General features: G+C 35.0%; 2 pseudogenes; one reads left to right on the forward strand and one right to left on the reverse strand.

Annotated features, from left to right (window-relative positions):
* Positions 1-21000: 21000 nt before the first annotated feature.
* On the reverse strand, positions 21001-34045 carry LOC114046174 (annotated as a pseudogene).
* Positions 34046-34835: 790 nt separating this feature from the next.
* On the forward strand, positions 34836-35158 carry LOC114046183 (annotated as a pseudogene).
* Positions 35159-72089: the final 36931 nt, after the last annotated feature.

Genomic DNA, 72089 nt, shown 5'->3' on the forward strand with positions numbered 1-72089 from the left:
CAAAGTCAAGATAGCAGAGTGAAAGCAGTGCTCTACCTAGAGCTCTACCCCAAATCCCTCCAAATACCTGTAAAAATGGCTCTAAAAAAATTCTAAAGCAGTAGAACCCACAAAAATACAGAGTGAAACAAATTTCCGGCCCAAGACAGCCTGGATGGTTAATCTGAAAGGTGTATCATGTCGAGCAGGGAGAGGAGCGCAGTTTGGCATGGGTGCACAGGTAAAACAGGCCTCAGTGAACCTGGAGCAGGCCTCAGAGGACTGAATCACAGGAAGCTATGGTGTTTCCAGACCTCTCAACCCATGAACACCAAACGCAACTTAGAAGGTCAGTGGGAGAGGACTCTGATTGCAGTGAGAGAGAGAAGATAGGTCCCAGCCCCAGTCCCAGAGCACAGCCCCAGAGTGGTGTCTGCCTCCTGAGCTTCCACCCACAGACTGAGGGGGAATCAGGTAGCTGATAAGAGGAGGATTGCTGGGATCTCTTTGTTGGTGTTGAGGCAGGAATCTGTTACTTTGCCTGTGCATGGATCTGGGTCACAGTTCTAGGTGGTGGTCCTGGGGTGAGAAGAAGTGCTGGCATGGTGGAGCTTGTAGTGGTGGTGGAGAGGAAATCCTCCTCACAGTTCCAAGGCAGAAAAGAGTGCTTGTGGTCACTCATAGACCAGAGTACAGGGCAGGAAAGGAGTAAACACCTCGCCCATTATCATACCACATTGGAAAAACTGAAAATTTAAAGGTCCCTAGAAGTATCTCTGAAAATAGCTGCACAAAACCCCCAAAGCTTGGGACAGCACATTCTCCACACTGGAAGCAAACCCCTATCTTAACAAAGAATTTAAAACTCAAGTAATTGTTTGGGATCATGACCAAGACTCCCCCCAAAAGTCAGACAATAGAATCTTTCTTTGGTAACAAAGAAGATCAAAACATACAACCAGAAGAAGACAACAAAGTCAAAACTCCTACATCCGAAGCCTCCACGAAAAATATGAATTGGTCTGAGGTCATAGAAGAGCTCAGAAAGGAGTTTGAGAAACAAGTAAGAGAAGTAGAGGAAAAACTGAGAGTGATGCAAGAAAATAATGAAAAACAAGTCAGCAGTTTGCTAAAGGAGACCCCAAAAAAAATACTGAAGAAAATAACACCTTAAAAAAAATAGCCCAACCCAAATGGAAAAGAGGTCCAAAAAGCCAATGAGGAGAATGCCTTAAAAAGCAAAATGCCAAATGGAAAGAAAGTCCAAAAGCTTATTGAAGAAAATACCTCTTTAAAAATTAGAATAGAGCAAGTGCAAGCCAGTGACTTTATGAAAAATCAAGACTCTGTAAAATAAATTCAAGAGAACGAAAAAATAGAAAGCAATATGAAATATCTCATTGGAAAAATAACTGATCCAGAAAATAGATACAGGAGAGAGAATTTAAAAATTATTGGACTATCTGAAAGCCATGATCAAAAAAAGAGCCTAGACATCATCTTTCAAGAAATTATCAAGGAAAACTGTCTTGATATTTTAGAACTGGAGGGCAAAAATGAAAACTGAAAGAGTCCACCGATCACTTCCTGAAAGAGATCCCCAAAGGAAAACCTGTAGGAATATTGTAGCCAAATTCCAGAGTTTCTAGGTCAAGGAGAAAATATTGCAAGCAGCCAGAAAGAAACAATTCAAGTATTGTGGAAACACAATCAGGATAGCACAAGATTTAACCACTTCTAAATTAAGGGACCACAAAGCTTGGAATATAATATTCCAGAGGACAAAGGAGATAGGATTACAACCAGGAATCACCTACCCAGCAAAAGTGAGTACAATCCTTCAGGGGAAAAAATGGTCATTCAGTGAAATAGGGGACTTTCAAGCATTCTTGATGAAAAGACCAGAGCTGAATAGAAAATTTGACTTTCAAGTACAAGACTCAAGCGAAACATGAAGAGGTAAACAGGAAAGAGAAATCATAAGAGACTTATTAAGGTTGAACTGTTTACATTCCTGCATGGAAAGATGATATTTGTAACTCATGAGTCTTTTGTCAGTCTTAGGGTAGTTTAAGAGAAAAAAAATATGTATTTATATATATATATATATCAATAGATAGATAGATAGATAGATAGATAGATTGATAGAGGGCACAGGGTGAGTTGAAAATGAAGGGGTGAGGGCAAGGGAGAAGAAAATTAAGGGGTGAGCGAGGATTATACTGGGAGAAGGGTAGAATGGAGTAAATTATCTCATACAAAACAGACAAGAGAAAGCTTTTACAGTGGAGGGAAAGTGGAGGGAGATGAGAGGGAATGAGTGAATCTTACTGTTATCAGATTTGGCTTAAGGAAGGAATAACATACACATTTAATTGGGTATTGAAATCTATCTTACCCTACAGGAAAATAAGGGGGAAGGGGATAAGAGAAGGGGGATGATAGAAGGGAAGGCAGATTAGAAAAGGAGGTAATCAAAAGCTACCACTTTTGAGGAGGGACAGGGTCAAAGGAAAGAATAGAATAAATGGGAGGGTGGGATAGAATAAAGGGAAATATAGTTAGTTTTTCACAACATGACTACTACAGAAGTGTTTTGCATGACTATACATGTACAACCTGTATTGAGTTGCTTGCCTTTTCAATGAGGGTGAGTGGAGAAGGAGGAAGGGAGAAAATTTGAAACCCAAAGTTTTTAAAACACATGTTAAGGGGCAGCTAGATGGTGCCATGGATAGAGCACTGGTCCTGGAGTTAGGAGGACCTAAGTTCAAATCCGGCCTTAGACACATAACACTCACTAGCAGTGTGACTGTGGGGAAGTCACTTAACCACAAATGCCTCACCAAAAAGGGAAAAAAGTGTTAAAAAATAGTTTTCACATGCAACTGGGAAATAAGAAATACAAGAAACTGGGTATAGAAATCTATTCTATCCTATAGGAAAATAAAGGGGGAAAGGGATAAGAGAAGGGGGGGAGAGATAGAAGGGAGGGCAAATTAGGAGAAGGGGTATTCAGAATGTATGCCATCTTGGGGTGGGGGAGGGGTGAGATAGGGAGAAGATTTGGAACTCAAAATCTTGTGGAGGTGAATGTTGAAAACTAAAAATAAATAAATTTTAAAAACGCAAAAGAAAAAAATACAATTGGACAAATGAAAAAAAAAGTACACTGAAGAAAAGAACTCCTTAAAAAGTAGAATTGGCCAAATGGAAAAGGAAGCACAAAAACTCACTGAAGAGAAGTACTCCTTAAAAAGTAAAATGGACCAAATGGAATAGGAAATACAAAATCTAAAAGAAGAAAATAATTTGTTAAAAATTATAATTGGGTAAGTGGAAGTTAATGACTCTATGATATATCAAGAATCAGTCAAATAGAATGAAAAGAATTGAAAAAGAAATAGAAAAAACATAAAATACCTCATTGATAAAACAACTGACCTGGAAAATAGATCCAGGAGAGACAATTTGAAAACTATTGGTTTACCTAAAAACTATGATGAAAAAGAGCCTGGAAAGCATCTTTCAGTAAATCATCAATGAAAATGGGCTTGAGGTCCTAGAATCAGAAAGTAAAGTAGTCATAGAAAGAAGCCACCAATTGCCCCCTGAAAAACATCCTAAATTGAAAATGCCAAGGAATATTGTAGCCAAATTCCAAAATTACCAAGTCAAAGAGAAAATACTGCAAGCAGTCAGAAAGAAACAATTTAAATGTTATGGAACCACAGTCAGGATTACACAGGACCTTGCAGCTTCTACATTAAAAGATCAGACAGCTTGGGATATAAGATTCTGTAAGGGAAAGGAGTTTGGATTATGACCAAGGATCAACTATGTAGTGAAATCGAGCATAATATGTCAGGGGAAGAGATTGACATTTAATGAAATATGGGACTTCCAAACCTTCCTGATGAAAAGACCAGATCTCAACAGAAATTTTGATCTTCAGATATAAGACTCAAGAGAGATATAAAAAGGTAAACAAGAAAGGAAAAAAAGAACAAGTTATTAATAAAAGAAAACTGTTTACATCCCTACAAGGCAAGATGACACTTGTAACTCTTGAAACTGTATTGTTATAATGATGTTTAAAAAGGTATGCATACACAGAGGGCATGGGTATAAGTTGACTTTGATGTGATGATAAAAAATCTAATTAAGCAGTGAAAAGGAATTGTACTGGGAGAAGAGAAAAGGAGGAGGCAGACGGGGTAAATTACATCACATGAAGAGGCACAAAGACCTATTACAGTAGAGGGAAAGAAGGGAGGGAGATGAACATTGTTTGAACCTTACTCTCATCAGACTTGTTTCAAAGAGGGAATAACATAATCAGTTAGGTATAAAAATCAAACTTACTCTATAGGAAGTAGAACTTAAAAGGGAAAAGAAAAGGGAGGGGTGAGTCAAAAGAAGGGAAGAAGTAGTAAGGGTAAAGGAGAAGAAAAGGGAAGGGTGAATCAAAGGGAGAAAAGAAGTAGTAAGGGTAAAGGAGAAGAAAAGGGAGGAGGTTTATAGAAGGGAGGGCAAAGTGAGGTAGGTGGTTGAAAGCAAAACTTTGGTGAGGATGGAAAAGGAGAAAGTAGAGAGAAAAGCATAAACAGGAGGGAAAATAGGATGGAGTGAAAGACACAGATAGTAATCATAACTGGGAATGTGAATAGGATGAACTCTCCCATAAAACGGAAGCAGATAGCAGAGTGGATTAAAAACCATAATCCTGCAATATGTTGTTTACAAGAAACACATTTCAAATAGAGCGATACACAAAATCACAAAGAGTAAAGGTAAAAGGCTAGAGTAGAATATATTTAGCTAAAGTAAAAAAAAAACAAACCCAAAAAGCAGGGGTAGCAATCCTGATCTCAGACAAAGCAAAAACAAAATAGATCTAATTAAAAGGGATGAGGAAGGAAATTACATCTTGCTAAAAGGTACCATAGACAATGAAGTAATATCATTACTAAACATATATGCACCAAGTGGTATAGCATCCACATTTTTAGAGGAGAAGTTAAGGGAGTTACAGGAAGAAATTGATAACAAAACTATACTAGTGGCGGACATCAACCTCCCCCTCTCTGAACTAGATAAATCTAACCACAAAATAAATATAAAATGAGTTAAAGAGAAGAATAGAATTTTAGAAAAGTTAGATGTGGTTGACTTCTGAAGAAAATTAAATGGGGATAGAAAGGAATATACCTTTTTCTCAGAAGTACATGGCACCTACACAAAAATTGACCATGTACTAGGGCATAAAACCCTCACAATCCAATGAAGAAAGGAAGAAATACTAAATGCATACTTTTCAGATCTTGATGCAATAAAAATTACATGTAATGAGGCCATGGAAAGATAAACAAAAATTAATTGGAAACTAAATAATCTAATCTTAAAGAAAGAATAGGTCAAACAACAAATCATAGAAACAATCAATAACTTCATCTAAGAGAATGACAATAATGGGACAATATACCAAAATTTATGGGATGCTTCGAAAGCAGTTCTAGGGGAAGTTTTATCTCTCTCACTTCTTACATGAATAAAATAGAGAAAGAAGAGATCAATGAATTGGGCATGCAACTAAAAAAGCTAAAAAAAGAACAAATTAAAAATCCCCAATTAAATACTAAATTAGAAATTCTGAAAACCAGAGGAGAGATTAATAAAATTGAAATTAAGAAAACTATCAAACTAATAAATAAAACTAAGAGCTTGTTTTATGAAGAAAAAGACCAATAAAATTGATAAAATTTGGTTAAAAAAAGAAAGAAGAAAACCAAATTACCAGCATCAAAAATGAAAAGGGTGAATTCACCACCAATGAAGAAGAAATCAACACAATAATTAGGAGCTATTTTGCCCAACCATATGCCAATACATTTGACAATCTTGGTGAAATGGATGAAATATTTATAAAAATATAAATTGTCCAGATTTAGGGAAGAGGAAATAAAATACTTAATACCATTTGAGAAAAAGAAATTGAACACTGGCCACACTAAACAAAACTATGTTTTTGTTTATTTTATTTGGTTCTGCTTTGGTTGAGGTGGAGGAAGAGAATGTGTGAATGTGTGAATACACCTACTATTTTATTCCATAGAATTAAAACCCACAGGCTATAGGTGTAAGCAAGAGTAGAGTCATTTTGACTGAATTGATCATCCAGTAAGTAATCTAATCATTTGATAGTCTTCAAGAAGTGATAAAATGGTCCTAATATGTTGTTGAAAATCACAATAATTTAAAGAGCACTCTTATGTTCCAAATCATTTCAGAACTAGAAGGATTTAGCTTGGCCACACATAGAACTATTAATACACACAACTTTCAAACCTCTTTGGAGGCAAGGCTAACTAATGTGAATTCAATATTTTTTTGTGCTTTGTCTCAACAAACATGCTAGCAAAAATATTTTTCACTAACTTCTAATATTTTAACAATGCCCCTTGAGTTATTATGGAAGCTCCAGATATAATGACACCTTTTTGTTTCAAGAAGACAAACTGAAAATCAAGTTGTCCTTTCAAAAAGACAGAAATTTGATGTGTTCAGACACATGTGTTCAAAATTCTGGACAGATTCCTTTCCCTGAACTGAACAAGAATAGAAAGGCTAAAATGCAGTCCTTGGGTTCTGCATCTGCATTCATTGGGAGCATTAATCCTCGAGAATCATTTCAGCTGGTGGATATACAGTCATTTTAAAAATCACATTAACTATTAGAATAATTCTAGTGAAGAGAGGTTTCAGTTTGTCTTATAATCTGCATATGACGTGTGTAAGCACTGCAGAGCATGCAGCTGAATAGTGCAGCTATTAAATTTTCCTACTTGTAATTTAAGTTGAAATTAAAGTCTGTGAAGACACTCTTTCATTTAGATAAGAACTCTGGGTCACAATGGCTCTTTTATCACAAATTAGAGATGTCTATAAGATCTAAGTAGAGATGACCTCTACTCTTGCCAGAGCCCTGTCTAACATCCTTGCAGGAAAAAAAAATGAGGTGATGATGAAAGGATTTAGCAGAAGATGGAATTTCAGGATCATGCAAAGGCCAAGAGCAATAGAAATTGCAGTAATAGGGAGGAAATAAATAGATTATTAATTATTAATAAATAATAATTTATTAAGTGCCATATGTATGCTATGCATTGGGGCTGCAAAGACAAAAATGAAACAGCCCTTCTTTAGGCAGGGAGGGCTAAAATGAGACCAAGGTAAAAGGTACAGTCCAGGAATGGAAAAGAGCTGAAGCTAGGATGTGGTAAGAAGCCAGTAAGAATGATGCAAACTGGGCATTGACCGAAGTGTGTGTGTGTGTGGGGGGAGTTGTGGAGTTTGAGGGGGTACAGTTAAGCACAGGTTGAAAGATTATATCTCAAATTCTTATAATATTGGAATATGGGTAGAGACTAGATAAGGAAATTCCATCTACTAATGCAGGTTAGGAATCTCTCTGAAACTAATAGTCTTACAGCACTCATAGTTAAAATGACTTACCCAGACTCATCTAGCTATTCTGTGCCTGAGGTGGGACTTTCACCTCTCTTCTTTTTTTTTAATTAATTTATTTTGATTTATCAACAATCACTTCCACATACTTTTGAGTTTAAAATTTTTCTTCCCCTTCCTCCCCACCACCCTCCAAGATGAAATCTGATATAGGCTATACATATACATTCCTATTAAACATATTTTCACATTTGTGATGTTGTAAGTAAGAATTAGAACCAATGGGAGGAACCACCAGAAAGAGCAAACAAAACTCAACAGAAGGAAAAAAAAAGCAAATTGTATGCTTCTATCTACATTCAAACTCCATAGTTCTTTCTTTGGATGTGGATAGCATTTTCCATCACTAGGCCTTTGGAGATATCTTAGATCCTTGTATTGCTGGGAAGGGTTAAGTTTATCATTATTAGTCATTGCACAACGTGGCTGTTATTGTGTACAACATTCTCTTGGTTCTGCTCTTTCACTCAGCATCAGACCATACAAGGCTTTCCAGGTTTTTTGGAAGTCAGTCTGTTCATCATAGCACAATAGCATTCCATTACATTCATATACCACAACTTGTTCAGCCATTCCCCAATTGATGGGCATCCTCTCAATTTCCAATTCTTTGCCACCACTAAAAGAGCTGCTGTAAATGTTTTTGTACATGTGGGTCCTTTTCCTATTTGTATGATCTGTTTGGGATATAGCCCTAGAAGTGCTATTGCTGGGTCAAAGGGTATGCACATTTTTATAGCCCTTTGGGCATAGTTCTAAATTGCTCTCCAAAATGCTTGGATCATTTCACAACTCCACCAACAATGAATTAGTATTCCAATTTTCACACATCTTCTCCAACATTTATCATTTTCTTGTTTTGTCATCTTGTCCAATGTGATAGGTGTGATGTGGTACCTCAGAGTTGTTTTGATTTGCGTTTCTGTAATCAATAGTGATTTAGATCATTTTTCATATGACCATGGATGGCTTTAATTTCCTCATCTGAGAAATGCCTGTTCATATCCTTTGATCATTTATCAATTGGGGAATGACTTTTATTCTTATAAATTTGATTTAATTCTCCATATATTTTAGAAATGAGGTCCTTATCAGAGAGACTGGTTGTAAAAATTCTTTCACAATTTTCTACCTTCCTTCTAATCTTAGTTGCATTGGTTTTGTGCAAAAACCTTTCAATTTAATGTAATCAAAGTTATTCATTTTGCTTTTTGTAATGTTCTCTTTCTCTTGTTTGGTTATGAATTCTTCTGTTTTCCATAAACCTAATAGGTAAACTACTCCTTGCTCTCCCAGTTTGCTTACAGTATCAGCCTTTATACTTAAATCATGAACCCTTTTTGACTTTATTTTGGTATATAGTATGAGATTTTTATCAATGTCTGGTTTCTGCCATACTCTTTTCCAGTTTTCCCAGCAGTTTTTTTTCAAAGAGTGGGTTCTTATCCCAGAAGCTGGGGCCTTTGGGCTTATCAAATAATGGATTACTATAGTCATTGACTACTGTGTCTTGCATACTTAACCCATTCCACTCATCCACCACTCTATTTCTTAACGAGTACCTAGCAGTTTTGATGTTTGCTGCTTTATAATACAATTTAAGATCTAGAATGGCTAGGCCACCTTCCCCTGCATTTCTTTTCACTAGTTCCCTTGATATTGTGGACCTGAATCTTGTTATTATTTTTTCTAACTCTATAAAATAATTTTTTTGAAAGTTTGATTGGTGTGACACTGAATAAGTAAATTAGCTTAGGTAGAATTGTCATTTTTATTATATTAGCTTAGCCTACCCATGAGTAACTGATGTTTTTCCACTTATTTAGATCTGACTTTATTTGTGTGAAAAGTGTTTTGTAATTGTGTTCATATAGTTCCTGGGTTTGTTTCAGGAGGTAGATTCCTAAATATTTTATAATGTCTACAGTAAGTTTAAATGGAATTTCTCTTTGTATCTCTTGCTGTTGGGCTTTGTTGGTAATATATAGAAGTGCCAATGATTTATGTGGGTTTATTTTATAGCCTGCAACTTTGCTAAACTTGTTCATTTTAGGTATTCTTTACTTGATTCTCTAGGATTCTCTAAGTATATCATCATCTCATCTGCAAAGACTGATAGCTTTGTTTCTTCTTTGCCTATTCTAATACCTTCAATTTCTTTTTCTTCTCTTATTACCAAGGCTAACATTTCCAGTATGATATTGAATAACAGAGATGATAATGGACATCTTTGTTTCAGCCCTGATCTTATTGGAAATGCTTCTAGCTTGCCCCCATTACATATGATGCTTGCTGAAGGTTTTAGGTAGATGCTATTTATTATTTTAAGGAAGACTCAATTTATTCCTATGCTCTCTAGTGTTTTTAATAGGAATGGGTGTTGTATTTTGTCAAAAGCTTTTTCTGTATCTATTGAGATGATCATGTGGTTTCTGTTAGTTTTGGTGTTGATATGATTAATTTTGCTGATAGTTTTCCTAATATTGAACCAGGCCTGTATTCCTGGTATGAATCTTACCTGGTCATAGTATATTATTCTTGTGATAAGTTGCTATAATCTCTTTGCTAATATTTTATTTAAAATTTTTTGCATCTATATTCATTAGAGAAATTGGTCTATAATTTTCTTTCTTTATTTTGACTCTTCCTGGTTTAGGTATCAGCACCATATTTGTATCATAAAAGGAATTTGGTAAGACTCTTTTTTTTCACCTATTTTCCCAAATAGTCTATACAGTATTGGAATCAATTGTTCTTTAAATGTTTGATAGGATTCGCGTGTAAATCCATCTGGGCCTGGAGATTTTTTCCTAGGGAGTTCATCAATGGCTTGTTCAATTTCTTTATCTGAGATGGGGTTATTTAAGTATTTTACTTCCTCTTCTGTTAATCTAGGCAATTTATATTTTTGTAAATATGTATCTATTTCACTAAGATTGTCAAATTTATTGGCATACAGTTGGGTAAAATAGTTCCTAATTATTGTTTTAATTCCCTCTTCCTTGGTGATAGATTCACCCTTTTCATTCTCAATACTAGTAATTTGGTTTTCTTCTTTCTTTTTTTTAATTAAATTTACCTAAGGTTTATCTATTTTCTTGTTTTTTTTTTCCATAAAACCAGCTCTTAATTTTATTTATTAGTTCAATAGTTTTCTTAACTTCAATTTTATTAATTTTTCCTTTGGTTTTCAATATTTCTAATTTGGTGTTTAATTGAGGATTTTTAATTTGTTCTTTTTCTAGTTTTTTTTTAGTTGTATGCCCAATTCATTGATCTCCTCTTTTTCTATTTTATTTATGTAAGCATTTAGAGATATAAAATGTCCCCTAAGAACTGCTTGCACTGCATCCCCTAATTTTGGTATGTTGTCTCATTATTGTCATTCTCTTGAATGAAATTATTGATTGTTTCTATGATTTGTTGCTTCAACCAATCATTTTTTTAAGATTAGATTATTTAGTTTCCAATTATTTTTAGTCTATCTTTCCATGGCCCTTTGTTATATATAATGTTTATTGCTTCATGATCTGAAAAGGATGCATTTAATATTTCTGCCTTTCTGCATTGGATCATGAGAATTTTATGCCCTAGTACATGGTCAATTTTTGTGTAGGTGCCATGTGCCACCAAGAAAAAAGTATATTCCTTTCTATCCCCATTCAGTTTTCTCTGGAGTTCTATCATACCTAACTTTTCTAATGTTCCATCCACCTCTTTAACTTCTTTCTTGTTTGTTTTTTGGTCATATTTATCTAGATCAGAGATGGGGAAGTTAAGGTCCCCCACTAGTATAGTTTTGCTGCCTATTTCTTCCTGTAACTCCCTGAACTTCTCCTCTAAGAATTTGGATGCTATACCATCTGGTGCATATATGTTTAGTAATGATATTACTTCATTATCTATGGTGCCTTTTAGCAGGATGTAGTTTCCTTCCTTATCTCTTTTGATAAGATCTATTTTTCCTTTTGCTTTATCTGAGATCAGGATTGCTACCCCTGCTTTTTTTTTTTATTTCAGCTGAACCATAATATATTCTGCTCCAGCCTTTCACCTTTACCCTGTGTGTGTTGCTCTATTTCAAATGTGTTTCCTGTAAACAACATATTGTAACATTATGATTTTTAATCCATTCTGCTATCCACTTCCATTTTATGGGAGAGTTCATCCCATTCACATTCACAGTTCTGATTACTATCTGTGTCTTTCTCTCCATCCTTTCCCCCCATTTATGTTTTTCTTTCTTTCTCCTTTTACCTCAACACTAGTATTTTGCTTTTGACTACCACCTCCCTCAGTCCCTCCTTCCTTCTATAAACCCTTTCCCTTTTCTTCCCCTTTACCCTTACTGCTTCTTCCCTCTGTTCTACCCTCCCCTCCATTTTCTTTCCCCCTTTCCCTCCTACTGCCTATAGGGCAAGTTAGATTTCTATAGCTAACTAATTATGTTATTCCCTTCTTGAGCCAAATCTGATGAAAGTAAGGTTCAAACAATGCTCATCTCCCTCCTTTCTTTCCCTCTGCTATAATAGGTTTTTGTGTCTTTTCCTGTAATGTATTTTACCTTTCTCTACCTCCTCTTTTCTCAGTACATTTTCTTAGATCAGATTAATCCACTTACTTGGATCCTTTTAACCTCCTTCATTAGATTTTTTTTCATTACATCAAAGTCAACTTATATCCACCCCCTTTAGGTATACTCCTTTAACATAGTATAATAACAATACAGTTCTCAAGAGTTGCAAGTATCATCTTCCCTCGTAGGGCTGTAAACAGTTTGCCTTTATTAACAACATATTGTATCTTTCTGTCCCATTTACCTTTTTATGCCTCTCTTAAGTCTTGAACTGGAAGATCAAATTTTCTGTTTAGCCCTGGTCTTTTTATCAGGAATGTTTGGAAGTCCCCTATTTCATTGAATATCCATCTCCTCCCCTGAAAGATCATGCTCATTTTTTCTGAGTAGTTGATCCTTGGTTTTAATCCAAGCTCCTTTGCCTTATGAAATATCATGTTCCAAACCCTATGGTCTTTTAGTGTAGAAGCTGCAAGGTCCCGTGTAATCCTGACTGTGGTTCCATGCTATTTCAATTGTTTCTTTCTGGCTGCTTGCAGTATTTTCTCTTTGATCTGGTAATTTTGGAATTTGGCTACTATATTCCTTGGTGTTTTCAATTTGGGATCTCTTTCAGAAGGTGAGTGGTGGATTCTTTCTATGTCTGTTTTACCCTCTGGTTCTAGGACCTCAGGGTAGTTTTCTTGAAAGATACTGTCTAGGCTCTTTTTTCATCATGATTTCCAGGTAGACCAATAATTTTTAAATTGTCTCTCCTGGATCAATTTCCCACATCAGTTGTTTTATCAATGAGATATTTTACGTTTTCATCTATTTTTTTCATTTTTTTGTTTCTGTTTGACTGATTCTTGCTCTCTCATAGAGTCATTAGCTTCCATTTGCCTGATTCTAATTTTTAACAAATTGTTTTCTTCTATTAGATTTTGTACCTCCTTCCCCATTTGGCCAATTGTATTTTTTAGTGATTTGTTTTCTTCAATGTACATTTTTCCCAGTTGGCCAATTGTATTTTTAGGGACTTGTTTTCTTCAATGCACTTTTGTTCCGGTTGGCCAATTGTATTTTTTAGGGACTTTTTTTCTTCCAGTTGGAGAAATGTGTTCTTTAAGGACTCTTCTACTTCTCTCATTTGACTTTTAAAATCCTTCTTGAGCTCTTCTAAGAAGGCTTTTTGGGCTTCAGACCAGTTCATATTCCCTTTTGAGGTTCCAGATGTGGGTTTGTTGACAATGTTGTCCTGTTCAGAATTTCTGTCTTGATCTTCACTGTTCTCATAATATGAATCTATGGTAAGTTCTGCTCATGGTGTTTGATTATTCCCTGGCCTTTAAAGAGGTTGAGTTCTCCTGCTGGGGAGCAGAGGGCACTGACCCAAACTTCTTGTGTTTGGAACCTAGGTCTTGGTCACTGGCTTTGTGTTCTGGGGCCTCTGATGTTGGCAATTGGAGGATGTAGGGTTCTGGTAGCTTACCTGGTGTTGGGCTGGAATCAGCGAGGCTGGAACTCTAGGGAAACTCTAGGTTGCCTGCTTTTCTTTTCCTTTTACTTTCTTCAGCTCCTTTTAGATGGATGTTGCAGGGTGTTTATCTGCCTGGGGCCCTGTGTAGTGCTGTTTCCTTTATTTTTGCTAAGTCACTGGTAGACCCATCTGCTGTAGAATGCCAAGGCACCTGGTGGTTTTCTGAGCTGGTTTCCACCAGTTCCCCTGCCCTCACTGAGGCATTCAGAGGTCCAAGTGTTGGTGTTTGTCTGGTCCACCACCTGGGTTTCAGGATCTCCTCCTGGTGTGCTAAAGTGGGGCTTTCCGCTAGTTTGCTGGGATGCCTCTGGTTCAGTACTGATCCACTTCCCCCAGGGCAAGAGGGGCCTTTCCTGTTAATCCCTCAAGCTACCTGAGCTGTTGGACTGCTGCTCCCCATCTTTCTTCTGGTTTAGCTATTCCAGGGTTTTTCCCGGGGCAATATTTTCTGAGTTTTCGGAGGTTGACAGGGGAGGGTGGGAGTGACTACATTTTTACTCCACCATCTTGGCTCCCAGAAGTAGAAGTCCCTCACATATGTCTTCTGAGATCCAAGTTTATTTCTGTATCCACTATGCTCCAAACTATAATGGAATTGATATTTCTAAGTCAAAAAACCATAGCTTTCTTTCCAAGAGTAATTAATTTTTAAATGTCTATTCAACAAACATTTATTAAAACTTAAAACAAAATAGATGTACATTGATTGGGAAATGGCTAGATAACTTGTGGTATAAGAATGTAATGGAATGTTCCCATGTTCTAAGAAATAAAGATTTTAAAGAGAAACATGTAAATCCTTACATGAACATCTCATGTAAAGTAAATAAGCAAAATTAGGAAAACAATATACACCATGACTACAACAAGGTAAAGGACAGTAAGAATAGCAAAAATGAATCTGAATGTTTTGAATATCTAATTGACAAGTTTGGTCCCAATGAAGATCAAAGTGAATTTAACTTGAACATGAGCTTTGAAGTCAGAAGATATATGTCCAAGACCTGTCTCTCATAAAACTACCTGTGTAACCTTGGACAGAGCATTTACTCAGCCCAGTCCTTAGTTTCCCCATCAGTTAAGTAAGAGTATTGGATTAGATGGATTCTGAGGCCTGTTGCAGCTCTAGTTCTATGATTCTATGACACTATGGCCTCTTTCTCTTTGAAAAGATAAAGATTATGGGTGTAGATATAATGCATATAATATTGGACTTAGTTGATCTGTTGGTTAGTGATATTTTCTTTTTTATTCATTATTATGAGATATAGATCTCTAGGTGTGAAGGGAAAGGAAGAGGGAGGAAAAATATAAATTTACATATATATTCTATACACATGCATATATGGGGCAGCTAGGTGACACAGTGGATAGAACAAAGGGTCTGGAGTCAAGAGGACCTGAGTCCAAATACAGCATCAGGCACTAACTAGCTGTATGACCATTAGCAAGCCACTTAATATGTTTACTTCAGCTTCCTCATCTGCAAAATAGAAATGATAATAGCACCTAACTTGCAGGGTTGTTGTGAGGACCAAATAAAATAATAATTGCAAAACACTTGGCACAGTGTTTACCACATAGCTAGCTCTATTTAAATGTTATCTCTTATTTTTAATATTATCACATATTATGTATGTGTGTATGCATCTGTGTTTTATGTGCATGCATGCACGTGTATGTTAACATATGGACACACATGCATTTATTATATATATGGATATAGGTATATGTATGTATGTGTGTGTATATTTGTATGTGTGTGTGTATGTGTATATATATGTGTGTTTGTAAGTGTGTATATAGCTATCTATCTATGTCTATATACTTATACATACACACATGAACATATTATTTTCCATGAGCTGTACCTGTGCTAGTTTCTGCAGAAGTTACACATGGTAGTTAAGACAGAGTTTTTGTCCCCATAAAGTTTATATTCTAGTAGAAGGATAAGGTACAAATACACATAAGAATATAGAGTACTATATTTAAGTATATTTGAAAGATGTAAAATAAAATATTATATGAGGTTTGAGGAAGATGGCTGTCCTGACAGAGGTAACAGGGAAGGATTTCTTTTAGGAGTGTTATCTCATCTGGACTTTAAGAGATCAGTAGGAATTCATTAGGTCAAGAAAGGAATAGAGGAAATTTCATGCAGAGGAAATTGTATAAGCAAAATCATGGAGGCAGGAAAGCACAGGATACACTCTGTTGGCATAGAGTACAACATTTTAGCTAGAGTACAGAGTTCATGGAGGGCAGTAATATGAAATAAGAGCTGAAAGATAATATAATACAAGCTTGGGGAAGCCTTCAATACTATGGAAAAGAATTTGAAACTTCATTGATAAGTACATGGATAAGTCAGTACAAGATATAAAAATACATAAATAGCAAATACAAAGTAATTTCAGGGGTACTTACCAATGACTTGGAGATCAGCTAGCTAGTAAGCTTGATAAAGTCTTATAATATCAGAAGTACTTTACCTATATTAGCTTATTTGATAAACTCATTAAATTGAATTGATTGATTTGAGTGAATGAAATTAATACAAAATCACTTATTAGGTACTTACTATGTGCTGAGCACTGTTTTTGGTAACTACAGCAAAACTGGGATTTCAACTATGGTAAAATTCAAAGATCTGAGAGCCAAACCTTGGTTTGAATTTTGGTTCAATGTCATATTACCTGTGTGATGTGGGATAGGTTGGGCCTTAGTTTCCGTGAAATGAAGAAGTTAGACTATATGACCCATAAGATCCTTTACTGCCCTAAATCTCTTATCCTATAATTCTAACTCCATTTGTAGTACTCCTTCAAATCTATTATCCTGTGGGATGAAGGTGAGGGCCTTCTTTTGGGGATTCATTAATCCCTACAACCTATTAGCTCTCACCTCACAAATTTGAGGGAGTAGATTTACACAGAGAAGATGGAATGTAACTTTAGAAAGAAACAATAGAACTTTTTAAACATTATTATCTCCCCACTGAGATTCATTTATAGGAGATCTATGCAGATGTCTCTCACCTCAGGCCTCTCTACTAGTCCATAAGATAATTTCTGCCATATCCAACTCATCTAATAATAATAACTCATGATCTTGTAATGTTTTCCAGTTTACTAAGCACTTACCTCACAAGAAACCTTATGAAGCGGCAATGTGAACATAAAAAAGCAGTGGGCAATGACTGATTTTAGTTCTGGATTTAAAGTTGGGAAGGTCTGAGTTGAAAGCCCACCTCTGATGCTCAGCAGCTGTATGATCTTTGGGCAAGTAAATCAAGGTTTCTGAGCTTCAGTTGTTTCTTCATTTGTAAAATGAAGATAATGATATATAGAGTACTTGTGTATGTTCATCAAAGGTACTTGCCACCCTGAAGAACAATGTTCAATGCAGAATTCAAATGAAAAAATTAATTGCCTGTAGATGGTAAGGTCTTCCAGATGCTGCTTCTGTTTGTGGATGACATTCTGGCTGTATCAAGCCCTAGAAGCTTGCAGAGTTTCAAAGAAGGTCTATAGTCATTGAAGGATTTTGACTCATTACCCAAACTGGGAGAAAAAATGAATGAAGAATGCCCATGCTAGTCTATGATATAGAGTTGGATGGATGTTGTATGTTGGGGAAAACTTTGGAGATTTAACAGGAGATATCCCACGTAGCATGCTCAAGGTTGCCTTTTCACATTTCTGTAGACCACATGATACTGATTCCAGTCATTTGGTGTCTCGATGCTGGTAGGACTTGCTATTTTGGTATGAAGTGGAAAGCACTGAGTGGTCTCTTCATTCTCTCTCTACTCCTTCACAGCATAGGGATGGTAAAGGTGGATATGAGGTCCAAAATCAGTTTAAAAGCTTTTACTAACTCTCTAAATTTGACTCTTTTATCTGCGAAAGACAGGGCACTATGTCTCTAGAGTGTCCATGAAAGAGGGTGAGAGGATGGGAGGTAATCTTATGCCCTTACTCTGCCCATATATTGCAGTTAAGCAAAGTGGCATTTGATCCCCAGGTTGGGTTTCCAATACTCAGTCAGTACTCCAACGCCATCTGTGGAATAGACAAGTCTAGCCTTGGAGGTTACCTTATAGTTTGAGAGATTCAAAGCCTTAGGTCCAAATGTGTTGGAGCTGGTTGGTGGTAGGGGAAGCTTCTTCATTGAAAAGGGTGACAAGAGGTTTGGACCCAGTCTGGTTAGTTTCAAAGCAAATATGTACAGGGCGATGTCAGTCATTCAACATTATTTATTTAAAAAAAAAATTAAGAAATTCCAGGCACCATATAAAGAAAGGTAAAACACAGCCTCTGCCTTCAAGGAGCTCACATTCTAATGGAGGAGACAGCATGTAAATGATTATGTCCATGTGAAATATTCAGAGTAAATGGAAAGTAATCTCAGAAGGAAAGTCCAAGCAGCAGGGTCACCAGGAAAGGCTCCAGCAGAAGATGAGATTTCAGCTCAGTCTCTTTTTTTTTTTCTTTCAAGTCCTTTAATATTTCACTTTTTAATAGCTTGAGGCACAAGCAACATTAAAAAATTCATCTTTTATAAGACTGAAAGTTCTGTATAATGCTTGCTTATGTAATAAAACAACATTCTTAAAATGTGTATAACATTTTATATTCTGAGCAGCACCCTTGTTCACAGGTTGAATTAATTATGTAACAAAAGCAGGCATGATGATGGTAAAATATTATACTCCATTTGGGTAATTGCTAAGATCATCTGATAGAATAAATGCTACCTTCAGGTAAACACGTGTCCAAAATGTTTCTGATGTTTTACACCAAGTATGAAATTATGAAACAGACAAAAAAATTGTCCATATAAAGAAATTTGTCCACCTCTGAAAGCACATGACTTTCCATTTCCAAAGGTTTTATGTAAATGTGCACGTTCTACACAATTTGTTCTTTTCTTAAAGAGGGTAGGTGGGTGATAGGGAAGAGGCACATTTGATTCACTTGAACATAATATGCTTTGACATTACCAAACTGGACTGGAGTTTCATGAAACATAAAATCCTTTAGGAAAAGAACTTGTAATTCAGAACATCCTTCTCTACCTTCAACATCAGCTATTTTTCATCAAAGATATTTAGCTTTCCGATGCCACATGCCACTAGCATTAAATTTGCATTTGCCTCCGAAATACAATTATAATTTGCTAAAAAAAAATCATTTTTCATCCCTTCAATGAACAACAAACAAGAAATAAGGAAAATATTCCCATATCAGTTCACTAAAATATTTCTCACAACAGGAGCCCAATTCAACTTATATACCTTTTAGGATCAGAAATAGCAAGTGCAAATGACTATTTTACTGGGTCTTGATGTCACAAGAACATGGATAATCCTTTATTTTCTTCTTTTTACTTATGGACATTGGGATGGCTTGTAATATAGAGTTGTATTTTTTTTTTTTTTGGTTCAGATCTTTGATTTCATCAGTGTAGGGAATTTCTGTTACAGAAATTCCACCGCTATAGATCAGCAATTTTTCTATAACTTAGAATTTCTCCAAGACTTTTCTTCTTTCCCTTCAATGTCTAAGTGGTCTGCTACACTCTATGTTTCTATGGTGCCTCATTTTTCCGAAGAAGCTTATACTTTGCTATTTCCTTGTCTTAGCTTTCAGTAGCAACCCGCTTCCCTTAATTATTTGCAGCCTATTTACAATAGCACTTCTTTAACATGCTCAGATAAGCAAGCAAGAGGAGCTCCACAAAAGCTTTATTCCCCTTGGCAGAATGGTCTCCCCTTCTCCCCCACTTTTAGTCACCAAAACATCACTTTAAGGTCCTCATTTCTTAAGAGTATAAAGCTAGAGGGGATTATAGAATAAGATTTCAATGCTACTGAAGAGAGGATATATTTATGACTTTTTAAAAAAAAATTTTATAAACAGGTCATAGCAAATTATTATTGGGGCCATTCTATAGTTCAGAAAGACTTAAGAGTGTTCAGTCTAGAATATCTCAATGAGTACCAGATGTTAGGCTTTAGTTTTCAAACTGGTTTGCCTATAGAATTGGAGCTTTATTAGATCAATCCCTCTCTGAAAAAGCCTTCATCAATGATGTCAAACACTGGTTTTTCAATGTTCAAGAAAGTAAATAAACCAGAGATTTGAAGGTGTAGAGGAGTAGAAATTAATAAAGACCATGGAGATAAGTGCAATAAAGGAGTTAAAGGGTTAGTTAAACTTACTGTAAAATGGCACAGTATCAGGTTTGAAAGAAACTTCACCTTAGAAGTCATCTAATCCAACACATACTTGAAAAGGAATTCCAAGAAGGTCATACAGTCTCCCATTTAAAGACCTCTAATGATGGAGGAATTCACAATATCCTGAGATAAACCACTACTCTACTTTTGGATAGCCAACTGTCAGAATATTTTTCTTCACAACTAATTTTAAACTAAAAAGAAAAACTCATCAGGGTAATAGGCCAAAGAAAGCATTTTGGAATATGTAATATTTGTGACTGGTAAGACATACCTGGATGGAAAACAAAGCATAGCTAAATGGCTTTGACAATGAGGGAAATAATCATAGAGCTGAAAAGAACTCAGATTACTCAATACAAATCTCTCATTTTACAGGGGTTCTGTGATAAAGGGGTCTGTCCTACATCAAACACAGCTGTTGGTGGCAGAATAGAACCAGAACACAAGTTTCTTGATTGTTACTAGTTCAGTGCCCTTTTTAATAACTCTGATTTGCAAGATAAATATCGTAAAATAAATAACTAAAGGATTCATAAGCTTGTTTTAAATAAAATAATTTTCAAGGGTGGGATTATTTTTTTTTGGTTGTTGTTGATAGCTGTTGTCCTATACATCAGAAATGTCTCCTAAATGTATCCATGATTGCCTTTATGAATAGGAAATACTTCACATCCAGTGACTTTACTGTTAGCTTTGGTAAATTAAAAAAAAAAAACAGCTTTCTAATACACTAAAAAATTTACTAGGATAAAACAAATTCACCCATTAACTCTCTAACATGGAGAGCAGAATTCTTTTTATTGCCTTAACTTTTGTTTATCAGAAACGAGCACTGGGTATTTTAACATGTAGTAGTGTCATGCCATATACATTTTACAGCTGCATATTTTAGTAACGAAAGAAATTAGTGCTATTTAGATAATTCATAGTGTATTTATAAAATGAGAAAAATAACAAAATACATTTATCACTAAGATAAATAAATAAAATCCAAGCAAATCTACCTACACAAAGTTAGAATGGACTCTGGTAGACTCAGTGTAACACAGCCCTTCCCTCCCCTCCCCTCACCCCCCAATTGTTTTTCATCTTCTGGGCTAAGAATTATTTTTAAAAAATTATTAAGATTTCATTATGTTGACATGTTTCTCATTCTACATCATCTTTGGCCAAACTCTATGCACTCACAATTCTCTTTTTAATTGTGGCAACTTAGTCAGAAGTATCTGGAACACTGGTAATGGAAGAGTTCACTATAAAACTTACAACAACTGCTGTGGCTGACCACAGACAGCAATGGCATTTGTCAAGTGGTCAACACCTTTTTCACATTCACCTTGGGCTAGTAATTCCTCACCAAGCTGTATTTCTTCAAGGAAGACCTTCTGAACAGCTTCTGAATCTTTAAGGCCAGGTAACTTGGAAAGCCCAGTTCTCTCTTTAGCAAGTTTCTGTTTCTTTCTTCGCTTTTGAGCCTTTTCTTGAAGTTGGGGTCGCTCAGCCTCTTGCCATTGAAGTAAGTACAGTAGGGGATGGAGAGGTTCCCGCACACACCAGCAACGGTCGCGCCACTCAGGTCCACCTTGTTTATGGCTGCTGCTGGAGATGGAGGTAGCAGCACCCGCACAGACCCTGGCTGACCCCTAAGCCAGGAAAGGGCGGAGCCAGTCTCAGTTCAGTTTTGTTGAAAGTTAGAAACTAATTCAAGTATGTTTGTCCAAGAGAGCAGTCAGAGAATCACAGGAGCATAGATTTAGTATAGATTTAGTTAATATTGAACCCAAGTCTTTCTTACTGACTCCAACTTCAATGGCCTGTTCCCTATGTCATGCTCTGTCTCAAGTAGTCCTGAAAACTACTTTAAATTCAGAGGTCTTATAATAGTCTCCCAGACTGTAGCAGTAGTTATAACTTAAATTACTGAATTCTATTTTAAGAGGTTCTGTTAAACCGTCTTTTACATTTATCATTACTTTTGTGGTGAGGAATAAATTGCCTATCCAATAGATGATTCATTCTGTACATTAAGTACTTCTTTGTGGGGAGTGGGAGGGAGACGGGGACCCTAGATGTTAGTCATAAGGTTAAATGAACCAAAGAGTACAAAAGGAAGCAGGCTACCCCCTCTAATTAGAGGCCAAACTCCCCCAAGGCTTAACCTAGTATGAAGTGCATGACAAGTTATAGAACAAGGAATGGGAATGATACTCCAACTACTTTGGGCCAAGAAGAGGATAATCAAGGTTATACTTGGTCCTCAGTATATATATATGGGGCAGACTCTGGTGATGGACAAACTAGATCCAAAAATGAATAGGAGGAGGAGAACAGGTAGAGTTGCATTTAAGAAATTAAACAATATTTTAAAGGATTCTAGCCTTTCCCTGAAACAAAGGGCTGTCTTTTTAACTTCAATATTCTTGTGGTGAAGCTGTGTGGCCATAAGTCATATAATACAAGAGTCTCAAAATAATTAAAGTTAAATGTCACCCAAATGGAAATTGAGATGTGCACAGTGGTTGTAATAGATGACCAACCAAGAATTTCATAGAAGTGGCATAAATCAGAGAAATGTGTGACAGGAAAATTAGGTCAACTGCCCATGTGGCAAGAGTGAGATAAATGATGTAAAGCTCACATGCTCCACCAGTACCAACCAGAATGTTAAGAGATCTAGAAGAAGGCTCCTAGAATGTTGGGTAGACTACCTGTGGATGATTTATGAGATGCCATGGGCAACCATGTCATATAATATGAAAAGGAGTGGATGAGTTGAGATCTGTGTTATTCCAGGAAGCACACAGATGGAAGAAATTATAGGTCCTTCAAAATATAAAAGGAAATACCTCACAGGGGGATCACAAGCCCAAATGGAATAATGTATATAAAGCATTTAGCAATATTTTAAATGCTATGTAATTGAACTATTATCATAATACTCATTTTGCAGATGAAGAAACAGGTTCAGAGAGGTCAAAATGAAATCTTCAAAACCAGGGTTTGGTCCAATATGCCACACTATCTCATTTAGTAGGACCTCCCTCCTCCTCCTTCATATATATAATAACAAAAACACATGGAATTTGTGCTTACTAACTAACTCTTAACTCTTAAGTTAATTCATGGGGAATTATTTGCAAGTCAAACTAGATACCCTTATTATAGACAATCCAAGATCAAAGATTTATTAAAGGTCAGTTAGAAGCTCACTTAATCTCCTTAGTCCCTTGCTCTTAGACCCCCAAAAGAGATGATAGGCATTAGTATAGAATAAATATTAATGTGTAACTTAAATTGGTTTATAACCTGAGATATTTTTGAAAGTTATTTAGTAGAATTTTAATAAATCTTTATGGATTCATTGATTAAGGTTTCTAGAATATGTTTTCTTTCCAGAGAATAAAACTTCCTGTGATTTTTTAAAGACTATTCTTATTTGTTTTATTAGACATAGTAATCTTACTATAAACCAGGAGAGTGGAAGTACTGAAATTAAGAAGTGTATAATCTCACAAATTGATTTGAATAGGAAAATAATAAAGGTGTACTAAAGTATGGCTTGAGGCCTGTAAGAGTCATGTAATTTACTGGCTGTCCCCAAATTCAAGGTTCACCAATCTTTTCTTTTCTACTTTACCCTGATACAGACCTTCATCAACTAGCAATAGACTTTATTGTTGCAATGACCACCAAACTGGGCTTCATGCCTTAAGTCACTCCTCTCTTCACTCCATCCTTCACACATTTGCCAAAGTGATATTCATAAAGCACAGATAAGTCTACTCCTGTCACTGTCTTACTCAATAAACCCTGAACAATCAATTAATCCTTCTATGGTATCATATCCCACTTTCTCTTTATTCTTGACCTGGTATTTTTGACTTACCCAGATTGTCTAATCCTTCCTAAAATAGCACACAGTCTTTGAGATGTGGTCTCTCCAGAGAAGGGGAGAAGGGGATGTTTGCTCACCTTCATCATTCTCTACATCACAAAACACTAATTGTAATCCAAGATAGAATCAGCTTTTCTTTTCTTTTTTTTCGTGGTGCCATATCCTCACTTTGGACCTTCATCCCTCTTTAGTCTCCTTCTTTATGATGACTATTGAGAGCTAATTTGAGAGATTCTTTAGAACATACTCCAGATATCCCCATTAATACTGAAGGTCTCCTGTATTCATTTACATTCTAGAAATGTTGCTCTTTTGAAGAATGACTTGTCTCTATTCAATCTTGTAATGAAACATAAGGTCAAATTGGTTCTGTTGTGTCATATCTACATATACTGCCATTAATGAGATTGATATTATATTCTTGATGCAATTATCACTTTCACAATATGCTTATTACCTCCTAGAGATACTGAGCACTGATTTTTATGGGATTGAGGGGTTTTAAATTATTCAGTTATTCAAGAAACTTTTAACCCCTCCCTATCACATAGTATTTTATAATAAGTGTGGAAAAAGGGTCTTAACATATGATTCATTAGTATAGGTAATTTCTAGGGTAAGAAATTCCCTCTACCAATGAAAGTTGGCACCCTTTCCTGCAAATTATCACCATAGAGAATATTCTAGACTCTAGAGCACTGAGAGGTAATTCTCGCCCCAAGTCACACAGCCAATATGTATTCAGAGTCTTCCTGTCTCTAAAGCCATCTCTCAATTAATTTGTGGCATGATACTTTATATAATAAACCTTTTTTTAAAAAAAATTAATTGCTTAATGTGAACAGAGCATTATGTTAGGCACTAAAGAAGATAAAGTATGTTTTAGATGACACAATTCCTACCCTTTTGCTACTTGTAATTTAATAGAAAGGATAAGTCAGAAACCCAGTAAACCACACTTCAGTGACATCTGATTTTATCAATGTGGATATTCTACCCTCTGATAACAATTTTGATAGCTTTTTTTTTTTGACAGTTGACAAAACAACAGTTTTGACCTAAGAGAAAGTATTTGAGAACACATTGGAACACATTACTGATCAGGCTTATGGAGAAAAGAATTTGTGAATAAACAAGAGATAAAGAACATTGTGAGATATAAAATGAATAATTTTGATTACATTAAGCTGAAAAGCTTTTTGTACATATAAAGCCAATGTAGCCTACATTAGAAAGAAAGCAGAAAACTTGGGGGGAGGAGATTTTAGACAGCTCCTTGAATGAAGGTCTCATATCTCAACTATATAGAGAACTTTATCAAATTTGTAAGAATATGAGTGATTCCCCAATTGATAAGTGGCCAAAGGATGTAAACAGACAGTTTTGTTTTAAAATAGATAAATCAAAACTATATAATATAATAATGTGAAAAATAAATAAATCATTATTGATTAGACAAATGTAAATTAAAACAACTTTGAGATATCATCTCCTATCTATCAGATTGGCTAAAATGATAGAACGGGAAAGTGATAAATGGAGGGGATGTGGGAAAATTGGGATATTAATACACTGTCGGTGGAATTGTGAACTAATTCAATTATTTGGAGAATAATCTGAAATTATGCCCAAAGAATTATAAAATTATGTATACCTTTTGTCCCAGCAATACCATTATTAGGTCTGTTTTCCAAGGTCATTACGGAAAAAGGAAAAGAACCTATATGTTTTAAAATTGTTATAGCAGCTCTCGTTGTGGTGGCAAAGAACTGGAAATTGAGGGTATGTCCATCAATTGGGGAATGACTGAACAAGTTGTAGTACATGATTGTAATGGAATACTATTGAGCTACAAGAAATGATGGTCTGATTGTTTTTACAAAAACATGGAAAGACTTGTGTGAAATAATGAAAAGTGAAGTGAGCAGAACCAAGAGAATATTGTATATAGGTAATAGCAATATTGTTTAAAGAATAATTGTGAACAACTAAACTATTTTTAGTAATATATATGTATATACATATATACATATATATATATACATGCATACATATATTCAAATCAACTATAAAGGACCTATGAAGGAAGATGCTATCTACCTCCAGAGAAATAATTGATAAATAGAAGTATAGGTTTACACATACTTATAAGTCTGCTTCAAATAGTGATCTTCTCTGGTGGAGGGGGAAGGGAAGGAGATAGTTTAAAATTTAAAATGTAACAAAATAAATAAATAAACAGAAATTAGAAAAAAAAAGTACAGGCAGTCTAAAAAACCTAAAAAATTAACAAACACTTAATGTACATAAAAATATAAACCTTGAAAAAATGGAGAAATTTAAAAATAGAGAACAAAAATTATAGAAATGATAAAAATTGAGTCGTTTTAAAAATGCTAACAAAAGGGGCAGCTAGGTGGTGCAGTGGATAGAACACTGGCCCTGAAGTCAGGAGGACCTGAGTTCAAATTTGGCCTCAGACCAAACACTTGACACTTACTAGTTGTGTGACCCTGGGCAAGTCACTTAACCCCAATTGCCTAAAAAAAATGCTAACAAAATCGATAAAATGTTTAATAACTTGATTCAAAAACTAAAGGAAAATTGAATTTAAAAAAGGTAAAATGGTGAATTCACAATAATTAGACAAAAAATAGAAAAGAATTTCTAGAAATTAGCATATACAACAGGAGCAAAATAAAAAACAAATAAAGGAAATGGATGACTGCCTAGCAAATATAAAATGTCTGAACTAACAAAACAAATAGAGATCTCATACTATTTTCAGAAGGTAAAAAAGACATCAAGTAAGTCATAAATGGATTAAAATACAATCCCTGGTCTAGATAGATTTTCAAGTGATTTCTTTCAAACTTTGAAAAAGCAATTAATATCTACATCACAATAATTATTCCCAATTATTCAGAAAGAAGACACTTTATTGAACCCCTTTGCTATGACCAATTTGGCCTTGATACCTAAACTAGAGTGGGATAAAACATGGGAAGAGAACTCTTGCCAACTCTTCCCAAGAGAATCACTGATGAATATTGATGTAAAATTTCTAAATAAAATTTAGCAAAGATACTGGAGTAATAGATTAAAAATGATTATTTACAACCAAGTTGGATTTATATCAGTATGCAAAGATGATACTACATGGGAAAGTTGCATAATTAATTTATAGTAAAAAGGATAGATATATCAACAGACATTTTTGGACAAAATATAGCGCTATTACATATATATATATTAAAAACTTGAAAGTACAAGTATGAAAAAGGCCTTTCTTTATGTATATGACTAAAGTATGTATCTAAAACCAAGATTATTATCTGAAATAGAGAAAGAAGAACTTACCTTAAAAGTATAAGTAAATCAAGGATTTTCCTTTCTTCATTACTATTTGGTTTAGCTCTACAAATGGTAGCCACAACAATATCACAAGAGAAAGAAATAAAAATTATAAACATCAGCAAATACAGCAAAATAATCCCTATTGATGGAAAATGATGGTTTATATAGAAGCCTCCAGAGAATCAGTGAAGAAACTAATTAACGTAATTAATTGTTTCAGCAAAGTAGAATATAAAAAAATTCACAAAAATATCATAATTAATGTGTATGTCCAGATGCAGATATATCTGGACACACACATACATATATGCAGTTAGTTATAAACAGAAACCAGGGAGGGATAACAAAGAGAAAGCATATTCAAAATAACTACAAATGCATAAAAAAAAAATCTAGAAATCTACCAAGACACATTCAGAACTCATAAAAGAAATTATCTTTTACCTTATATTTCTTAGAACCAGAGCTCTAAATTAACTTTCTCCCTCTTATTATGTGATCTTCCCCATTATAATCTCAACTCCTTGAGGGCAGAGATTGTCTTGCTTTCTTGTACAGTCAGTTCTCTATAAAGTGAAATATGTATTCCTAAAAATCACCTTGCTAAGCAAAATTGCTCAACAAAAACCACAATGCTTAAGAGAAAAATGGGACTGGGGGACAACGCTCCAAAACTTCATCAGTGACACATAAAAAATAGATATTTAATAAAATGTTATTGCAGTTTTAGATATATCAAATGGTTAAGAAATATATAAATACTGCAATAAATAGTGGTAGCATTCATAGCCTCAGGCTCCTGCTTCCTGGCCTGTGACCCAGATGGGGCTTTCCATCGACATCTCCATTTCATTTGAACTCCATAGAGCAAGATACTCCCTAATGTTCCCTTCCCAGTCAACTTCCCCAAGTCACTTGCTTTGAGCAACCTTTTGTGTGTTATCTTCCCCCATTAGATTGCAAGCTCCTTGAGGATACTATCTTTTCCTTTTGTACCTCCAATGGTTAGCACAGTGCCTGGCACATAGCAGGTGATTAATATTTATTGAATAGAATTGAATTGTGGAGGTGGGTCAAAGAAAATTTCCAGCTTATGAGACATTGTGAAGCATTGCAGTTTTCTACACTCTTGTTCCTCATGAAATCACTGTTAAGCAAATGTAAAATTCATGATATGCTCAAATAATTTCCTAATATGTTGGTTGTGTTGAAACAAATTCACATTTTCAAAACAATAAGAACTGACTTTATTTGCATCCTCAGTACTTAGTACTATGCTTGATACAATGTAAGCACTTAATATATGCTTTATCATTCATTTGTTCATTTGGTTACAAAATACTTTATATAAAAAACAAATAATTGGAATGATATTCATGTTCATGGTTGAGACCTGCTAATACAACACAACTAACAAATGATTTTTACAGATTTAATTCTTAGGAATTACTTTATCGAAGGAAGCAAAATTATAAAATTCTTTTAGAGCAATGAAAGTCTAGAATCTCATGGGAATTCATGAAAAAAAAGCAGAAATGAAGAGAGCACAGCATTTTTGTTCACTTATTTTTCAGTTGTTCCTAACTGCCTAATTTTGGGGTTTTCATGGTAAAAGAGTTTGCCACTTCCTACTCCAGCTCATTTTATAGGTGAAGAAACTGAGATAAACATGGTTTGCCCAGGGTAATGAAGCTAGTGTCTGAAGCCAGATCTGATCTTAGGAAGATGAGTCTTCCTGACTCCAGGCCTGGACACTATCTACTGTGGCACCTAGCTGCCCCAAAAAGAATTTCAGTGGCGTTTGACTCTCCATGACCCAATTTGGGGTTTTCTTGGTAAAGATACAGGAGTGGTTTGTCATGTCCTTCTCCAGCTCATTTTGTAGATGAGGAAACTGAAACAAATAGGGTTAAGAGACTTGTACAAGATCACATAGCTAGTAAGTGTCTGAGGCTAGATTTGAATTCAGGTCCTCCTGACTCTAGGCCCTACACTCTATTCATTACATTACTTAGCTGCCCCACATAGCATTAGCAGGATTCAAAATATACTTAAAAGCAGTAATCCTTCCATGGCATAGAGGACAAGAATGGATGTGCTATCTGAAAGCATACGCTCCATTCTCTCAATTCTCTCTGTGCTAGGGAATTGGGAAAACTGCAGGTGCTTTTTTGGTTCCCTGAGGCTTACTTACTCCCTTCCTTCTACACCCTTGAATCTTCCTTCATGAAGGCTACAGGGAAAAGTTAGAACAGCTAAAAACATCTTAACAGATTCTGGAAGTTTTGTGATCGATCATTAAGGAGTTTTGAAACACCTCCTTATAATCCTGGTCACTCCCTTCTCCCACTCCCTTCCCTTGAGTCAAGAGGGGGGTATCTGTTAATCCCTCTCATAGGAGAAGAGAGTTTCACTTTTCACCCACCACCTCTGAATTAGCCCTCTGCAGCATGGGTCCCACTGGCAATGGCCTTGGGCCCTGGGGCAACCTTTGCCTGGAAGCATAACCCAGGTTTAGCTCAAGGTAAAGAAGGTAGCCTCAGAACTTGGGTAAGCATCCACTTTTAAAGCTGTAGTTTTAACTGTTAATGATGAGATGTTGATTCTCCATGTAAAGCAATTTGGAAATGCATTTAACAAAATTGAAGTCACCTGATTGGTAATGGATTTGTTTCATGTTTCAAATTGGTGAACATTTTGTATTAGTTATGTCAAACAACTTTTCATAATTTGCGTACCACCAAAATAATTTAGCTATTGGTTATTGTTTTAATGTGTAAACTTGCCAAAGAGCTTGTTTAGGTTTTGGCTTGTTGAGAATTTGCAAATATATAGAAATAATCTCTAATGATTGCCTTTATACACCAGGACGAATTCAAATTTGAGATGTAAATGCTGGAAAAGTTTTTCCTAAGCTGTGATTAATGAAACTTGCTGTTTGAAGTAAAAGCTCATGGGATTTTATTTTGAGCTGTCTGTTGCATCATAATCCATCAATAATCAATAATCCACCATCTGAGACAAATGCCACAAGCTACTCAAAGAGAATGTGATACTGGTGGGAAATGAGCATTAGGGAAAAGCTGAGAGGATAATTTTAGCCTCAGTCTAAGATGGGATCCTCCTGGCTCAGTTTTCCCATTTTGTTCCTTTGAAAAGGAATGTTACCCACCTGGCTATTCCTGAGTCTGGCTATGAGGTGGATTTGATAGTGAATGTTTGGAAAACTGAATTATCTGAATCCAAACAGAGCTAAGGATGTTTTATCCTGTCATATTTGGGCCCTAGTCCCTGCTTTATCCTTTTATAGCAAATTTCTATAGTCAGAGCAAGTGGTCAGTAAAAGATCAATGCAGGTGTGTGAGATCTTGCTATTTTGACCTGAATGTGTAGTCATTCAAGGCCCCCAAACAACTGAAATTAAATCAGAAACATCTTCAGTTTGGTTTGGGAAGGAGAATTTGAGTGCTAATTGAAGCAAAAGTCAGCCTCTGGCAAATTCATTTGTATAACCATTTTTTAAAATTTAGTTTTTTACAACTTTAACAGAGTTGCAGGATATAAAATAAACCCACATAAATCATTGGTATTTCTATATATTACCAACAAAGTCCAACAGCAAGAGATAGAAACAGAAATTCCATTTAAACTTACTATAGACATTATAAAATATTTAGGAGTCTACCTACCTTACTGGGTAAGGTACACAGCACAGACTAGGAGAGCAGTGACCAAATCTCTCCACACATCACACTACTTTAGAAAGACCAAAAACTTGTAGACTGCCAGAACTGGAAAGAAAAGGAAAAAAACCTGAAACTTGGGACCCTGTCTTTTCATCTCGAGGTGAGCAAAGTCCAACTTTAATATAAAGTTCAAAGACAAGAAATAATCTGGAAAATGAGCAAAACAAACAAACAAAAAAACAAAAAACAAAACAAAACAAAACAAAAAAACAACAACTATAAAAAGCTACCACAGTGGCAGGGAAGACCAAGACACAAACTCAGAAGGAGAGAACAATCTGAAAACTGCTATAAACAAAACCTCAAAGGAAAAAAATGTAAATCACAGTCCAACAAGAATCCCTAAAAGAGTTAAAGAAAGAGATAAAAGTGGTAGTGGAAAAAATTGGGGGAAAATGAGAGTGATGGAAGAAAACTGGAAAAAGATAACTAACTGCTTAGTAAAAGACACTAAAAAATACAGAAAAAAATAACACTTTAAAAAGCAGATGTAGCCAAATAGAAAAAAAAAGTGATATAAAAATTTACTGAAGAAAATAATTCCTTAAAAATTAGAACTGGAAGCCAATGGAATGGCTTGGAAGCCAATGACTCCATGAGACATCAAGAAACAATAAAATGAAATCAAAAGAATAAAAACAACAGAAGAAAATGTGAAATGACTCATCAGAAAAACAACTGACCTGGAAAATAGATTCAGGAGAGGTAATTTAAGAATTACTGGACTACCTGAAAACAATGATCAAAGAAAAAGCCAAGACATCATATTTCAAGATATTATATTTAAAAAGAAAACTCCCAGTAAAGAACAAAACTGTCCCAATTTCATAGAATCACGTGGACATTAACATGGAAGTTAAAAGAATGCACTAATCACCTCCTGAAAGAGATCCCAAAACAAAAATTTCTAGGAATATTACAACCAAATTCCAGAGCTCTCAAATCAAGAAAAAAATATCACAAGCAACCAGAAAGAAACAATTCAAATATCATGGAGCCACAGTCAGGATAACAAAATTTAGAAGCTTTTACATTAAAAGATTGGAGGGCTTGGATTATGATATTCCTAAAAGCAAAGGAGCTATGATTACAATAAAAATAATCTACCCAACAAAACTTATCATAGTCCTTCAGGGGAAAAGGTAGATATATGATGAAATAGAGGACTTTCAAAGTATTCTTGATGAAAAGACCAGATCTGAATAGAAAATTTGACATTCAAACAAAGGACTCAAAAGAAGCTTAAAAAAATAAACATGAAAGACAAATCATAAGGGACTCAATGAGGTTAAAAGTATTTATAATATTACATAGAAAAATGATACATATAACTCAAGAACTTTATCATTATTATGTCAGAAAGAGTCTACATTGACAGAGGGCATGAATGAGAGTCAATTAGGTTGGGATGATCTCAAAAAAGTAGAGGGATGCACTGGGTGATGGGAAAAGGGAGAGGAAGAATGGGGAAAATTATCTCACACAAAAGAGGCACAGAAGAAAGAGCTTTTTCGATGGAGGGGGAAATAGGGAGGTTGACAGGCCATGCTTGAACCTCACTGCCACCAAAATTGTCATCGAGAAATACACACACACACACACACACACTCATGTACGTATATGTGTGTGTGTACGTCTGTGTATCCCTCTGAGTAGGTTTAGTAAGAATGGGAAATGTTTTTCCAAGAATGTATTAATTTTTTAAAAATTTCATTGATTGGAAAGCAAAAGAAAATATTTGTATTCCCCCTTGGTAAGCTCTCACTCCTCTTGATTATAAGTTGAATATCTATTATCTTATACAACACCGAAGTAGGAGGTGAAAGGGAGAAGAGAAAGGTGAGGGTGTGATAAATGGGAAAGCTCATTGGGGGAGGCAGTGATCAGAAGCAAAATAGATTTTTGAGGAGGGACAAGGTAAAAAGAGAGAAAAGGATACCCAGAACAAAATAGGTTGAAGGGACACACAGAATAATTACAATTGTAAATGTGAATGGTATTAACTCACCTATAAAACAGAGGTGGATAGCTGAATAATTTAGAAATCAGAATTCAACAATTTATTGTTTTTAAGAGATACACAAATTAGAAAGACACACTCACAGATTTAAAATAAGGACTGAAGGAGAATCTATTATGCTTCAATGAAGTAAAAAAAAAAGATACAGGTAGCAACCTGGTCTCAGATAAAGAAAAAGCAAAAATAGACTTAATTAAAAGAGATAATCAGGGAAAATACACTTTGCTAAAAAAGCGTCATAGACAATGAAATAACATAAAAAAATTACAGCAGTTTTTTTTCTGATAAAGGCCTCATTTCTCAAATATTTAGGGAACTGAGTCAAATTTACAAAAAAAAAATTAGAGCCATTCACCAATAGATACATAGTTAAGGGATATAAACAAGAAATTTTCAGAAAAAAATCAAAACTACCCACAGTTATATGAAAAAATGCTCTAAGTCACTACTGATTAGAGAAATATTGATTAAAATAATTAGGAACTACTATTTCATACCTATTAGATTGGTTATCATGGCAAAAAAAATGAAAATGACAAATGCTAGAGGGGATGCAGAAAAAATAGTGATATTAATGCAGTATTTGGTGGAGTTGAGAAATGGTCTGACTATTCCAGAGAACAATTTGTAGCTGTGTGCTGAGGGCTATAAAACTGTGCATACCTTTTGACCCAGCCATACAAATTCTAGGTTGGTACCTTAAAGAGATTAAAGAAAAAGGAAAAGGACCTATATGTACAAAAATATTTAAAATAACTCTTTTTTGTGGTGACAAAGAATTGGAAAATCAGGGGATGCCCAACAATTGGGAAATGGCTGAACCAGGTGTGGTATATGATTGTGATGCAATATTATTGTACTAAAAGAAATAATGAGGGACAACTTCCAGGAGTCAAGATGGTAGAGTAAGCAGTAAGCCACTCTCCCTCTCCCTCTTAAACCCCAGAGGTTTCCCCCGGGGGGGGACTGGAACAGCAGAGGAAGCAGAAAGACAGGGTGCAGCAGTCATTTAGCCCAGGAGAGTTGGGGAATTAATGAGAAAGGTCCCTCTCACTCTGATGGAAGGGGAGCAGTTCAGGACTAGAGGTGTCCCTGCAAGCCAGCCACAAACCTCACATCATCGAAGCAGAGGGAGATACTGAGCCCCAGGGTGGTGGAACAAGCAAGTGCCAACATCAGGAACCCCTGTGTGCCTTAGCATAGCCAGGAGAACTGTCAGACTCCTGCTCAGAGAACCACCACATGCACCAGTGGTCTGAACCAGCTGAACCTCCAGCAGCTGAACCTCCCTGTGCTTCAGTGCAACTTCAGGCAGGCAGCCCCTCCTACCCTTGGAGCTTCAGTGTAGCTCCAGAGAAATGCAGAAAAATCCCACCTGGCCTCCACATACACCAGACACCACCACTAGGAGCCCAACTCAGCACCAGGTAAGCTATCAGACCCCTACAGCCTCCACTTGCCAGCACTTGAGGCCCCAGCACAAAAAGCCAGTGACAAGAACACTGGCCCCTAGAACAAGAAGCCTGGAACTGTGTCCCATGTGCTCCAGTAGGAGAGATCAACTTTAAAAGCCAGGAAATAGGGAAACATCATGAATATAAAGCAGAAAAGCATAGTGACCATAGATTCTTTCTATGGGGAAAGGAAATACCAAAACACAAATCCAGAAGAGGACAACATTGACAATATACCTACATACAAAATCTCAAAGGGGAATATGAACTGGTCTCAAGCCTAAAAAGTCTTCTTAGAAGAGCTCAAGAGGATTTTAAAAGTCAAATAAGAGAAACAGCAGAAAAATTGGGAAAAGAAATGAGAGGTATGCAAAAGAGAGTTAACTACTTAGAAAAGGAAGGACAAAAATTGTAGAAACTAAGTCCTTAAAAAATACAATTGGCTAGTCTTCTTTCATTTCTGCTCAGTTGCTGCTTCTTACTTAGGCAAGATTTCAGAAGACCCCATCAAGATGTTGTCTCAAATGGAACATGCCATGGAAATTATGATGTTTACATTTCATAAGCTTGCTAAAGACAAAAAGCTACTTAACAAAAGAAGATCTAAGAGTTCTTATGGAAAAAGAGTTCCCTAGATTCTTGGAAAAACAGAAAGACTTTAGTTGTAGACAAGATTATGAGACCAGTGTAAGACAGAAAAGTGGGCTTCCAGAGCTTCTTTTCACTAATTGCCAGGCTGAGCATCACATGCAATGAGTATTTTATCATACACATGAAGCAGAAGGGGAAAAAAATAACCCAAAACAAGAAGCGCCTCCTGATCATGATCCATTGAAGTATCCTGAATGGTCACTTTCAAGATAAACCCATATATCTACCCCAAGGATGAGGCAGTTGCATGAGCAGACCCAGGCCCTAAGAATGTACAAATGAAACTCTAGTCTTACAATTTGACAGTTAGGGAAAGAAAATACAAATATATGTCAGATAAGCTTTTGATATTTTTATATTATAGGCACCCTCAACCCCACAATAAAAAAGAAAAAATGTTAAAAAATATAATTGCCCAAATGGAAAAAAATACACTGAGAAAACAAATCCTTAAAAAGTAGAATTGGCCAAGTGGAAAAGGAGGCAGAAAAACTCACTGAAGAGAAGAACTCCTTAAAAAGCAGAATTGGTCAAATGGAAAAGGAGGTACAAAAGCTAACTGAAGAAAACAATTTGTTAAAACTTAGAATTGGGTAATTGGAAGCTAATGGCTCTGTGAGACATCAAGAATCAGTCAAACAAAATCAAAATAATGAAAAAATAGAAGAAAATGTAAAATACCCCATTGGAAAAACAACTGACCTGGAAAATAGATCCAGGAGAGATAATTTAAGAATTATTGGTCTACTGGAAAACCATGAAAAAAAAAGAGCCTGGACAGCATCTTTCAAGAAATTATCAAGGAAAACTGCCCTGATGTCCTAGAACCAGAGGTTAAAATAGTCATAGAGAGAATCTAGTGATCACCTCCTGAAAGAGATGGTAAATTGAAAATGCTAAGGATTATTGTAGTCAAATTCCAAAATTATTCGATCAAGGAGAAAATGCTGCAAGCAGCCAGAAAGTAATAATTTAAATACAATGAAATCACAGTCAGGATTATGCACAACCTTGTAGCTTCCATATTAAAAGATTAGACGGCTAGGAATATGATATTCTGTAAGGCAAAGGAGCTTGGATTACAACCAAGGATCAACTACCCAGCAAAATTGAACTTAATCTATTAGAGGAGGAGACAGACATTAAAAGAAATAGGGGATTTCCTAACAAAAAGACCAGAACTCAACAGAAAATTCGTTCTTCAATATAAGCATAAAAAAGTAAGGAGGAAGGAAAACAAAAACAGTTATTCACTAAGGGTAACCTGTTTATCCATACATGGGAAGATGATACTTGTAACTCTTGAGAACTGTATCTTTATTACAACATTTAGAAGGGATATAAATAGACAGAGGCATGAGTATAAGTTGACTTTGATGTGATGATAAAAAATCTAATTAAGTGGTGAAAAGGGATTATAATGGGAGAAGAGGAAATGAGGAAGGAGAAAAGGGAGGGAGATGAGCATTGTTTGAACTTCACTCTTATTGGATTTGGTTCAAGGAGGGAATAATATAATCAGGTATAGAAATTTAACTTGCCATGTAGGCAGCAGGAGGGTAAAGCAGAAAGAAAAGGGAAGGGAGGATAGAAGGGAGGAAAAAAGTAGTAAAGGAAAAAGGAAAGAAAAGGGAGGAGCTGATAGAAAGGAGGGCAGATTGAGGGAGGTGGTGGTAAAAAAAATCTCTAGTGAGTAGGAAAAGGGAAAAAGGAGAGAGAACAGCATAAACAGGAGGGGGAATAGGATGAAAAGACACAGTAATCATAGCTGTGAATGTGAATGGGATGAACTCTCCCATAAAATGGAAGTAGATAGCAAAATGGATTAAAAATCATGATCCTGCAATATGTTGTTTACAAGAAACCCATTTGAAGTAGAGGGCTACACACAGAGTAAAGATAAAAGGCTGGAGCAGAATAAATTATGCTTCAGCTGAAGTAAAAAAAAAGCAGGGGTAGCAATCCTGATCTCAGACAAAGCAAAAGCAAAAATAGATCTAATTAGAGGAAATAAGGAGGGAAACTATAACCTGCTAAAAAGGTACATGAAGTAACATTACTAAACTTATGCAATTGGTTGTGTAGAATCCAGATTCTTAGAGGAGAAGTTAAGGGAGTTACAGGAAGAAATATACAATAAAACTTAACTAGTGTGGGACCTCAAACTCCCTCTTTCAGAACTAGATAAATCTAACCACAAAATAAACAAGAAAGATGTTAAAGAGGTGAATAGAATTTTAGAAAAGTTAGATAGGGTAGCACTCTGAAGAAAAGTGAATTGGGATAGAAAGGAATTTCTCAGTGGTACATGGCACTTACACAAAAATTGACCATTTATTAGGGCATAAAAAACTCACAATCCAAAGTGGCAGAAATTTTGAATACATACCTTTCAGATCATGATACAATAAAAATTACATGTAGTAAAAGACCATGGAAAGATAGATTAAAAATTAATTAGAAACTAAATAATCTACTCCTAACGAATGAGTGGCTCAAACAACAAATCCTATAAACAATAAATAACTTCATCCAAGAGAATGACAATGATGAGATAACCTACTAAAACTTATGGGATGCAGCAAAAGTGGTTCTTAAGAGAAGTTTTATATCTCTCAATGCTTATGTGAATAAAATAAAGAAAGAGAAGATCAATGAATTGGGCATGCAACTAAGAAAGTTAGAAAAATATCAAATTAAAAATCCCCAATTAAATACCAAATTAGAAATTCTGAAAGCCAAAGGAGAGATTAATAAAACTGAAATTAAGAAAACTGTTGAACTAATAAATAAAACTAAGAGCTCATTTTAGGAAAAAAAAACAATAAAATAGATGAACCTTTGGTTATTTTGATTAAAAAAGAAAAGAAAAGAAAAAAGAAAACTAAATTACTAGTATCAAATATGAAGAGGGTGAATTCACCACTAATGAACAGAAAATTAAAACAATAATTATGAACTATTTTGCCCAACTGTATGCCAATAAATTTGACAATCTTGATGAAATGGAAGAATATTTAAAATACATGTGTGTGTGTGTGTGTGTGTGTGTGTGTGTGTTGCTCAGGTTTACAGAAGAGGAAATGAAATACTTAATTAACTTCATAAATTTCAGAAAAAGAAATTGAACAAGCCATCAATGAACTCCCTAAGGAAAAAAATATCCAGGGCAAGATGGATTTACAAGTGAATTTTAGCAAACATTTAAAGAACAATTAATTCTAATACTACATAAACTAATTGAGAAAACAGATGAAGAAGGACTCTTACCAAATTCTTTTTATGATACAAATACCATGCTGATACCTAAACTGGGAAAAATCAAAACAGTGAAAGAAAATTATAGACCATTTCCCTAATGAATATAGATGCAAAAAATATTAAGTAATATATTAGCAAAGAGATTATAGCAATTTATCATGAGAATAATACACTATGTATGACCAGGATTTATACCAGGAATAAAGGACTAGTTTGATATTAGGAAAACTATCAGCATAGTTGACCATATCAGCAAAAAAAACTAACAAATATAATATAATTATTTCAATAGATGCAGAAAAAACTTTTGACAAAATACAACACTCATTCCTATTAAAAAACACTAGAGAGCATAGTAATAAATGGAGTCTTCCTTAAAATGATAAGTAGCATCAGCAAGTATTATATGTAATGGGGATAAACTAGAAGCATTTCCAATAAGATCAGAGGTGAAACAAGGATGTCCACTATCACCACTGTTATTCAATATTGTACTAGAAATGTTAGAGTTAGCAATAAGAGAAGAAAAATAAATCAAAGGAATTAGAAGATGGAAAGAAGAAACAAAGCTATCACTTTTTGCAGAGGATATAATGGTATAAAGAATCCTAGAGAATCAAGCAAAAAACTACTTGAAATACTAAGTAACTTTAGCAGAGTTGCAAAATATAAAATAAACCCCCAGAAACCATTGGCATTTCCATATATTACTAACAAAGCCCAATAGCAAGAGATAGAAAGAGAAATTCTATTTAAAGTTACTATACATATTATAAAATATTTGGGAGTCTACCTGCCAAGACAAACTCAGGAACTATATGAACACAATTACAAAACACTTTTCACACAAAGTCTTATCTAAGTAACTAGAAAACCTTCATTTTCTCATGGGTAAGCTGAGCTAATATAATAAAAATGACAATTCTACCTAAACTAATTCACTTATTCAGGGTCATACAAATCAAACCACCAAAAATTTATTTTACAGAGCTATAAAAAATAACAGAATTCATCTGGAAGAACTAAAGGTCCATAATATCAAAGGTATTAATGAAAAGAAATGCAAGGGAAAGTGGTCTAGCCATATTAGATCTTAAATTGAATTGTAAAGCAGCAATCATCAAAAGAAAAACTGGTGGATCAGTGGAATAGGTTAGGTACACAAGACACAGTAATCAATGATTGTAGTAATGTACTGTTCAATAAACCCAAAGACCCCAGTTTCTGGGATAAGAACTCACTATTTAACAAAAACTGCTGGGAAAACTAAAAAATAGTATGGCAGACACTAGGAAAAGACCAACATCTTACACCATACACCAAGATAAAGTAAAAATGGGTACATGATTAAGATGTAAAGGCTGATACTATAAGCAAACTTGGAGAGCAAGGAATAGTTTGTTTGTCAGATTTATGGAGAATGGAAGAATTTATGACCAAACAAGAGCTAGAGAACATTATGAAATGAAAAATTGATAATTTTGATTACATTAAATTGAAAATTTTTGCACAAAGCCAATGAAACCAAAATTAGGAGGGAAACAAGAAGCTGGGAAACAATTTTTTACAGCCAGTAGCTCTGATAAAGGCCTCATTTCCAAAATATACAGAGAACTGAGTCAAATTTGTAAGAATGCAAGTCATTCTCAAACTGATAAATGGACAAAGGATATGAACAGACAGTTTTCAGAAGAAGAAATTAAAGCTATCCATAATCATATGAAAAAATGTCCTAAATCACTAGTGATTAGGGAAATGTAGATCGAAACAACTTTGAGGTACCACATCAACACACCTATCAAATTGGCTAACATGACAAAACAGGAAAATGATAAATATTGGAGAAGATGGGGGAAAATTGGAATACTAATGCGTTATTGGTGGAGTTGTAAACTGATCCAACCATTCTGGAGAGCAATTTGGAACTATGCCCAAAGGGATATAAAAATGTGCATACCCTTTGACCCAGCAATACCACCTCTAGGTCTGTATCCCAAAGAGATCATACAAATAGGAAAAGGGCCCATATATACAAAAATATCTACAGCAGCTCTTTTGGTTGTGGGCAAGAATTGGAAATTGGGGGGATTTCCATCAACTGGAGGATGGCTGAACAAGTTGTGGTATATGAATGTAATGGAAGACTATTGTTCCATAAGAAGTGATGAGCAGGCAAACTTCGGAAATGGAAAGACTTGCCTGAACTGATGCTGAGTGAAATGAGAAGAACCAGGAGAACATTGGACACAGTAACAGTAACACTGGTGATGACTAAATTTGATAGACTTAGGTCCTCTCAGCAATGCAAGGATGTAAGACAACTCCAAAAGACTCATGATGGAAAATTCTATTCGCACTATTCACATTCAGAAAAAGAACTATGGAGTCTGAATGAAAATTCAAGCATACTATTTACTATCTCTCTCTCTCTCTCTCTCTCTCTCTGTTTCTTCTTTCTCATAGCTCCTCCCATTGGTTCTAATTCTTCTTTACAACATTACTAGTGTGAAAATATGTTTAATATGAATGTATATGTAGATTGCATGCCATCTTAGGGTGTAGAGAGAGGAGGGAAGGGGAGAAAATTTGGAACTCAAAATTTTATGGAAGTAAATGTTGAAAACTAAAAATAAAGAAAGAAATTTTTAAAAAAAGAAGAAATGATGAGCTGGATACTCTCAGAAAAACCTGGAAAGACTTGCATGGGCTGATGCAGAGTGAAATGTACTGTATAGCAATATTGTAAGATGATGACCTATGAACGACTTAGCTATTTTCAGTAACACAACAATCCATTACAACTGCGAAGGACTTATGATGAAAAATGCTATCCCTCCCCAGAGAAAGATCTGATGATGCCTGAATACAGATTGAAACCTACTTTTTTTTTACTTTATTTTTATGGAGTTTTTTTTGTCTGTTTTCTTTCACAACATGACTATCACAGATATGTTTTGCATGGCTATACATGTATAACCTATATTGAGTTGCTTTCCTTCTCAATCGGGGGGGGGATTGGGGAGAGAGGAAGGGAGAAAAATTACAATTCAAAATTTTAAAAATGAGTGTTAATTTTTCCCATCTAATGGGGGGAATAAAATCCTAAATAAAAGATTAAAAAAAAAGAGATAATGAGGGGGATGGTTTCAGAAAACTGTATATAATTTTTTCACTTTATTTTTCTTTTTGTTTTTTGGGATGTGACTCTTATGGAAATATGTTTTGCATGATTTCATATGTCTAATTGATATCTTATTGCTTGCTTCTCAATGGTTGGGGCAGGTGCTTAAGGAAGGAAGATAATTTGGAACTCAAAATTTTAAAAAAAACATAAAAATAAATAAGGAATAGTTTTTTTTGGAAAAAAAGAATAAATTAATACTTTTTCTGGCTCCAATATTATTCATCAGGATCTGGAGTGAAAAACAGAGATAATCCCCTGTTTTGTAGATATTGACATTTGATTTTACACACACAAACACACACATACACACACATGTATATATATATATATACATATGTATATATGTGTGTGTGTATGTGTGTGTATTTTAATAATTGAAAATATTCCTTCTAGTGACTATAAATTCCTCCTCTTGCTCTGTATTATTTTGCCTACTAGGCAACTAGGCAAATGGTTGTAGAGCAAATTGAATACAAGTATGTGAGATTGATTTGCATTTAGAATTCCAATTTGTTAATACTGTTAGCTGGCCAGGGCACTGCCAGCAGGAAATTTCTCAGCACTCCCATGGTCACAGAGCTGCCTCTGTAATTTCATCCTCATCATTGTGATTAATTGTCACAGGGAGTTAGTCATTTCTCTGGGGAGCTGACCCCTAGCTTAGGGTAAATACTATGTGATTATGTTGAATGCTTCCAGTCTTAAGCTTGTACATTCTTGAATTAGTTTTAGAGATGATTCAGGGTAGTTATTGGTTCAGGAATCCCCAAAATCCAATGAACTAAACAAGTTCTCCTCTCAATTTTCTTACTCACCATTTTCCTCACTCTCATTCTTCTCAATATGCCAATGTGTCCTCTCCATTACTTCCTAAGGTGGTAACCAATTTTAATGAACAATGAAATACCATTTTGATGCTTTATCTCTTTTTTTTTTCCTTTTTGGTATTATTCTATTAAGCTGAGCCCAGAACTTGTCCTTTCATGATAGACTATTTTTTTTACCATATCCAGCTTTGATAAAAGCCTTTCGAGCTTTGATATGACATAATCGTCTACATGATTTTATAATCTTGACACTGAGCTTCAGAATTAGGAATTTTACCAGTCATATGTAAAATTGATCCTTTCAAAGAATTAGGACTTCTACATTAATAGAGCAACCCCATGACTAATAGGTAGCTAGGGGACACCAGCTCTGAGCCTAGACTTGGGAAGATTTGAGTTCAATCTGGTCTCAAACATTTACTATATACACGATCTTGGGCAAGGCATTTAACCTTTGTTTGCCTCTGTTTCCTCATCTATAAAATGAGAATAATAATAATAGCACTTACCTCCTAGGATTTTTGTGAGGATTAAATGAGAAAGCACTTATCATATTGTCTGGTGCATAGTAGGCCCTATATAAATGCTTATTTCCTTCCCCAATACATCTCAGTTCAAATTAAGACATTCTATCTACATGATTACTGTTTGATAAATAAGATCTCAAAATTAAAATAATTATTTTTTTACCCTTCAAGAAGCATTCAGTGTGGCTTAAATACATGAGAAGCAGTATGGTATAGTGGATAAAAATTGTCTTGGGAACCAGGACCACCGGGGGTCCCGTCCCACCTCTGACACCTACTTTCTGTGTGACTCTGGTCAGGTTGCTTAATTTTTCAGTGTCACCTGATTACTCTCTGAGACTATATATTGAAGAAAAGTTGCCAACAAATACTCATAGAAGTGCCTCACAGAGAGCTCCTTACATCAACGAAATCAAAGGCTCAATCCCCATTCCAGTTGAAATACCCAGTAATAATACTCTGAATTGGTGAATGGCATAAATACTGAGGAGCATGAGGATCTGAACTTATATAAATTAATATGAAGTTATATGAACTAATTCAAAGTTAAGGTAGCAAAAACAAGAAAACAATATGTACATTGACTATGATAAAATAAAAAGGATAGAACAACAAAACAATAAAAACTGAATGCTGTGAAATTGTAAATATAATTCTCTTTTTCAATGTATTGCCTACTTTTAATGGATATTTTGTTCCTCTGTTACTTTTTGTCACAAGTATTGAAAAAATACTGCAAATTCTAGCAGCATATTGATAATTTGGTTAGGAAGTAACTTATACACAATTTAATGTCATTGAGTTAAGAGATTGAGTATACACATAAACAGGCACATGAACACACACACACATATATGGTATATATACATACATACATACACCACAAAAGTGGGAGGAGAAGGAGGCAAATGATGAGATAGGAAGACAGAAAAAAAGATGCATAGAATACAAGAAAAAGGCTGAATAAAAAAATTAAAACAAACATAGTATGACCTTAGCTACCAAGAAGATAATAGCTATGACACTGATAAAAATAGAAGGAAATATGAGTACAAATTCCCAAAGACATTAATATAAAGAAAGTAAAAACCACCAAAGAAAATGAAACTTTATAAATTCCATATTTTATATAAATTGTGTGCCAATAATAAGAAACTCCAGAATGGTTAAAAAGCAGAATAAATATCTTAAAAGCATATATGAGATGGCAAACAGGTCAAATCTGAGCTCTTCTTGCTGAAGAAACTTTAATAAACAACAGAGTAGACAACTTACAACATACCTCTCTAAAGCAGAGGCTCCAAAAAGAGACTGACAAATTCAAATTCAAAAATGGAAGGAAAATTGATAAAAAAGAATCAAAAATGATTTAGACTTCTGGGAGCTGAGATGGCAGAGTAAGCAGTAAGTCGCTCTTACTCTCCCTTATAGACCTTAAAAAACCCACAGAATATTGACCCAGGAAAAATCCCGAAATAGTAGAGTCAGCAGAAGGACTAGATACAGCAGTCTTTTAGCTCCAGAGGCAAGGGGGATTAACGGGAAAGGTCCTTATTACTGTGGCTGAAGGGGATGAGTATAGGAAGGGAGGCATCCCAGCAAGCCAGTGGCAAGCCCCACCAAAGCAAACCAGTAACCAGGACCCTAACCCCTAGTACAAGAAGCCCTAGACAGTGCACCTTGTGTCCCAAAAGCACAATGGAATAGTGCTACTAAAAATGTTCACATGGGATCATAGGAAATGTATTATGTGTGGTAAAAGTCAAGACCCTTACAATGGGTTTTGTCTAGTGGGAATGGGAAAAAATAGGAGACCATTTTCTGTCATCAAGGGTTGTGCTTCCAAGGAATATATCTGACTCCAGAAGAAGGCATTTGTGGCAATAGTGGTAAACAATAACAAGAGTGACAAGGGGTGAGAGGAGAGATAGATCTAACAATAGTAGAGAAAATAAAAAATATGAAAAAAACCCACCATAATAAAAATTTTATTTGGAAGAACTATGATGTATTCTGAATGGGAACATTAAAAAAGACCTAAGAAGAAGAAAAAAATCAATTTCTGAAAATAAGCATGAATATAATGGGAAAAGAATAAATTGAGTAAGAATATTTTTGGAATTTGGAAAATCAACCCAAATTAAACACAAAACATGAAATACTAAGAGTCAGAGGATACATTGATAAGATTTAAAACAGAAAACTGAATTTTTTTTAAAGCTAGTATCTAGTTCTTTTGACAGACTAAAAATCATACAACTTAGTTAACCTCATTTAACAAAAAAGAGTAAAGGAAAATAAAATTAACAAAATGAAACACGAGCAAGATGAATTCATGATGAACAGAAAAAAAAAGAATTACCATCACAAACTATACATTGTTATATGCTAGCAAAACTGAGAATGTAAAAGGAATGGATGATTGCTTAGAAAATAAGGAGATAACATGGGACAGTAAAAAGTGTGATGGATCTGGAATCAGTAAAGTTGGATTCAAATACTAGCTCTTCAACTTGCTGTTTGTATGATTCTGGCAAAGCCATTAAATTCCTCTCAAAAAAATGCTGAGTTTAGTTAGATCACCTCAAATGCCACTTCAGAGTCTGCATATCTGACCATATGATTCTTCAAAAATATTTGAAATAACAGAATAAGACACCAAGATCTTTAAAAATCTAATTTCTTAGAAAATAAAACTGAGTCACAAAATAACTATCAAATGCAAATAAATGAATATGAATAAATAACTCAATAAATAAATGGATAAATGGATAAATGAATAAAGTAAAAGAGGTCCTTGTAAAAGTTATGCAAATGAATTATATTGTTTAAAGAAATATTAATATTTTGTTATAAAATTATATTTAATAATTGAAAAATATTTTACCAAATTCCATTTATGAGAACAATATTGTCTTGTTATCCAAGCTACAGAAAGATAAAGCAAATTAAAAAAAGAAAGAAACAAAAGAAAAAAAGGAGGGAACTATAAAATCACTATCACTAATTAATATTGATGCAAAACTTTTAAATAGACTACAAGTGAAAAGAATCTATCAATATATCTAAAAGTTGTCCACTATAACTGCAAGGTAGTTCTACCACAGAAAAACAATTTACATAATTAATAACAACAGAACCAACACTATACAATTTTATCAATTCAGACAGAAAAAGCCTCTGAAATAATACATCATACGCTCATAAATAAAGTGCTTGCAATGACCTTAGAAGTTATCAAACCCAACCTTCTAATTTTAAAGATGAGGAAACTGAGACCCAGAGACATTAAGTGATTTGTTCAAGTTCGTAGTCAGTAAATGCAGGAATCTGATTTGAATCTACATCTTTTGAATTTACAATCCATACCTTTTCTTATTTATACTGAAAACCTAAAAAGTAAATTCAGAGGACTATTTTATTCACACACACACACACACATCTGTGTGTATGTATATGTATATGCTTATATGTATATATTATTTTTCTTGATACAACCATCTCCTTATGTACTATAAACCCCTGTCATTTATGCTCTTTTTTTTAAATGATATAGATAAGATTCACTAGATGCTTGTTTTATTCATTTCTTCTAATAAATATGTTGGAATTAAAGATTTCTGCCCTAGAGAGCTCACAGACATTTTACATTCTAATGTTACACTTTTTATCATTAGGCAATCTTTTTTTTTTCCTGGTCTCTCTGCTCTGTTACCCATTAAAAGGCATTGAATTAAATTTGCTATTCAATAGGGAAGTGGTGGAGTCTTTATGGGTATGGCAAGCTTCTTGTTCTATAAATCTATGAAAAAAAAAACCCAAACATTTATTATGTGACTATTATGTGTAAGGTCTTAAGCTAAAGTGAGCCAACAAATTTTGAGGCTAAAGAGAATATTTTTTGCTGGGTTGGGGTGTGGGGGCAGAGGATTTCATAGACAGATGACACTAAGCTGATTTTTGATGAAAGAGAACCTAACAAACCCTAAACATTTAAATCATCAAAAATCCTTCACTTTCTAACTGAAATTTTTGTTCTTTACCATTTCCATAATTAAATGCCAGGATTAGACTTTTTTTTTTAATAAAGTCATATTGAGTCTCTGCTAGTCTGCATTTTTATGTCTCCAATTAATTCAGGAAGTCATATAATTGTATTTCCCAGCTATATACTCTAATTTCAGGCTTAATTCTGAGACGAACCCAGGACTATATCTATATTTTTTTTTCCTCAAGGAAATATCATAAAAGGTATTCTTGATTGAGCTTAGGTAGAGTAAATTTTTTTTGGGGGGGGGAAGAGAGAAGTGACCAAGAATACCCTTTTCCAGCATTATAAAGCTCAGCAGAACACAGGTATGAGGTCACTGCTGGAGAAGCCACCAAGGGATGGGGGAATAGGGCTGAGAAAGGAAGGAGCTCACCTCAGTGTTCCAAACTACATATGTCACTGTCTTTTAAATTTAGTATCCAAGAACAAAGCCTTGGTGACAATATCCTGGTTAAGGCTCAGGAGAAACCAATCCTGGGACTGCCTTACTTATTAAATTGATCCCACTGACATCACCATAGAGTCAGAAAGTTTATGAAGGGTATATTTCCCCACATAAGTCATTATGGGCATACAAAAATATGATAGATGTAATCTTTTTTAAAATTTTTTATTTCATTTAGGCAATTGGGGTTAAGTGACTTGCCCAGGGTCACACAGCTAGTATGTGTCAAGTGTTTGTTTTGAGGCTGGATTTGAACTCAGGTCCTCCTGACTTTAGGGCTGGTGCTCTATACACTGTGCCACCTAGTTGCCCCTGATAGATGTAATCTTTCATGATTTACCAATCAATTCATATAATAATCAATTTACATAATAATAAATCAATTATTTATTAAATATCTACTATAAGCCAAACACTAGGCAATAGAAACATAAATATAATAAATGCAACAACCTCTTATCAGAAGGAACTCATTTTCTAATAGGGCAGACAAATACATATGTAAATATTTGCAGGGTAGATATAAATTAAGCAAATATATGTGTGTGTGTGTGTGTGTGTGTGTGTGTGTGTGTGTGTATAAAGTGTAAAAGTTAGTGCATGAGCTATGTCTTAAAGGAAAAGAAGGACTCCATGAGTCAGAATTAGAGAGGGAGGACCTCCTAGGCATGTGGGACAATTAGCACGAAGGCACAGAGACAATAGATAAGTACATCTGTTCAATAAATATTAATGAAATGACAAATGAAAAGAAGTGAACAAAGAGAGCTAACCTCAAAATCAAGAACATTTGGTTTCATTCTACCTTTGACACATGACACCATGTATTATGAGTCCAATGTGATTTGAATACACGACCTTCAGATCTGGAGTCAGATGCACAACCATTGCTCCACAGGGTCATGGAAAACTCCTTAACTTAAAAAGGCCAAAGTCTCCCACTGCATCTGGGGCTATGTCTAGCCATCCTACTCTATATCTTGCCATGGGACCCAGATTGTTCCAGAGCAGGGAGTGAGTCTGGTGACTTTGCACAGCCTTCCCTCACTTAAATCCCATTCATTTGCAAGGCATCACCTTCATGATGTCATGGTCCTCTTCAAGAATGAAGGACAAATAACAATCTGTGAGTAGTAGTAGCTGTCCCACTGGGGACCCAACTGACCAGTTGTAGTTGGGCAATGAAGTTTTTATCATTCATTTGTTCCTTCCTTCTTTCCTTCCCTCCCTCCTTCTTTCTCTCCGTCCTCTTCCTCTGTCCACACAGGATATCATACCCTTAGCTGCAGGTGTTCTGCCCAAAGGAATATAAATTTTGATTTCTGAAACCTTGCAAGATATCTTGGGGCTTATGGGCTAGATTTCTTTCTTAAGAACCATGTCTTAAACCCAAATCAACTCTCATTGATTGGCCAACAATAGGTACCAGCCCAACCCTTCCTTGGTCATTGTTTAGGCCTTGATTGGCTTAGAGTAAGTGTAAATAGCAATTGTTTCTATTTTGGATGGAAACCCTGAGGGACTTCACTTCCCAGACTGATTTTAATTTTTTGACTAGGTAGAAGGGGAAATTTTTTGCCTCATTTCTTACCTAGTCTTCATCACTGAATGGGTATTGCCTTAGTCAAAATGAGACCTGGAAAAGACCTTAGTTTAAAAAGGCCCAGGTCTCCCACTGTTATCTAGAGCCATCTCCAGTCATCCTGATCTATATCTTGCCACAGGACCCAAATGACTCCAGAAAAGAGAGTGAGGTTGGTGATTTTGCACAGCCCTCCCTCACTTAAATCCTATTCACTTTCAAGTCATGGCATCAACTGGCATTGTTGTTGTGGTCTTCTTCTAGAAGAGAGATAATCAACAACTTTTGACATAATACTGGCTATATTACCTTGGGCAAATAACTTAACATCTCAGTGCCCTAGGTAACTCTTGAAGGCTAAATTTCAGAGAAGGTGTTGTCCTGCTTTGGTAGAGGGTTTTCCTCACCTGGAAGTTTTGTAGATCAATGAAACCACAAGACCAATCTCTATTCTTAAAGCTAAAATGTTCTATTTAGATTAAATTTACCCAAAATTGAAAATCTTCATCCCAAAACCTGACAATTCTTTCAACTTTTCTCTTCCTATGGATGGTATCATTGTATGCCCTATCCACAGGTCATACATTTAACTAAGATCTCAGACTATTCTATATTTCAACAGTCATGTTTCTTGAGGAATGAGTACCTCACAAAATATTTCTATATTAATGGAAGTGGAATTGTGTTCAGAAATCCTGCATGATATCAGATAGTGCATTGCCAGCCTTTAAGATAAGATGAGAGTAAAAATTAGTGTGGTGAAATTTATTGGATTATCCTGAAGAAAATTATGAAATGTGCAATATTTACCATTAGGATCTTTTCTTTCATGGCTACAATCCCTTATAATTCCCCTTTCCTCTCCCCTTGGAGTCATTTTATATCCTAGTTGAGAAATTATAGTACCATAGAATGTTAGGGCTTGAAGGGACCTTGTAGATCACCAGTCTAACATTTTCTGCTTTACAACTAAGGAAATTGAAACTCAGAGGATTTGTCAAATGTTGAATATCACAGAGTTAGTAAACAGTAGCTTCAAAACTTGGTCTCCTGTCTCCCAGTGAAGTACCTTTCTGGGATTTACTCTCAGTTTTCCACCAGTTACCAGCAAGATATGAGGTGATAATATCTTTATTATTTCCTTTATTAATGGAATTTGAATTTTAGTAAGGAAGGGAATGCTTTGAGACCAAAAATAGCCAATCAAAAGGAATGTGTCTATTGATAAAATTTGAAGCAACATGAGAAATCAATCAATAAATATTCAGTAAGTGCCTAGTATGTGTCAGGCACTGTGCTAAGTGCTAGAGATACAAAAAGGACAAAAGACAGGCCTTGCCCTCAAGGAGCATACAGTCTAATGGGGGAGACAACATGCAAACACATACAAAGCAAGCTATATAGAGAATAAATACAAAAAAAATTAAAAGAGAGGAATCACTGGAATTAAGAGGAGTTAGGGAAGGCTTCCTGTAGACTAAAGATTTTAGTTGGGGCTTAAAGGAAGTGTTATAGATGATTAATTGGACCTCTATTTTATTGGACCCCTATTCTATTTTAATCAGTATTAACCAGTTTCATATGATTCCATAGGAATAGTGATTATCAGTTCTGATAGTAGGCCTCAAAGCTGTGAATTGCAGATTATAAATTCACCTGCTTAATCACAGAAAGCTAACTAGAGGACCTCCACCCTTGTTTTACCTTGCTATGGAGACAACGTCTCCAAAGTCCAGCTTGAGTAAGGTGACTCAATTACATGGGAGGTCTCCCAGATATTTTTATTGCCCCTGCATCCCATGTCATCCTTCTATTACCTAACATGGGGAGATGACCATGACCATGAAGCTAATGAGTGACCCTGGTTGACAGAGGAAGAACATTCTAGGAATGGGGTGCTGCCAGAGAAAATATTGGGATCCCAGAGATGGAGGAAATATTTAAGGACTCTAGGTAATTCTCTTTATAGAGGCATTTGCATTTTAATGGGAGGGGTACTTTAAGACCCACAACAATCAATCCAAAGGAATAACTCTCCAATGATTGAATTTGAGACACTATTGACAAATGGTAAGGAAAATTTGGCAGGTGGGGGAAGAAGTGAACCTGCTTAGTGCTCTTGGAATCACAATATGCAAGTGATTAGCTACTTATAAGGTCATTCCTACATTTTGGCATTGGAACATATAGGATCTTAGAGGTAAAAGGGATTTTAGAGTCATTTGATCTAAATTGACCTTTTTGCAATGAGAAAACTGAGGCCCCCAGAAGTCAAATCACTTTCTTGAGGTCTTACAGCTAGATCATGGCAAAGGCAGAACTGAAACCTAATTGTCGTAATTCTCAAGCCAGTACTTTTTTTTTCATTATACCACGATGAATAAGGCACTTAAACAATTTTGTGTGAGAAACTACATCTTTTCTCGGGAGTAAGAAAAAACAAAAGGTGGGAAGAAAGTCAAGTTGGAAGGAAAGAAGGGTCTGAGACTTTTCTTACATAAAGATGCACTTTTGAGGATGAAAAGTTGTCCAGGAGCACTTATTAATGAGACAAACACTGACAGCACATTTAATAAAAACGTGCTTATTTTGTCACCTTGCCTATTCCATCAAGGATTTTTCTAAAAGAAAATGTATTATACTTAGGAGACATGATGTCTTTGGAAGTTCTAACATCATGGTTCAACATCCCACTGATCCTAGTCAACTGAGTTGAATTATGAATACTTCTTACGCTGGGCCAAAAATGTGATTTTCATCCTTTTTTCCCTCTTTTTCAAAATCTTTCCAGGATTCTATTCAATAATAAATCAGTAGCTTAGGACATCATCATCTTTTCTTTCTCTTTCCTTCACTGCAGGCCATGTACCTGTTGATGTGTCCTTTACCACTGATGGCTCCTCATTAGCAGCTTCCCTACCTTTAACACTGCTTCTATAACCTAAAAAATTCATCTCACTTCCCCACTGCTGACCCTCTCTTCAGAATACTAACATGATCCCTATTGATAATTAAATTCCTAATTCTTTGTCAAGAAGTTTGTTGCAGTAGAAAATGTGCTGAACAATAATTCATTTATGACCAACAAAGATGAGGAATACAAAGAAATTGGGCAGAAGTTTTATGAATTAATGCAAAGCAACAATAAAGCACAGAAATAATAGAATGGAGTATACATTAACTAAAATAACATAAGAAAAAATTAAATGGGAAGAAATGGACAAAGGATTTTCATGGAAATATAGAGTAACTTAAATAATGTTAACATGATTTATGCATTAGAATGTATTAATTTAAATGTAGAGGAGCATTACACAAGTGTAGCTATTGGGATTGGTGTTCAATGGTAAATTTGTAATAAAATAATGAAAGAGGAATGGAAAGGAAAGAAATGAAATGAAATGAAAAGGGAGAAAAAAAGAAAGGAAGGGAAGGAAAGGAAGGGAAGGGGATTAAATAAGGAAGAGAGGAGGAAATGAAATAAAGGAAGATGGAAAGAAAAAAGAAGGAAAAAAAGGAGGAAGAAAGGAATGGAGGGCTGGATTGAGAATAAAGAGGGTAGGATTCAAACTTTGTTTACACAGCTTGCTAGTTTTGTTATCTTTGTCAAGTTGTTCTACTTCTCTGCTACTCAATTACCTCATCTGTGAAATGGGGATTATAAGATTTACACTAGATCCTTCATAGGATTACATATGTGTAACACTTTTAATACTGTAAACACAGTATATGTGTAAGCTACTTTTTTTATTTAAAAAAAGTAAATACAAACAGCAAGTCAATAACAGGTTCTTACTCCTAGAACTGTTGGTTTATAGCACAGACGAATGAACCATTAAACATAAGGTTACTGCTAAAAACATTAACTGAGATATATTGAAGAGCTACTACTCAACAAATCCTTAAATTCTATATTTCTATAGTTATAAACACTATGTATCTTGCTCCATTGTACTCACCTTATATTGCAAAGCTCTTTGTAAGGCTATGCAAACTATCTATTTTTTATCATTTCCTTTTACTTCTTATCTTCCTTTATTTCTAATGCTATTCACATAGTATGTGTATATGCATATACACCATTCTTTTCATCTCATTTTCCTAAACTTTGTGAGACAGATGGAGTGTGTGTGTGTGTGTGTGTGTGTGTGTGTGTGTGTGTATGTGTGTAGACTTCTCAGTATCATCTTTCTGTTATTCTTTGGGAGTCTACTTGGGACTCAGGTTCATAATATTCTTGATTCAGCTACTTTTCATTGGAAGCTCCTTCTACTTAGATCCAGCCATTGAAAAAAGTCATTTATAAGTCATATTGTGGGTTTAAAGAGTTATAATAGAAATAAATTAATCAGCAAGCATTCTTATCATCTCTGACGTCAAGCAAGCAACTTCTTCTTCTCCAAGCCTTTCTTTATCCAAGCCCAGGAATAGAAGTATAGAGTCCTGTAAGAGGATATGGTTCTAACTGTGTTGCCCATCCTTAACCTGAAGGTAAAATTGTACTTTTGACAATGCGGATCTTTACCAGAGTTCTTTTGGCCATGAGTATATAACATCAATCCCTGGGGGGCCAGGGCTACAATTTCAGAAACAAGTTATGATAATGTATAAGTTCAATAGCAAGGATCCTGAGTAGCCTGGTTCTTGGATATGAGGCAGAGGGGGAGATCCTTCTGAAAACAAAGGAGTATAGTTTAAAAAGCAATGCAGTGATAGAGTAATTGAAAAAGCATAGAGATAGCAAATTGCAAATTATGGTAAATGATTACGATAGTTAATGTTAAGGGGATGTGGAAAGATATGAATACTACTATATGGTTGACAGTCATGATTTTTTCTAACCATTATGGAAAGCAGTATTCAATTGTATTAAAAGGAAAGAAAAAAAGAAAGTAGTTAAAATATCCATATTCTTTAACCAGGAACTCCCACTGCTACACATATGAAGTTAAAGTCAGGGGAAAAAAAGTTGAGGGATAACTAAACAAATTTGTCATACATGAATGTAATGGAATTTTACTATTTTACCATGCCATTAAAATAAAACAACAAATACTAAGAATTTAGAGATGCTGGAGAAGACAAACTAATGCAGAGTGAAGGGAGAAAAAGCAGTAAAATGATGTACATAATAATTACAATATAAATGGAAAACAAGACCAGCAACAACAACAAAAAAGAAACTGAATGCCCTGTGATAGTAATGATCAAATCTGGCCATAGAAAAGAGCTGAGAAAATGCACCTCCCTCTTTTTCTAACATTAACAATAACAACAACAATAACAGTTAGCATTTAAATAACACCCAGTCTTGTTTCAGGGACTGTGCTAAGTGCTTTACAACTATGATCTCTTTTATCCTCACAACAACTCTAGGAGGTAGGGGTTATCATTATTTCCTTCATTTAGTTGAGGAAACTGAGGCAAGCAGAGTTTAAGTGACTTGCCCAAGGTCACATACCTGGGTTTGAAGTCAGGTTTGAATTCAAGTTTTCCAAGCCCAGCACCCTATTCACTACAGTACTTACAAGAACAAGAGGACTGATTATGGAATATTGTCTAAATTGTCAGACACAAAGTGTCTTGATGGTTCCTCTGATTTTTTTTAATCTCACTTTAATTTTTTTTGTTACAAAAAATGGCTTAGTGAGAACGTAATGGCTAATAGATATATTCAGAAGTGAAGGTGATTATTTAAAAAATTATCTATAAAGTTTTGTGTTATTATTGTTGTTGTAATTGTTGTTTATAAGGAAGAGCATTGAACAAGGGATTGAGACCTTTATTCTAGTCCCAGCATTGCCACTAATTCACTGCTGTTTTCAACAACTCACTTTTCTTCTCAGGACCTTGGTTTCTCCATTTATGAAAAGTGGGAAGATTGCAATAGACATTCTCCAAGGTCTTTTCAAACTTGACGATTTTTTGATAATATAACCTTTCTTTTGAACAACTGGGATGCACTCCCTAAACCCCTTTCCTGACCCCCAAATTTGCCAAACACCATTCTCCCCTGTACATAAAGAGTTTCTCAAATTATTGTGCTCTGAGGTGGAAAGAACACTGGATTTGCAATCAAAGAACTTACATCCAAATCCCAATTCTGCTACTTATTACCTGGGACATTTTCCTCACCTTTAAATGAAGTAGTTAGACTAAATGATGCCCAAGCTTCCTTACAGCTCTACTTAGATTCACTTGTCCTATTCCTCTCCACTAGATTATAAGCTTCTTGAGAGCAGGGACTAACTTTCTTTTTGCTTTTATTTCTACTCACAGCCCCTACCACAGTACCTGGCACATACCAAGTGTTTAATAGATGCTCATTTTCTTCTTTCTTTCTTTTCTTCCTCCATAACAGCTTGTTTTAATGGATGACTTTCTTGTCCTCTTTTTCCAGAGGCAAGCTAATATCTATGTCAACCTGAAAGACTTGAACACTAAAATTTATACAAAATGTTAAACATTTGTGTATGTGTATCTTATTATCACGTTATTTTTCAATATGACTTGTATGTTTTCAATACCCCTTTCTGAATCAGTCTCCTCTGTGTATTTACAGTGAAAGGATCTGTACCAGTTTAACTTTCATGGTAGAGGGCCTAGCACCACACCATGTAAAGCTAGTAACCTAAATGCTATTTAATGGTGGAAAAGATGATCTATTTTAGATTTAGAAACACATCAAAGCACAGGAGTCTTTGTTTCTATGTAACACTTCTTGCCAGGGGCAAAAAGACAAACGAAATGACATCATCTTTGAGTTTCCCTGACTCTGCTATGGAGTTTATAAAAGGGAAATAAGAATAAAAGGAAACACTGGGAAATAATTTTTATCTCCTGATCAAAAGTATAGAAGGTTTTTGGTTAGGAATACAAAACAAAACCAAAAAACCCAATCTACAATTTTTGTATATTTTTTTACTCATGGTTAATCTCAAGAGGTGTTGTTAGAATTTGAAGATTAGGGTCAAGGTGCACATTCCACTTATTAGCTAGATTCACTTCAATTCTTAGAATCTCACTTTCCTTCTCCAGAAAAATGGAAATAACACTTCTGTTCTCTGTACCTCACAAGATAATTGTGAGAAATCAGTGTGGAATTCTACATGAAAGTCAATTATTTATCAGAATTAAGATGATTTAGTGATAACCTACCTTGTAATCAGTCATATCTGGTTTCAAGTTTTTTCTCTTACACGTACTGCTATGTGATGATGGATAGGTCATTGGTCTCTCATTTAACTAGGCAATTCTCTAAAATTATAAGTAACAGATAAATTGTCAGTTTATATAAGAATCTTATCATGCATAAGTTTCTATCTCAGATCAAAAAAAGGAGAAAATAGAACTATATGCACAAAAAAAATTTACGACAGCTCTTTTTGTGGTGGCAAAGAATTAGAAATTGAGAGGATGCACATAAATTAGGAAATGACTGAACAATTTGTGGCATACCATTGTGATGGAATACTATTGTGTTATAAGAAATAATGAGAGGGATGGTTTCATAAAAATTTGGGAAGACTTCTATGAACAGATGCAGTGAGTGGGCAGAACCAGGAGAAAATTGCACATTGCAATAGCAATATTGTAATGATGATCAAGTATGAAAGACTTAAGTACTTGGGTCAATAAAATGATCCAAAGGACTTAGAAAGGAAAATGTTATTCACCTCCAGAGAGAGAACTGATGAGCTCTGAGTATAGACTGAAGTGTACTTTTTTTTTTACTTTATTTTTCTTGCTTTTTTTTGCAACAGTACTAATATGGAAATATCTTTCGCATGATTTCACATGTATACTGCATATCATATTATTTGCCTTTTAAGTAGGTGGAGAAGAGTCTAAAGGAGGGGAAAGAATTTGGAACTCAGATTTTTTTAAAAAAGTAAATGCTAAAAATTAATTAATTCATCAAAACAAAGCAAAGGGAATTTTTAGAGTAGGTGTTCTCTACACTGGGGAAAAACAGTTCCAAACAAAAACTATTGCCAAAAAAAAAAAAGGAAAGAAAGGAAAGAAATTCAATTATCAAATAGCTAACATATGAAATGCTGTGTTAAACTCTGCTAAGGACATAAAAGAGGAGTAAAATATGTTTTCTGCCCTCAAGAAGTTTTTAATTTATGTCACAAGACCATTGCATAAAACCATTATGGTTTTATGCTACAGGATAGCATATCATATTCAGTTTTATTTCATTTTCAGCTCCAAATTCTGTCCCTCACATTTCTATCTCCACCCTTCATAGAGAGCAAGAAAAATAAAACTGTTAAAAATTGTGTTAGTGGGGAGGGGAGCAGAGTTAAGATGGCAGAGTAAAAGTAGTGACTTGCTTGAGCTCTCCCCCATACCCCTCCAAAGACCTATAAAATGGCTCTAAATAAACCCTGGAGCAGCAGAAACCACAAAAATACAGTGTGAAACAAATTTCCAGCACAAGACAACCTGGACGGTTGATTGGAAAGGTCTGCTGTGACAGGCTGGGAGAGAAATGCAGTTCAGAGTGGGCACACAGGCAAAGACCAGGCCTCAGCGAATCTGGAGCAGGCCTTAGAAAACTGAATCATGGGCAGCTGTTCTGGTTTCCAGACTTCTCAACCCACAAACACCAAAGACAACTTGGAAGGTCAGTAGGAATAGTCTGTGACTGTGGTGAGAGAGAAGCTAGGTCCCAGCCTCATTCCCCAAGCAGCCCTGGCTACAGCTGCTTCCAGAACTCAGCCCACAGACTGAGAGGGAATCAAGGGGCTGATCAGAGGGGAATTGCAGGGATCTCTTTGTTGGTACTGAGGCAGGATTCTGTTGCTTTGCCTGTGCTTGGATCTGAGTCACAGTTATGAGTGGCAGTTCTCACGCAAGGCGGAGTGCTAGCGTGGTGGAACTTGTAGTGGCGGTGGAGAGGGAATTCTCCTCACAATTCCAAGGCAGAAAAGAGTGCTTGTGGTCACTCATAGACCAGAGCACAGGCCAGGAAAGGAGTAAACACCTTGCCCTTGATCTTACCACTTTGGAAGAACAGAACATTTGCAGGTCCTTAGAAGTATCACTGAAAATAGCTACCAAAACCCCCTGAAGATTGGGACAGTACATTATCCATACTGGAAGTAGACTGCTACCTCAACAAGGACTTTAAAAGTTAAGTAATTGTCTGGGAACATGAGCAAACTGAGCTAAAAAAGTCAGATCATAGAATCTTTCTTTGGTGACAAAGAAGATCAAAACATACAAATAGAAGAAGACAACAAAGTGAAAGCTCCTATATCCAAAGCCTCCAAGAAAAAATATGAATCAGCCCTAGGCCACGGAAGAGCACAAAAAGGATTTTGAGAAGCAAGTAAGAGAAGCAGAGGAAAAACTAGGAACAGAAATGAGAGTGATGCAAGAAAATCATGCAAAACAAGTCAACAGCTTGCTAAAAGAGACTCAAAAAAGACTGAAAAAAATAACACCTTGAAAAATAGCCTAACCCAAATGGCAAAAGAGGTCCAAAAAGCTAATGAGGAGAAGAATGCTTTCAAAAGATAGTTGGCCAAATGGAAAAGGAAGTCCAAAAACTCACTAAAGAAAATACTTCCTTAAAAATTAGAATGGAGCAGTTGGAAGCTAGTGACTTTATGAGAAATCAAGACATTGTAAAACAAAACCAAAAGAATGAAAAAAAAAATAGAAGGCAATGTGAAATATCCCATTGGAAAAAAACAGCTGACCTGGAACATAGATCCAGGAAAGAGAAATTTTAAATTATTGGACTATCTGAAAGCCATGATAAAAAAAAGAACCTAGACATCATCTTTCAAGAAATTATCAAGGAAAACTGCCCTGATATTCTAGAACCAGAGGGTAAAATAGAAATTGAAAGAATCCACCAATCACCACCTGAAAGAGATCCCCAAAGGAAACCTCCTAGAATATTGTATCCAAACTCTAGAGTTCTCAGGTCAAGGAGAAAATATTATAAGTAGCCAGAAAGAAACAAGTCAAGGATTGTGCAAACACAATCAGGATAACACAAGATTTAACAGCTTCTACGTTAAGGGACCAGAGGACTCGGACTATATTCCCAGAGGTCAAATGAGATAGGACTACAACCTAAAATCACCTAACCAGAAAAACTGAGTATAATCCTTCAGGGGAAAAAATGGATATTTAGTGAAATAGAGGACTTTCAAGTATTCTTGATGAAAAGACCAGAGCTGAATAGAAAATTTGACTTCACACTCCACAGCTCTTTCTTTGGATGTGGATAGCATTTTCTGTCATCAGGCCTTTGGAGACGTCTTAGATCCTTGTATTGCTGAGAAGGGTTAAGTCTATCAATATTAGTCATTGCACAACGTGGCTGTTATTGTGTGCAACGTTCTCCTGGTTTGGCTCGCTTCCCTCAGCCTCAGACCCTACAAATCTTCCCAGGTCTTTCTGATGTCAGCCTGTTCATCCTTTCTATCCCTATTCAATTTTCTCCAGAGGTCTGTCATACCTAACTTTTCAAATATTTTATTCACCTCCTTAACTTCTTTCTTGTTTATTTTGTGGTTAAGAAGTTAAGGAGGTGAATAGAATGTCCTTCTCGGCAATACAAGGATCCAAGATGTCTCCAAAGGCCTTATGCTGGAAAATTCTATCCACATCCAAAGAAAGAACTATGAGGTTTGAATGCAGATCAAAGCATACTATTTGCTATTTTTTTCTTCTGTTGTGTTTTGTTTCCTCTTTCTGGTGGTTCCTCCTATTGGTTCTAATTCTTACTTATAACATCACTAGTGTGAAAATATGTTTAAAAGGAATGTATATGTATAGCCTATATCAGATTGTGTGCTGTCTTGGAGATGGAGGTGAATAGCGAGGGGGAGAAAAATTTTAAACTCAAAGGCATATGGAAGTGATTGTTGATAAATCAAAATAAATAAAAAAAAAGTACATCATCCTGGGTTGGGGGGAACAATGAGATGGGGAGAAATTTGGAACTCTAAATCTTGATGAAGTGAATGTTGAAAACTAAAAATAAATAAATCATTAAGAAAGTTGAGGGGGAAAATTGTATGTAGTCAAGCAAAACATCTTTTTGCATTAGCCACATTCCAAAAGTATTTTGTGTGTATACACACACACACACACACGTTTTTACACATACATGCATAAAATTTTTAGAATGTGGCTAATGCAGGAATTCGTTTTGCTTGACTATTATAAATATAAATATAATACATTATATATAATACACAACATTTTTTAATATGGCTAATGCATATATATATGCATATATTTTTCATACATATATATTCAAATAATTCAGACAATAAGTGTTCTAGGAGTAGAGTAAATGGAGATTTTGATATTTTGTTTTTGTTTCTAAGTCATTTCTGTTGTGTCTAACTTTTTCTGACACCATTTGGGGTTTTCTTGGCAAAGATAGTGGAGTGGTTTGCCATTTTCTTCTACAGCTCATTTTACATGAAGCACTGAGGCCAATAGGGGTAAGCTACTTATCCAGAGTCACTCAGCTAGTAAGTAAGTATCTGAGGCCAGATTTGAACTCAGGAAGCTGAGTCTTCTTGACTTCAGCCCCACATTCTATGCACTGTTCCATCTACCTGCCCAGAGAGTTCAGTATGTACTACTAATTGTGAAAGAGTTAATGGAGGAGGAAAACATGATGAGGTTTGAATGTGTACAACAATCTTTTCTGAGTTCTGATATCCTAATTAATAATACAATAATGTATCCATAAATATGAGTGATAATAATGAAATTATTTTACTCATTTTTGTGGTGTACCTAACATGAATTAAATCTGTAACCTATATCTGTCATGAATAATAATAGCTGTATTTAGTGCAATATAGTAGATTTTGTGTTTTACTGTTTTCTATGTTTTTTTTTTCCTTTTGGTTTTTTTTTTTTTGGTCTAGACCTGTGATTTCATAAGGGTAGAAAACTTTCATTGTAGAAGCTGACTTTACTGATGCAGTTTAACCACTTGTCTATAAGTTATTGCTTTAGAGAGTTTCATGGTATGTGAATTCAGTTCTTTCTGACTCAAAAACCAGTCTGCCATCTATAATACTATGTTACCTTTCTTTCTAATTGAATATTCCTACTGAAAACAACAACAACAACTCATGCAGCTGATTTTATGTTACTGATTCAGAGTTGGTGTTGTGTGGAGAAAGTGGCCTGGATTTGATGTCAGCTCTATTTCCTGCTGAATGATTTTAGGCAAACTACAGGACCTCTATGAGGCTCCATTTCCTCATCTCTAAAATGGGAATAGTGACATTTATACTATCTCTGTCACAGGACTATTGGCAGGATTGATTTTGCTAATATATGACAAGGGGTTGTAACTCTAAAGCAGCACATAAATGTGAACTATTATAATTTTAGTGCTGCATAAAGTAAACGTTAAGTAGGTTAGTGGACTTGTTTAATAGTTTTAAAGATCAATATAATAGTTCCCTTCCTTCATTATGCTCATGAGATAAGAGTTGCTTATCTATTGGATGACCTGTGAGCTGAGTTCCCTGTTCTTGAGCATGGATAATTCTTTGTATTGGCTATTCACTTTGCGAGATCTCAAGGGAACATTTCTGCAAACTCAGTGAAATGATAATGACAACATTAAAGATAGAAAGGGAAACTAGAAATGAACAAGCAGTAGCTCTTTAAACAGGGATAAGCTGCCACACTGTTCTATGGGACACCTAAGAAACCTGTAATGGTTCTGAATGGAACACTGCTAAAGCACCAAGGTTGCTTTGGGAAGTTTTGTAAATGGGCTCAGATTCTCACTGCCTCCTGGAATCTTCTCATAATTTCATCATTGCACAGAGACTTCTCTCTAATTTCAGGGGGAAGGGGACCTTCTCTCTTATTCCTCTAAATTTTTTTTCATCTCTTTTGTGCATCTGGGCTAAGATTAGGTTCTATGCTAAACTTCTTCAGGTTGACTCTCTCTTTGTTTCCATCAGCATAATCTCATGTCAGTGAGGTGGATAGAAACAACAGCTGCTCTGAGCTCCATCAGTGCTGTGGCTTTCTTTCCCAGAGTTATCTCAATGTCTTTTGAAATAACAGGAAAATTTTTGCTTGCCTGAGCTGTTTTTCACATTCACAGAATGGACATTGATGTGCTAAGATATGAAGCAATAGTCACTGTAGCTTTTGAAACCAGTTGGACTAATGAATATGATTTGAGCTAAGCAGAACCAATGAGAAATTAGTTCAGAGGCCTTTCTCAGCCTTTCAAAGTCATTACAGCCAGGATCTCGGAGCATGCATATAACACAAGTTCCTTTAATGTTGTTGTTTTTTTTTTCCTGCTTGGTTTGTCAAAATTAACTTCATCTTTAGTTTACTTCAGGTCCCCTTTCAAAATATTTTTTTTTTAATTTTAAATTACTTAGAATCATTCAGGACCAATTGTGGCAGACTATAGAGTGCTAACACTGTCGTGTTGTTGTTTGTTGTTATTTTCAGTCATGTTTGAATCTTTGTGTCCCCTTTTGGGAGTTTCATTGCAAAGATACTGGAATGATTCACCCTTTCCTTTTCCAGCTCATTTTACAGGTGAGAAAACTGAGGCAAATAGCGTTAAGTGACTTGTTTATGGTCACACAATTAGTATCTGAGCCTGGATTTGAATTCAGACCTTCCTGACTCCAGGCTTGGCACTCTATCTGCTGTCCTACCTACCTGCCCATAGTACATAATATTTGCCTAACACCCTTAATACATTCTTATTAATTGATTTTGCATTTAGGGCACAACTCCATTACTTTCTAAAATCTAACATAGACAATCCACAAAACTACATATCAAGCCTTGATATGTAGTGTTTGCTGATTTCTGAGTAAATGCTCACAATGAAAATTTAACAATCTACCCTTTGGATCTGGTTAAAGAAGGCTTCAGCACACTTTGTTTTATAATGCTTAGTTTCCTTTAAACTTAGCTTTTGCACAGCCTCCCTACTACTGTCTCCCTTGCCTAAATGGTACAGGTCTTCTATAAATGTTCATATCATTGATTCCCCTATAGTAGTTACAGACGAGCCATTTAACTCAATTATTTGGTCCTTAATAGGTCCAGTGATTTACATTTGCAAGATTGCTGATTGACATATGGGGATATGTATTATAATTGTCTCTCTCCCTTCTGCTTTGCATTTCTCTGTTATCCACCAAAATAATCATTCCTAGCATACATATAAAAGTGCTAAACACATGGTAGAATATACAAAAATAATCAATTGATTGACTGGCCATGTCTTTCTTTTTAGATGCAGAATGCCCTTCATTAATTGTCATGTAAGTATTGTTGACTGTGGGATAGTTTAAAAAAAAAAAAACTTGGGTTTGAAAATATTGCAAATAAAAGTCTCAATATATCCATTCAATCATTTTCTTTCTTTTACTTCAAAGGTGCCTGAGGGTACTGAATTTTTCATTAGTAGAGGTTGGCTTCCCTTAGGAATATGAATCAAGTAAGGTTTATTGAAAGTAATCAAGTTGTGGTCAATAGAGAGCCAGGTCTTTTGACCTATGTTCAAGCCCAAATTGTGATAAGTACTAGCTGAGTGTCAAGTCTCTGAACCTCTCAATGACTCAGTCAACTGTCCAAGACTTAAGTTACAAATAAGTTACAAAGCTAGAGGGCAAGAGATTTCCAGATTAGAATTTCTCCACACCAATAAAATCACAGGTCTGAACCACTATGCCCATGTCTCTCAAGTCTCTCAATTTTGATGGGTTTGTTACCTTTCAGAATGCTTGAAGACTATCAACTGAGAATGTTTATGTAGAGTGCAGAAAATATCTTTGATTAGAAGGTCTGCAATAGAAACCAGTATTTGAACTTTGCTAGTTGTGAGTATATTTATCCAAGACTCCTGAAATGATGTTCCTTGGCTTTTCATAATAACTTTTTTTATTATTATTAGATGGACTTGTTTTCTTTTCATTAAATCTCTTAGAATGCTGAGCAACTGAGAATTTGAGAGTTGGAAGGGACTTCATCATCTGCCTAGTCCAACTCATATGGTAAAGGAATCCCCACAACATATGCGGCAAGTGGTTTCCTAGTCTCTTCTTGAAGAGCTCAAAGAGAAGGAGGTGACGATGTGCCGTAACATCTCTCAGAGCAGCTCATTCTTTTTCTAGACAACTCTAATTTTAGGAAATTTTATGTGATCTCAAACCTAAACTGGCCTTTTTGCATTGCTCCTGGTCCTGTCCTATGTGACTAAACAAGACAAATCTAATTCCTCCTTCAGATGATAGCCCTTCAAATATTGAAAAGAGCTACCATGTTTCTCTTATATCTTCTCTTATCTAGGCTAAACATGCCTAGTTCTTTCAACAGATTCTCATATGTCATGGACTTCAATATCGTGATTATTCTTCTCGGGACACTCTCCAACTTATAAATGTCCTTCTTTAATTCTGGTATCCAGAACTAAACATAATATTCCATGTGAGGATTGTCAAGATCAGAGTGCAGTGATTCATATAATTGGCTAAAAGTTGGCAATATATTGGGTATGGGGTAGGTGAGGGTGAGGGGAAAGTTGAGGATGACTCAGGTTGCCAACTCATGCAACCAGAATAATGATGATATGATCCACAGATTTAAAGAAGTTAGAAGTAAGAATGGGTTTACAGGGAGGGGGGAGGGATTATAAGTTTTATTTTGTTCTGTTTTGGACATACTTGAGATACCAAAGTCATATAGAGGTGTTAATATCAAATAATCAGTTGGATATTTGGTACTAGAAGTCAGGTGAAAGACTATTTCTAGATATGTAGATTTGAGATTCATCTGCATAAAGATTTCATAAGAGCTGTTGAGGGGAAAGAGGAAAAGAGAGAGAGTGAGGGAGGGAGGGAGAGGGAGAGAGAGAGAGAGAGAGAGAGAGAGGGAGAGAGAATATTTAAATCTCACAAAAAGACAGGTTGATTTGAAGCAAGCGAAAATATTCATCAGAGATTATAGCGGGCAAAGAACTAATGATTCAGCTAGGCAATGGAAAGGGGGAAGTTGCTGAAGAGCCTGGGGGATGTTCAATATAAGCAAAACAAAGCAAGTGCTGACTTAAAATAGGACAGGGAAACAATATAAAAATTTAATCAAGGAAAACCCAAACTTAATAATTATAATTTAAATGTAATTGGATTAAGTTTCCTCAAAAAAGATAGAGGTGAAGAAGGAACAAATTAAAATAGAAAACCCAAGAATCTGCTGCATACAAGAAACACATTGAAAACATACAGGCACATAAACACTAAAAACAAGGAAAAGAAGCAAAACCTAATCATCTAAGTTCTTAAGAGAAAAAGCTAGACAAATTGCAGAAGAACTTTATAAGATCATGATAGTAGTAAGATAATTTAATTTTCTTCTCTGAGTTACTTTTATCTAAGAAAAATGTAAAAAAGAAATATAAACAATATAGAGAGTAGAATGAATTGTTGGATAAAGTAGATGTGACTTAAGACAACTTCTGAATGGAGATATTAAAAAATCCATAGTCCTCAGTGCCCAAGGTACCTTTACAAAAATTGTACATGTGCTAGGACAAAGAATGAGTCATAAAAAATTAAATTTAAATTCAGAAACAAATCAGGGAGGCTATATTCAAATTAGCAACCCTAAGACAAGTACAAAAGTAGAAATCTTGAAAATTAGAGGAAAATAGAGAAAGTTGAAAATAAAAAATAAAACTGCAGGACTGGCAAATAAAATGAGGAGTAGATTTACTATAAAAAGGCTTAAAAATTACAAACTAATACCTAATTTTATCAGGAGGAAAATAGAAAAAAATCAAATTACCAAAATAAAAAAGGGAGGTCAATTCAGAAGAGGAAAAAAAAATATTTTGAGATATCTCAGAAACTACTGTAAATATTTATATGCTTGCAATGCTAAGCATTCAAACACTATTTTTTTTTTTGTTAAGGGCAGTAGATCAGTGGAATAAACTAGATAAGGAAAAACCAAAAGAAATTCAAAACATACTGCTGAGACTTTGATAAATCTGAGAACATAAATCATTTTTGTGAGAAAGACTCCATTTTTGACAAGAAGTTCTAGTAAGTTTGGAAAAAAAAGTTTATTGGAAATTGGATTTAGACCAGCAGCTAACATGATATACCACGAGTTCCAAATGCCTACACAATCAGAATATAAAATAGTCATATCATAATAGGGTAATGGAAGGAGGTACCTTTCAAAACTAAGAGGAAAATTCTTAATTAAAAAGGAATAGAAGTCAACTAAAATGATGATAGAACTGTATCCATTTTTTTTCTGAAGAAATAGGGGATTTTTGACGTGGGGAATGGGAAGGGGGTAGAACATAATAACATACTTAACCACTCTAGTACCTTTGCCAAGAAAACCGCTTGGACAGTAAAGTCCATGTGTTCATGAAGAGTCAGACATGATTGAACTGAACAACCACAGTGTGTAAGAAGGATTAGACTTGTCTTACTTTGCTACAGAACTGAGAGCAATGGTCAAAAGTTTCAAGGAGTCTTACTTAATCCTAATGCAAGACAAGAACAACAATTAAAGTTATTCAAAACTCATGTGACTACCTTGGGCTATAGTGGTTATATCCTCACTGGAGGAACAAAGGTTGAGTGATGGTATGTTGGGGGCATTGTAGAGAGGATTCTTGATCTAATACATTTAGACCTCCTGGTTTCTAAAGTCCCTTCTAAGATTCTATTATACAGTAACCTAGTTCACTTAATATTAAGGCCAGCCTGGATGCTACAGTACCATTCCTAAGGTAAAATAAAGATAAGTGCCTATGAGGGTTTGCCAGACAATTTTTTGTTGTTGAATGTCACTCTGGGGATTGAAAAAAAAAGTACCTATAGCTCAGTTTCAAATCTGGGGAGAGCTGAAAGGCAAGTGATATATTGGGAAAATGAAACATAATCATTTTTACATTAGTATATTGCACAGGATATTTTCTGACTGCCATTTTTTTTTTTTACCAAATATCCACTGCAGGCCAGAGCATAAAACTTTGTGTTTTGTTTTATTTTGTTTCCTGACATTTTTGTAATAACTTATTTTGCCAGAATAGATATCTCTCACTGCCTTCAACTCCTCCTTAGCCACCATCCAAGACACTTTCCCACCATCCCAGCTACCAACTCTCCAAATTTGGTCCCTTTTGAAGCTTTTGTTCTCTTCCCTGTTGGAAGCCTTGGTCAAACTTCCCATTTGCCTAAACCTATTTCTTGTCTTATCACTCCTTCTCTAACAGACAATTTAACACTTCTCAGATGTCCTGTATCCCTTACTTTTCTCTCCCATAAAAATCTTATGTTCCCTCATTCTCCTTCTCATATTGCCCAGTGCTGATTCCAGAATATGGAATATTCCATCTAATACCACCTTCTTTCTGGTTGTCATCATTTCAAGTCCATGAGCATCGTATCACCTACTCTAAATGTACTGTCTCTTATGTATTAGACAAATACTGTTGCATAGCCAAGAGAACTAAAATTTGAGTGAAAAGACCTCTTTTTAAGCCCTATGTAATTAATTTACTGTCTTTCTTGCTGTTTCTTACACACGATGATCCATTTCTTGACTCTGTGCTTTTGCATGGACCATTTCAATATCTAGAATGGGTGCCCTTTTCACTTTTGCCTATTATAATCAATAGTCTGGAAAATGTTTAGCAACTACCTCTCCACCCAAAAAATGTGCACATGGTCCACTTTTAAGTTTAATCTGTATTATTAACAATTTCTCCATTACTTCTAAATTTTAGTATAGGTAATCAACAAAACTATATATCAAGCCGTGATTTGTAGTGTTTGGTGATTTCTAAGAAGTTATTGCTCATAATGAAAATTTAACAATGTGTTCTTTGAAGTTGGTTCAAAAATGTTCCAGCATGCCTTGCTTTATATTCCTTGGTTTCCTTCAAACTCAGCCTCCTGTAGCAAAAAGTCTTTCCTGATCTCCCCTGCTGTTGTGTTCCCCTTACAATTTACTTCACTCTATATGTCCTTATGTGATACAAGGTGCATCCCCTAATAGAGGCAGCTAGGTGATACAGTGGATAAAATATTTGTCCTAGAGTCAGGAAGATATGAATTCAAATTGGATGATAGATACTTGCTAGTTTTGAGTAAGTAAACCTCTGTTTGCCTCAGTTTCCTCAACAGTAATATAGGGATAATAAGAGCATCTATTCACAGCATTGTTGTGAAGATCAAATTATATAATATTTGTAAAGTTCCTACCACAGTACCTGGAACATGGTAGGCAATTAACACACGCTTTTTTTTTCTCCTTTCTTCCTTCCAGTAGCATGAGAAGTAGGGACAATTGCATTTTGTTTTTGTATATTCATCATCTAATATAGTATATAGCACATAGTAGGTATTCTTGTTGAGAGCTTGATTCATTGATTTCATAATTTCAGGCTAGTCATTAAACCTCTCTGAGTCTTAGTCTGTGGCTCTAAAATAGATAATATTTTAAGGACTCACCTCATGGTGCACCTGTAATAGTCGAATGAAATCATAGATATAAGACTCTTGGTAAATCATAAACTAGGATATAAATGTCAATTATTATGATAAATTAATTTGTACAGGGTCAAATATGGTAACTAAGTGCTAGGGTTTGAACCACAGTGTCTTCTGACTCTAAGTCCAATTTTTCAATTATACCATACCAACCATAAGTTGGAAGTATCTAACTTATATTCTTCCTTTATTCTCTATCTTCTGCCATCATTATATTTGGTGACCTTAAATCCTGCTAGTATTTCTGTAATTAATTTTAAAATTTTAATATGTAAGCACATAAAATTTAAAAAAAAATAAGTCTGTTACTTGTTGATTATATTGCTGATTCATTCTCCAAACATTCATCAAGTTCACAAATGGTTCCTACTTTATGTTTTTTTTTTTCCATTTTCCAAAAACTCCCCCTACTTCCATCAACTGCCTGTAATTCTCCTGCAAGGGAAAAAAAAAGTATAGTTAAACAAAATAGATAAAACGCTGGCCATATCCAACAATGTAAAGGGTACAAAGAGGAGGAAACTAGTTTCCACTGTTAGTTCCCTGAAATCAACATTGTTTCCTGTGTTTACCCCAGTGTAGTGATTTTTCTGATAATAGTTCCAAATTGTTTGTCCCAATGCATACTTTCACTAATCTGACATTAGTGTGATTATCTTTTCATAACTCCTCCAACATTTATCTTCTATCATCTTTATCAATCTTTGTCAAGCTCTTTGTGTGAGCTAAAAGTTTATAGTTGTTTTGATTTGAATTTATTATTAAAATTTCAAAGCATTCTTGTACATGATTATTAATAATTCACAACTATTCCTTTAAAAATTAACTGTCCATGTGCTTTGACCTCTTACTGATTGGAAAAAGACTTTTGGTCTTCTATGTTTATATCAATTCCTTATTTGGGCTGGATATCAGATTTTCATGAAAGATATTTGAGGCAAAGACTTTTTTTTCCAATCAAGAGCCTTTCTTATTTAAATGTCATTAATTCTGTTTATTAATGCAGCTAGGTGAAGCAATGGATAGAAAGACCTGCAGAAAGGAAGACCTGAATTCAAATACAGACTCAGACACTCGCTAGTCTGTGTGACCAGAGGCAAGTCAATTAGTTTCTATTTTCCTTGGTTTTCTAAATTGTAAAATGGAGACAATAATAGTATCTACCTCCCAAGGTTGTAAAAATCAAATGAGATAATATTTGTAAAGAGCTTAGTACAGTGTCTGCCACATAATAGATACCAAATAAATGTTTATTCCCTTTCATTTCCTTCTTCTTTCTCTTCATACAAAAGCTTTTTAATTTTATGTAATTTAAACTGCTTATTTTATCTCTTGGTCAAATTTACCCTATGTTGCAGCAATGATTCTTCATATTGTCATATATAGAAAACATACCTCATTTCAGTCTTCATTTTTTTTCAATAATGTTGCCTCTTTCAGATTATCTACAAATAGAAGATGTTATAATGTTTGGTCAATTTTAATTGCTAAGGTCAGATTGTTTAGATTTTCAATTTGTTGTTCTATCAATTTAGATATTTATATTTTTTAGTGAATATTCATTCACTTCACCTGTTTTCACTTTGTGTTGGGATACATCTGTCTGTAACAGTTTCTGACAATTTTCCTTATTTATTCTTCATTTGTTGTGAATTATCCATTTCAATTTTAATTTTAGTAATTTGGCTTCTCTTCCTCTAAAAAAAAGAATCTATTTTCTTTGACTCTCTTAAAAAAATAAAAAAGCATAGTTCCCTCCTTTTATATACAAAAGTAGTTTAATTTTTTGTAATTTAAAATATTTGTTTTATCTCTTGGTCAAATCTACTTTTCTGCATTTGTTTTTGAATTCTTTACAATTTCTCATAAGATCCATTTTTGTAAGGGTGCCTCACAGAACAAAAACATACATGCACTCACAATTCCCATTCTACAATATCCTAAAGTCCAGAATATCTAGTTTTTTAAATTATTCTATTCCAAAAACATTCTTTTTGGTTTATCTAAAGTCCAGAATATCTAATTTTTTAAATTATTCTATTCCAATAACATTCTTTTTGGTTTATTTTTTTTTCTTTTATACTTATGTTAGTTTTAAATGAGAATGTTGAAATCTCCAACTATTGACATTTTTCTTCCTCTACTCCCCTCTGTAGTTTGTCTAGCTTTTCCTTATAGTCAGAGAACTCTGTCTCCAGTCAGAGGACTTGGGTTCAATTCTGCCCCTGATCTTTATTATCTATGTTATGTGGGGCTAGTCACAATTTCCTTGGGGTTAGTAAAGATGGCCTCTGGGGCGTCTTACTAATCTAAATCTTGAATCCGTGATAATTACATTTCTAAGATAAATCTTTAGTTGTCAGACATGTTTACTATTGATGTTCTTTCATTTTCTATGGTGACTCTAATAATAAAGCTATTTCCTTGCTTAGATGCCTTTGTTTTTTGAGGAAATAGAGTTTAAGTGACTTGCCCAGGGTCACACAGCCAAGTAAGTGTTTGAGACCAGATTTGAATTGAGGATATCTTGACTCCAGGGCCAGTGCTCTATCCACTGCACCACCTAGCTACTCCTAGGTGCCTTAACCATGTTAATTTTCATTTTTGCCTTGTCTGAGATAATGAGAACAATCACTTCATTTTAGGAATTAGATAAAACACAATAGATTCTACTCTAACATCTCATTATAACTCCTGATGCTTTAAAAAGCTTTGATATAAATCTTTGACATTGTTGAATTTTGCTTGTAGATCCATCCTTATGTTATCATCAAGTTCATTCCATTCACATTCACAGCTCTGATTTTTAGCATTGTCTTATATTCCATCATAGCATTACAAAATCTCTTATTTCCTCATTCTCTTTTTAAAAGGAAACTTAACTAGAGAAGTAGTGTTAAGGAGTAAGGAATGAAATCATTAGATAACTATAATTGAAAGAGTTTGATCTCAATTGTCTACTCTCTCTATTTTCACCCAACTGAGAAATAGGATACTCTCTATATCCCTCTGTTTGTCTTTCTAATAGTTTTCTTATTTTGTCTTTTTGTAATCAGACCTCTATCATTAAAGTTTGCTTTGTTGATGCCTATCCCATGGTCATAATCATTCAGCCTTTTCATGTCCCTTAACTTGTTTTTAGCTTTTTAAGTTTCTTTACCTGAGTATGCATTTCAATGATCCTACCAAAATCTAGTTCCCTCAGAAAGAAATGCTTAGAATTAATTAATTCTCATAAAAATCCATTCTCCTTTTCATTCTTCCCTACCACTATAAGTTCAAGCTTGAGGAGATAAAACTTTGCTTTGGAAATGTTTTTTTTTTTTTTCTTTTGAATTTGCTGTATAATTTTGCATGATCCTGACTGTCCTCCTTTGGCATATAATCTATCACTTATTGATTGCAGTATTTTTTCCTTTGATCTAGAGATTCTAAACAGTCACATTAACAGCCACATTTCTAGGTTTTTTTGTTTGTTTATTTTCTTTCAGATCATGACTTGCAGATTCTATCTATATTCGCTTTAACTTGTGGTTCTAATTATCTTGGGTAGTTCTCTTCTTTTTTTGCTTATGAAGGATATACAAGTTATTTGTTTCTTTAGGCTTTAGGGAATGCCTAATGATTCTAAAATTGACTTTCCTTATGCTATTTTTCCAGATCAATTGTTTTTGGT

The sequence above is a fragment of the Vombatus ursinus genome, unplaced genomic scaffold (assembly GCF_900497805.2).
Source record: "Vombatus ursinus unplaced genomic scaffold, bare-nosed wombat genome assembly UNPS02001419.1, whole genome shotgun sequence".
In the NCBI taxonomy this organism is placed as follows: Eukaryota; Metazoa; Chordata; class Mammalia; order Diprotodontia; family Vombatidae; genus Vombatus; species Vombatus ursinus.